The following is a 72,089-nucleotide window of genomic DNA, read 5'->3' as shown; positions in this document are numbered from 1 at the left end:
ATCAAGGAGACAGGAAAACCCAGAGTCGATTTTAGAGTCTCCTTATATTAGGTGTTTAAGCAGAAAGGCCGTAAAGCGGGAGGTTTGTCACATCTATTCACAAGTCAAAGTGGGTCGATAAGGTTGTCCAGGAAGACTAGGGTCAGCAAGATGAATGACCAGGGAAGAATCTGTTGACGGTGGGTGTGCCAGTAGAAATTCTGCTGAGGTAACTATAGCTATGTCCGTCTTATGCTTTTTTTTTTAATGGGAAGAGGTGCCTTTCCTTGATAAAAGTCAGGAACAAGTTCTAGGTCAGGGATAGGTGATTACACCTGAATTTGGTTTAAAATCTATTGCATAACTATCAATACTATTGGTTTATGTCTAGAGTATGTGCCTGGGTACTTTGTGTGAGGAGTCCACAAAACTGGAAGGATTGCTCTAACAAGGACAGAAAGCATATTGCATTCCTCCAAACCTCAGTAGCCAACCCCTGGAAAGCAGGACTGAACCCCAAATGGTTCCTATGCCCCCAACCCCCTTCTGACATCCTCTCTCTGGTTTGGAACTCTCTCCCTCTTCATATCTGACAGACCACCACTCTCCCAACCTTCAAACCCCTTATAAATCACATCTCCGAGAGACCGTCCCCCACTAAGCTCTCATTTCCACTATTCGCTCTCCCTTCTGAGTCATCTGTGCATTTGGATCAAAATCAGTATCCAGGCTAGGAGAGGTAGCATGGCATAGTGAATAGAGCATGGGTCTGGGTGTCAGAAGGTCATGGGTTCTAATCCTGGCTCTTCCACAAGTCTGCTGTGTGACCTTGAGCAACTCACTTCACTTCTCTGGGCCTCAGTTACCTCCTCTGCAAAATGGGGATTCAGACTGTGAGCCCCACATGGGACAGAGACTGTGTCCAACCTGATTTGCTTGTATCTATCCCAGCGCTTAGTACAGTGCCTAACACATGCTTAGTACAGTGCCTGACACTTGCTTAATACAGTGCCTGGAACATAGTAAGCACTTAACAAATGCCATAATCACTATTTTATCCCTCTATCACTTTCATATGCACTCCACCCTCAGCACCACAGCACTTATCTATCTGTAATTTATTTCAATGTCTACATAATAATAATAATGATGATAGTATTTGTTAAGTGCTTACTATATGCCTTGCACTGTTCTCTCTTGACTGTAAGCTCTTTGTGGACAGGGATATTCTGTCTACCAATTCTGTCATATTGTATCCTCCCAAGTGCTTAGCACACTGCTTTACATTCATTCATTCAATCATATTTATTGAGCACTTACTGTGTGCAGAGCACTGTACTAAGCGCTTGGGAAGTACAAGTCACAGTACTTGTACTTACTGCACACAGTAAACACTCAAATACTATTGAACAATTGATTGATTGATATCAACTCTATTATCCTCTCCTAAGAACTTAGTCTCTCCCTTCTAGACTGTTCTCCCTCTTCTAGACTGTGAGCCTGTTGTTGGGTAGGGACCATCTCTATGTGCTTCCAACTTGTGCTTCCCAAGCGCTTAGTACAGTGCTCTGCACACAGTAAGCACTCAATAAATGATTGAATGAATGAATGAATGAACGAACTTGGTAAAGTGCTATTACCCGAGCAAGCCCTCAATAAATGCCAGTGATTGATTAAGTCCACACCATATGGGGATTAAACTCTGCCACAGGATGGTGGCTGCATAATATGAGGACATTCTTTGGGTACAGTAGCATGGGCCCCCAAAGAAGTCCCTATCTTGACTGTAACTAGCCACTGGCACAGAGATCCTGAAGTTACCCTTGGGACTGACTCTAAAAGTGACCGTAAAAGGCACCATCAATGGCCAGTAAGTAGCACTGATTAATTATGACTCAGCCAGTGCACTAAGCTCAATAACCATGTGTCCTTTGAGCAGCTGTTTGGAATCCACAGAAAAGAAGAGTAACCACCATGCTGCTTCCCGGGATCCCCACGGTTTGATTTTCTCGTTATCCCAGGGACTCAGGACCTCCTTGTAGGCAACGAATGTGTCACCCAACTCTGATATATTGTACTCACTCAAGTACTTAGTACAGTGCTGCACACCCCAAAAGCACTCAGTAAATATGATTGATTGATGTTCTACAAATCCCTGATAGTCCTTATTTAGAATATCATGCATGCCTCAAAATCCTTGAAGCAATATCCAGTGTGCTCACATGAGAAGTGAAGAATCCCATGCCTGAGTTTCCTTTTTCAGCATTTTGGGGCTGTGATTACTGGCTGCTTCACTAAGTGGCTGACTGAGTTTCAGACCTCTGCAACAATGAAGCAAGGCAGAATCATTTTTATTTACTAAATGAGAAATCCTGTCAACACTTCTAATTCACAGCTGTGATGAAGCTGTAGAAGACCTTTAGGCAAGCAAGACTGAGGTCTATCCTGGAGATTAATGTCTATATGTATTATGCATAATACATATATATACATATATATACATGTGTATAATGTATTAATGTCTATATTTAGGTAGAGGTATGCACACTGGGTTTGAGGATGATCCTGCTGAAAGCAAGATTTTCACCAGGTGTGAGGATTGTTTAACTAGACCAATGCTCAAATGACCAATTTCTTGGAGGCTTATCTTCTTCAGCATGTCATTGTTTGTGATTCCCTTGTCTTTTGGTGCACAGACCTCAATATTTAGAAACACAGACTGGGAACCCCATGAGGGATAGGGACTGGGTCCAATCTCATTATCTTGGAGCTACTCCCAGGGCTTTGGACAGTGTTTGCTAGAGTTAGCACTTAATAAATTCCAAAATAATAGAGAATATCATAACCGAGAATGGCTCCAGGAAATACTTCTGAAACTACTCAAGGAGTAGAGTATGATGTCTATGATGAGTCTGTTTCAGCCTTCTAAATGTTGGGGAGAGCTGTGGATCTGATCTTGAAGTTTGGTCTGGAGTCTGATGAACCATTACAACTTCACTCTCTCTGACAGTCTTCCAAAGGTCTTGATTTGACAGTCCTCTAGACTGTAAGCTCCTTTTGGGCAGGGAACCTTTCTCCAACTCTATTTTTTGGCTTTTTTATTAGTAGTATTTGTTAAGCACTTGCTCTGTGCCAGGCACTGTACTAAGCACTGGGGTAGATAAAAGCCAAACAGATTATTCACAGTCCTTGTCCCAGATGGAATTTACTGCCTTAATCCCCATTTTACAGATGAGGTAACCGAAGCACAGAGAAGTTGTGACTTGCCTTAGGTAACACAGCAGACAAATAGAGCTGGGATTAGAACCCAGGTTCTCTAACTCCCAGGCCCTCTGACCCACAGGCCCCTGATCTTTCCATAAAGCCACACTGTCTTTCAAAACTCTGTTGCATTGTCCTCTCCCAAGTACATAGCATAGTGCTCTGCATACAGTAAGCACTCAATAAATGTCATCGATTGAATGACTGACTTTTTACTTCCTTGGTTATTGCATTGGATAGCATGCTGCATAGGCTACATAATTCAGTTCTGTGTCAGTGACAGTATTCTTTGTTTTTATCCAGAGATTATAGAAAAGTAGTTAACCTGTGTGGATGTCATTACCATGGATGTAATGGCCACAGAGGCATTGTGGGGACCAAAATACTAATGGTTAATTAGTGACTTTCTCAAAGCTCAGTGGAGTAAAAGGGAAAGGGCAGGATAGGGGTGAAATAACAGATCTGGGTTGCAGGAGCTCAAACCTTGGTGTCATCTTTATATCCTCTTAATCCTTCACCTCCCCCATTCATTTTGCCTTTAAATCCTACCAGTTCTTCCTCTATAGTATTTCTCAGGTCTGCCCTTTGCTCTCCACCGTTACTAGTTCCTACCCCCATTTATCATGACATCAGCCTCTGCCTACCTATCATACAAAAAGTCCTTCTTCCTTCACCCTCCCAGATGCCTTTGGGAGCCCTTCTGAAAGCCCCTGAGCCCAGGCAGGACAGCGAACAGTGTAGTAAGGGGCAGCAGCACACCCTGATGACAACTGTCATTCATGCTGATTCTCAACCATTTAGGAGTCTATCAAAGGTTACAATCTCATGTCTCAAGATCCAGTTCTGGTGTCTTTCTATTCTCCATCTACGCACGTTCCCTTGGAGAGTTAATTTGCTCCAACAGCTTCAACTTCCACCTTTATGTGGATGATTTCCCAAATCTACTTCCCCAACCTGAACTTTCTCTTTTCTGCAGTTTCTACTTGGTTGTGCCACCGAGACTAAACATTTATCATGTCCAAAATGGAACTCCTCATCTTCCCACCCAAACACTGTCCTCCCTCTGACTTTCTTATCACTGTGGGAAGTACCACTATCCTCCCACTATCACAAGCCCATAACCTTGGTATTATCCTCAACTCATCTCTCTACTCATATTTAGACTGTCATGAAATCCTATCGGTTCCACCTTCACAACATCTCTAGAATCCACCCTTTCCTCTCCCAATTGCAACCATGTTCATCCAAGCACTCATTTCCCACCTTGAATACTGCAACAACCTCCTCACTGACCTCCCTACATATTCTCTTTCCCCTCTAAAGTCCATAATTTGCTCTGCTGCCCGGATCATTTTTCTAAAAAAATGTTCAGTCCCCGCCTCCCCACTCCTCAAGAACCTCCAATGGTTGTCCATCCTCCTCCGCAGCAAAACAGAAATTCCTTCCATCTGACTTAAAGCATTCAATCAGCTCTCTCCTCCCTAGCTAACCTTGCTGAAATCCTGCTACAACGTGACCCAACCCACACAGTAGACTCTGCTATTCCTAACCAACATGGTCTAGTGTACAAGAGCAAGAACCTTCCAATTCAGAAGGACGTGAGTTCCAATCCCAGTTCTGCCACTAGTCTGCTGTGTGACCTCGGGCAAGACAGTTCACTTTTCTGTGCCTGGCACATAGTAAGTGCTTAACAAATATGATTAACAACTAACCTACTCTCTGTACGTCAATCTTGTCTATCCCACTCCTGGCCCCTTGTCCACAGCCTCCCCCTGACCTGGAACTCCATCCCCCTCTGTATCCAACAGTCCATTACTCTCCCCACCTTAACGCCCTCCTCCTCCTCCCAAAAAATCATATCTCCAAGAAGATTTTTAATCCTAATCTTCTGTGCAGTTCCACTACTTCTGGATATTAAGCCCTTTAATAATTGTGGTATTTCTTAAGCATTTACTATGTGCCATGCACTGTGCTAAGCCCTGGAGTGGGTACAAGTAAATCAGGTTGGACACAGTCCCTGTCAATCAATCAATCAATCAATCATATTTATTGAGCTCTTACTGTGTGCAGAGCACTGTACTAAGCGCTTGGGAATTACAAGTTGACAACATATAGAGACAGTCCCTACCCAACAGTGGGCTCACAGTCTAAAAGGGGGAGACAGAGAACAAAACCAAACATACTAACAAAATAAAATAAATAGAATAGATATGTACAAGTAAAATAAATAGAGTAATAAATATGTACAAACATATATACATATATATAGGTGCTGTGGGGAAGGGAAGGAGGTAAGATGAGGGGGATGGAGAGGGGCATGAGGGGGAGAGGAAGGAAGGGGCTCAGTCTGGGAAGGCCTCCTGGAGGAGGTGAGCTCTCAGTAGGGCCTTGAAGGGAGGAAGAGAGCTAGCTTGGCGGATGGGCAGAGGGAGGGCATTCCAGGCCCAGGGGATGACGTGGGCCAGAGGTCGATGGCGGGACAGGCGAGAACGAGGCACGGTGAGGAGATTAGCGGCGGAGGAGCGGAGGGTGCGGGCTGGGCTGGAGAAGGAGAGAAGGGAGGTGAGGTAGGAGGGGGCGAGGTGATGGACAGCCTTGAAGCCCACTGTGAGGAGTTTCTGCCTGATGCTCAGATTGATTGGTAGCCACTGGAGATTTTTGAGGAGGGGAGTAACATGCTCAGAGCGTTTCTGGACAAAGACAATCCGGGCAGCAGCATGAAGTATGGGACATGAAGTATGTCCCACGTAGGGCTCTAAGAAGTAATCTCCATTTTATAGATGAGGGAACAGAGACACAGAGAAGTGAAGTGATTTGCTTAAGGTCACACAGCAGTCAAGTGGTGGAGCCAGGATTAGAATTCAGGTTCTTCTGACTCTTAGGCTTGTGCTCTATCCACTAGGCCGTAACGCATCTCCTTGTGGGCAGGAAATGTGTCTACCAGCTCTGTTGTACTGTACTCTCCCAAGCACTTTATGCAGCGCTCTGCACACAGTAAGGACTCATTAAATATTATTGATTGGTTGATTGATTCCACCTTTGGCTTGGAAGAGAAGAACAACAGATGTCTCAAAGAGCTAGCTATTTGGAGGCACCACAGCCATTACAGACCTCAGAGGCATGGCAGAACTTAAAATGGGCTAACCCCAACCAGGCTGAAAGTATTTCCTCTCAGGAACGGCCATCCATGCATGTTGAGTCCATCCAAACTCTTTATAAACAGCTGGAACTGTCATCACTCTAGACAGAATCTGTGAAATTTACAACCTGGCCCAGCCTTCCTGTAATTCAATGAGATTTAAGTTTTACCCAAAGAGATACTTATTCCACCAGAGGACAATGAGAAAACTTGTTTAAAGTGAAGAATTTTGGAAAATTAACCTAGTGTACAATAGCCAGCAATCGATTTAAATGGATTTGGGTATAAAGCCATGCTCAGCAACTGATAGGTGAATCACAATTCAGAGATATTCTAATAAGATATGAATTCTCCTAGGTATGTTTATGAAACCTTGGTTTAAACTCCACCCAACTCACTAATTAAAATGTGTAATCTCCTGCAGGTAGTTTTTAAATTGGTCAGATTTTTTCTCCCACGTAAAGAAAACAGATCAATTAGGCTGCCTTCCAGGAGAAAAACACATTTCAAGGAAATGGAAGCAAAATAGTGGATCTATAAACTTTTTAGGGATTTTAATGGCTCTTGTAAAGATTTTCTGTCAAAGGTTAAAGAGCAATTTAACCCTTTAACAAGGCATAGTAATGAACTTCTAATTCTAGTAAATACTAGGATTTTCTCCAAAATATGAAACCTTTACCTCTGTTAGAAAGTAAGAAATTAATTGCATTTTCATTCTCTTGATGAAACGATTAATTGCCAATTAATTTTCTCCTTCAGTTTGTTAGATTGGCATGCAAAGTTGATTTTTCCCACCAGTTTTCATCATAACCTGAAACTTCATTCATTCATTCAATCATATTTATTGAGCGCTTACTGTGTGCAGAGCACTGTACTAAGCGCTTGCACTGGAAGCAAGCAATTTAAAGAGCAATTTAACCCTTTAACAAGGCACCGTAATGAACTTCTAATTCTAGTAAATATTAAGATTTTTCTCCAAAATATGGAAAGGTTCATGGAAAAGTATAGCTAAATATGCAATGTGTACAGTCATCAAAGAGATTGTGGACTGCTTTTCATTGAGAATGGGAAAATGGTAAGAGTGTCAAGTTATCCTGCTTACTCTTTGTTCCCCTGTCTGGTTTTGATACAGACTGACTTCTTTTATGTCTGTTTTATATATATAAATGGGGGTTATAATATGGGGGTTAGGGGCTGGAGGCAAACTCCCTTTATCACAGCTTCTGCCGTCAAGTTCCATGGCCTGGCCACTGCAACAGACCTGTTCGGGGTAGGTGAAGCAAAGTCTCTGGAGCAAATGAGATATTCAGGGGTGTTACATTACCAGCCTTTCCTATGCCTAAATCCAGAGTCATTCTAGTAGTGCCCGAAGACCGACTCTTCTCTGTTGGGTCCTTGATTATCTGTTCTTCTACAACAGTTTTGTGCAAGGCTCCACAGGTTCCTGCACCCCAATCACCGCCACTTCCATTTGACTGAATCCAGGCATCTCCCCAAAGGTGAAGGGGTCACCAGGGACCAGCCTACCAGTCTCCTCCCAGGGCTGGGTCCAGGAAACTTGCTGAGAAAGCTCTCCCCAACACTGTCATGACTTCTCAGGTCCAAATGTCCCTCCAGCAACTGGAGTTCTCCTCCAGCCTGTACTGCAGGCAGACATTAAGATCTGAGATCTCAACAATGCTTAATAGTTTCTACATTGGGGTACAATGAAAATGATTCTTCTCATACCTTTCCACACCAGCACCTCTGACTTGTCGTATAGGTGTCTCGGGATCATATACCTCGGGTTCTTGCACCCTTTTATCAGGCTGTCCCAGATTCCAGTCTCACCCTCTCTGAGTCATTCAGAAAGAGCATCTCTCAGCATCCTTTTCCCTTCTTGGGGGCAGGAGCTTCCCTCCTTACTCCAGACCCAAATCTTCAGAGTGACCTACCCTCCCCTGCGGTACTCCCTGATCCCTGCCTGTGGCTGTCCAAAGTGTGAGCCTTCCCCATACTCTTCCAGACATTTCTACCTTTTCCTTCCTTCCTTCCTTCCTTCCTTCCTTCCTTCCTTCCTTCCTTCCTTCCTTCCTTCTTTCCTTCCTTCCTCCCTCCCTCCCTCCCTCCCTCCCTCCCTCCCTTCCTTCCTTCCTTCCTTCCTTCCTTCCTTCCTTCCTTCCTTCCTTCCTTCCTTCCTTCCTTCCTTCCTTCCTTCCTTCCTTCCTTCCTTCTCACATTTATTGAGCACTTACTGTGTGCAGAGCATTGTACTAAGTACTTGGGAGAGTACAATACAGCAATAAACAGACACATTTCCTCTCCACAAGGGGCTTATAATCTAGAGCAGGGGAAAAAGACATCAATACGAATAAATAAATTACACATATGTAAGTAAGTGCTTTGGGGCTGGGATGGGGAAAAAACAAGGGAGCAAGTCAGAGTGATGCAGAAGGGAGTGGGAAAAGAATAAAGGGGTGCTTAGTCAGGGAAGGCCACTTGGAGAAGTTGTACCTTCAGTGAGGCTTTAAACAGAAGAGTAAAATCCTGTCCAACAGACAGAATAATCCTATCTGTTGGATTTAAGGAGGATAGGAGTTCCAGGCCAGAGGCAGGAGGTGGGCGAGGGGTTGGCGGCGATGCAGGTGAGATCGAGGCACAGTGAGAAAGTTAGCATTAGAGGAACCAAGTCTGAGGGCTGGGTCATAGTAGGTGCATAGAGAGGTGAGGAAGGAGGGGGCAAGGTGATTGCCCCTTTCTTTTGCCTGCAAGATGGCTGAAGGTTGTCTTCAACTGCCTGGCCTCCCTATTTCCTCCCCAACCCTTCCCTCAAGTATTTATACTTCCCTCAGGAAAGGGAACCAGGGAGTGATTCTCCAGGTTTCCTCCTCTCCCCTCTTAAGTGCGGGGGTAAGTGGAACTGTCAGTCACATGGCCTTTCCCCAGAGAAATGCTAACGGTCATGTGAAATTCGCATACTTCTGGAAAATGACAGTGTAGCCTAGTGGAAAGAGCAACAGCCTGCCTGGGAATCAGAGGACCTGGGTTCTATTCCCAGCTCCACCACTTGACTGCACTGTGACCTTAGGCAAATCACTTAACTTCTCTATGGCTTAGTTGCCTCACTGTGAAATGAAGATCAAATGCCCGGCTTCTATCCTAATTTAACTGTGAGCTCTATGTGGGAAGGGGACTAATTATCCATATCCGCTCCAGTGGCTTGAAGAGTGCATGGGACATAGTAAGTGCTTAACTAATACCACAATTATGAATTTCTTATTAGTATCACAGTATGCTGCATATCCTGGGCAATGTGGGTGACATTGCATGCATATGTTCATGGCTGTCAATGGCTACCATAGGGAATGGTGGGAAGTCTTTCTTGGCCTACTGGAAGCAGTATGGTCTACTGGAAAGAGCTTGAGCCTGCAAGCCAGCGGACTTGGGTTCTAATACCAGTTCCACCACTTGTCTGCTGTGTGACCTTGGATAAGTCACTTCACTTCTCTGTGCCTCAGTTCCCTCATCTGCAAAATGGATAGTCATCATCTGTTCTCCCTCCTACTTAGACCTTGAGCCCTATGTGGGACCTGGTTATCTTGAATCTACCCCAATGCTTAGTACAGTAGTTCGTAAATGCTTAGCAAATACCAGTATTATCAGTGACCTCAGTTTTTTTTGCAGAAATAAGTTGAGGGAAATCCTATACCAGTGTGCTGCTTCCACACCTAGATTATGTGACTCACTCAAAGTTTTGTAGCAGTCAGAATCCTTTTTATTTCCACAGAAAGCACTGATTCAGTCCCTGCCACTATAGCCCTGTTGCAAACCTTCTTTCTTAAATGCTGTTTCACTTTACATATCCCAATTTTAAGCTTTCTCCTGGGCTGCTCCTAGCCTCTTCTTTCCTTTCAAGTTGCTTTTATGCTGCTTATAATACTTATTATGTGACAAGCAATGTTCTAAGCACTGGGGTAGATAGATACAAGTTAATTTTTATGTCTGTCAAGTTCAGGGTGAATTTCCCCTAAACCTAACATCACCATCAGGCTACTCCTGGGCATTAGAGAGTGAACATGAGAGAGAAAAAAAAATCAGCAGAAAGAATTTGTTTGTCTCATCATGAAAGACAGTAAATTTCTTGTACCCACCGTGGCAGTGAGGCAAGGGGAAAAGAAGGATTGATGCTTTAATAATAATAATGATGGTATTTGTGAAGTGCTTACTATATGCCAAGGACTGTTCTAGGCACTGGGAGGGATTTAAGGTCCTAATAATAATGATAATAATAACAGTGGTATTTGTGAAGTGCTTAATATGTGCCAAGCACTGTTCTAAGCACTGGGGTAGATACAAGGCAATCAGGTTGTCCCACGTGGGGCTCACAGTCTTCATTTCCATTTTACAGATGAGGTAACTGAGGCCCAGAGAAGTAAAGTGACTTCCCCAAAGTCAAACAGCTGATTAGTGGTGGATCCGGGAATAGAACCCACAACCTTTGACTCCCAAGCCTGGACTTTTTCCACTAAGGCATGCTGCTTCTTATCATCAGGTAAAACTCAGTACAACTGGATACTAGAATCTGTATTTGACTCCCTGCACTAGAATCATTGAAAATTGATGCCTTTCTCTTAAAGCTGATTCGCCATCACTTGAGTATTTTTATGAAATGGCTAGGGTCCTTTAAGAACCCTAGGGAAAAGGGGAGGCAATCCCCTTTTTCTCTCACTGGATGGCTGTTAGGGTAACGGAGGAGGCTGTCATGTTCGAGTGGCAAAAATCTGATCCCTCATTTTACTGCAGTTTTACGGTTCCTCATGTACTCAGCCCTTGGGAGAGTACAATATAACAATAAACAGATTCATGCCCTTTCCACAACAAGTCTAGAGACTAGAGGGGGAACAGAGGGTAGAATGGCAAAACAGAGGAAGAGTAGAAAGGCAAAATATTTTCTGGGTTTGGAAATGGGGGTATATTTTCCTCATGATGGATATGGGTGCTGAGTTGGGGGATGAAGTTAGAGGGTGAGAAAGAGGTAGAGAAGAAGAAAGGGAAAGAGAGAAAGAGAATGGGAGGTAGAGAGAGAGAAAAAATAGGAAAATGGCAATTAGATTGTGAAAAAGGGAAAGGGTTTGGTGGACTGCTGAAAATTTCAAAAATGGATGTGAAAGTGGTCAGCTCCATATTGGTAAGTCAAATTGGATAGTTGGGCACACTAATTTGAAGATGGGCCCAGTACTGCCCTTTTCCAACCCTCAAGGACTTTGACTTCTCATGAGTTCCCCAAATAATGGCAGTAGTGCTGCAGGAACTTCTGTCAAATCTTTCAGTCTCTCAGCATGCGTGCCACCAGACCTCCGATTTAAATACAGCAAGTCTTTAGGGTTTTGTTTTTCAATTTCTTTTAATATTTTTCCTCCCTCATCAAGTTTGACTTACCAACCTTCCATCTCAAAGGGCCTTGCTTGGTTAGCTGTTAATATTTAATCTTTTTTGTAAACCCTGAAGTGGAAAAACCATGAAAAGCCACTGTGATTTCACAGCCGCTGGCAAGAAACTTTTTCTCTTCCTGTGGGCAAGCGAGGGAATACTAGAGTGAAAGCTGCCTGTGGGCAGAGAACGTATAGGCCATGTACTGATGTACTCCTGTTGTACTTTCTCAAATACTTAATAGTGTGCAAAGCATCCAGTAGGCGCTCAGTAATTATCATTTATACTTCCCGCATACTTTTTCTGGAATGTTTCATCTCTTTGATATAATTGGAAGATATCCACGTTCTCCAAGTTTCATGCTAGTTTTGTCTCCTTTCTGGCTTTCACTTTTGTAACCTTACTGCTACACGATTCTGCTATTTTCTTACACACATTAATGATCTGTCCTAATTTCTAATTCTTGTTGCTTTCTTCTTGTACTTCCTGCAGATGTGACTGTGTTTCCTGAACAACAAGGCTTCTAGAGAGCAAATGCCTTCCTCATAATGCTTTTTCTGGCCATTTGAGACATACTATGTCACAGTTGATTGTCATGGAGGAATTGGCCACAAATTTTTCTACTGAGCATTTATCTAGTTTTCTCTTTTTCTGTTTTATGGGCTAAAATTAAGCATGTTAAAGTTATTGCAAGATCTCGAGATAAGATCTTAAATAAATCTCTAGGTGAGTAAATGAAGAGCATGGGAACATCTGTTTTGCTGATGTGTTGTATGAACACATAAGACAAAGCCCTCGAAAATCTGTAGGTCCCTTGGAAGAAAAATGCTCTTCAAATACAAAGAATTGTTATTATCATTACTTTCATGGAAGACTCAGTATTTTCTTATTTTTTAAAAAATTCGAATCTCAGAATCCCCAGAGGCAATTTGTAGTGCACATGCTGTTTTAAATTACTCAAGGGATCAAGGTGATTTCAAGAACTATAATCAGAATTGAAAATATCATCTCCGACAGTGCCAGTCCACCTTGAGGGTGAGGCTAGTAGTTGGGTGATCAGGGGAATCAGAACTTGGAAGGAGTTTTTGAAGGGCTGAGGATGCAGCCGATGCTGGTTGGATCTATGTGACACTAGGTAGCATTGATTGATCCCAGGCTGAGTGATTTGGAGTGCCAAATATGAAAGTTCATGAGGTGGTCTTCCTCTTCCATGAAATTCTACTTTATGTTAGGGGAATTTCATAGTTTGGTAAAGTTAGAGAAGCAGTGTTGCCTAGTAGATAGAGTACAGGCCTGGGAATCAGAAGGGCCTGGGTTTTATTCTCAGATCTGCCACTTGTCTGCTGTGTGATCTTGGGCAAATCACTTAACTTCTCTGTGCCTACTTCATCTGTAAAATGGGAATGAATTCTGTGAGCTCCTTGTGGGACATGGACTGTGTCTAACATGATTAGCTTGTATCAACCCCAGTGCTGAGAACACTGCCTGGCATATAGCATGGCTTAGTGGAAAGAACACGGGCTTGAGAGTCAGAGGTCATGGGTTCTAATCCCTGCTTTGCCACTTATCAGCTGTGTGACTTTGGGCAAATCACTTCTCTGTGCCTCAGTTACCTCATTTGTAAATGGGGATTAAGACTGTGAGCCTCACATGGGACTACCTGATTACCTTTTATCTATCCCAGCGCTTAGAACAGTGCTTTGCACATAGTAAGCACTTAAGAAATATCATCATCATCATGTAGTAAGCACTTATAAAGTACCATAAAGAAAAAAGTTGGAATTAATTAACTGCATTTACTGAGTATCTACCGTATAGATCGCTTGGGAGAGTAATTAGGATGACGAGACATAATTGCTGCCTTAACTATGTGTGTGCGTACACACAAACACACATATATATAGATACCTACATATTTATGCATGTGTATATATATACATATATATATACATACATATGTGTTTGTGTGTGTTTATATACACATATATATTATATATAGGTAATGTGTGTAAGTGATTTGGGGGATTGGAAGTAGTTGGAACACTAGCCAAATTGGCAACTTGAATGTTTATTGAGGTGTTTGCTTTAAAACCAAAGTAAAACTAACTTGGCCAGATTATACTGACTCATTCAAGAGAATAAAGATCACTGCTGAATGTCTTTGGTTATAGATCTTCAACATATACTATATAAGCAAATAAATATTGATAGAAGGACCTGACTTAAGTGCTTATTAGCTGCTGTGCATAAGTAGGAACCATGTGAAGTATTTTACGAGGGTTATATGTTTTTTAAATGCAATCATGTTAAGCTTTGGACCAATATGAATGGCTCCGAGGTGTCTAAGGAGCAGCATGATCCCAGAGCAAAGGAAAGCTCTGTGCGGCTTCCTAGTCAGAGCAGATTAGAGGGGGAACTTGGTGGGAAGCTACAATAGCAGTTTCAGGCCCACCTGCCTTGCTGAGACAGGAGAGGAGGCTGACCATAATTCCATTCACTGAGAAACTAAATGGAAGTTCCCTTTCAAGAAGCTGGAGAAATCACTCTAAAATGAGCTACTTAACATTCACTCCTCTAATGCGCCATTCTTTTTTTTTTCCTGAACCACAGTGCACAACCAGGGTAATGAAATCTTCAATTGATTTCCCCAGTTTTTGGCTCATTTGTCTTTTAATCCTCTTTGGAACACTTACAGATTTTTCTAAATGTCTGAATTATATTCAAGCAGAGGACGCCTTTAAAAATTAGAGGACTGGAAGCATCCTATTCTTCTGTTCCTAGTCAGAGTCGGGAAAGTTTTGTATACCTTCAGAAAGTCATCAGAAACTCAACAGCAACAATAGTTACTGACCATATATTCTGTGTGGAGCACTGTACTGGGAACTTTACTAGTGTTCCTTGTTTACAGAGCACTTCTTTGGTATCTAGTGCATGCAGAGCATGGTCCTTGACATTTACTGAAGACATAGCACAGTCCTGGAGGCATAGTGATCTGGTGGAAAGAAAAACAGGTCAATCAGTAAGTCTATCAGTAGTATTTATTAAGTGCTTACTGTGTGCAGAGCATTGTACTAAACACTTGGGAGAGATGGTAGACCCGTTGCCTGCCCACAGTGAGCTTACAGTCAAAATACCATTGATAGAGGGGGAGACAGCTACTAATATAAACAAATGACAGTATGTAATTTTTAGATATGTACATAAGTGCCATGGAGCTGAGGGTGGGGTTAATTCCAAAAGCCCAAAGTTCATAGATCCAAGGGCATAGGTGAGGCAGAATGGAGAGGGAGACAGGGAAAAGAGGGCTTAATTGGGGGAGGACTCTTGGTCAAGATCAGGGTGAGGAGATTTAGGTTCTTGTTCCAAATCTCCCACTTGCTTGCTATATGGCCCAAGTCAAGTCACTTGGCTTCTGTGTGCCTGAGTTTCTATATCTATAAAATGAGAATTAATAATACCCGCCTGTCCCTAACTTGTATTGACGTTATGAGTGCAAAATGAGATGCAATAAAAAATTATTGGGATAGATAGCATCACTCAACAAATTAAAGTCAAGCACTTAAGAACTTTAATATTCTCCCCTCCCCCAGCCCAACAGCATTTATGTACTTATCCATCTTCAATATGCTGAAATATATATAAAATATTCTGTGATATATACAATATATTATTAATGTGTGTCTTCTCCTCTGGCCTGTAAGCTCCTTGTGGGCAGGGATCATCTATACTTAATTAATCCTTCAATGACATTTATTGAAGGTGTACTGTATGCAAAGCCCCTGCTTCTTTTTTTGTACTCTTCCAAGTTCCTGGTATAGTACTTTGCATACAGTAAGTATTCAGTAAATACCATCAATTGATTGGTTGACCGATGCTCTGAGGGCTAGGACAACTTGACTTGAGCAAGAAGAGACTTCAGCCTGTGGCCACTGTCCCATCCAGTCTTCAGTTCTGTCCTAGTTTCCCCTGGGGATTCTGACCTGTTCATTCTTGCATTCATTCAATCGTATTTATTGAGCACTTACTGTGTGCAGAACACTGTATTCAGCACTTGAAAAGTACATTCAGCAACAAATAGAGACAATCCCTTCCCAACAACGGGCTCAGTCTCTGGCTGAAACCTCTTCCGAATGTCCAGATAATACCACTCTACCTGTGATTTTCCTCCTGCCCAGGGAATCCAGCTCATCCTCTTGGGTGGAAGACCCCAGCCACTAATTCTGGTTTAAAGGGAATGAATACGCCTCTGGGGCTGGGCTGCGCTGTTTGATATCCCTTCAGTTCTTAAAAACCCAAGGGAAAAATGGAAAGAAAATGACTGCTCCTCTCTCTAGCAGTATGGATAGTAATTTTTGGTTTGCTTTATTCATCTTAATATTTTTCATTCAATCGTATTTATTGAGTGCTTACTGTGTGCAGAGCACTGTAGTAAGCACTTGGGAAGTACAAGTTGGCAACATATAGAGATGGTCCCTACCCAACAGTGGGCTCACTGTCTAGAAGATTATTATTATTATTATTATACTTGTGAATCTAGAAATCACTGAGCAATTTCAGCTGTGCTGAAAAGTTCATCAAGGTTCTGAATCTATTTCATGACGGCATGGCTAACTGGTTCAGAGCAAGGGTGGCCTGTTTGAGCCATTCCTCATTCCCAATGATGAGAAGCAGCGTGGCCTAGTAGATAGAGCACGGGTCTCGGAGTCAGGAGGACCTGGGTTTTAACCTCTACTTTGCCACTTGTCTGCTATGTGACCTTTGGCAAGTCACTTCACTTCTCTTTGCCTCAGTTACCTCATCTGTAAGAATGGGGATTAAGATTGTGAGCCCCATGTGGGACAGGGACTGTGACCATCCTGATTAGCTTGTATCTACCCCCAACTCTTAATACAGTGCCTGGCACATAGTACGTGATTAACAAATACTATTTTTAAAAAAGTGAAGCAGGGATATGTAGTGGGCCTGGTCCTATTCAATGTAGTCTATTCGGCCATTATTCATTCCCTCTCCCAGCCCCACAACACTTATGTACATATCTGTAATTCATTTATATCAATGTCTGCCTCCCCCTCTAGACTGTAAACTCATTGTGGGCAGGAATATGTCTGTTATATCGTACTCTCCCAAGTGCTTAGTACAGTGCTCTGCACACAGTAAGCGCTCAATAAATATGATTGACAGACTGACTGACTGATTGAAAAAATGCAGCAGGATACCCATACGAAGGTGTCAGAATACCTATTTGCATTTCTGGGAAATTCTTTCAATTTAACAGATCTGGTGCATCATCTGATGTCCTAGAAACAGTCATTCCAGAATTACTTTATACAGATGACTGTGGCCTAGTGGCCCACACCCACGGAAAGATGCAAAAGACTGTAAACAGTTGCACTGAGTCAGCCAGCTGTTATGGGCTGACAATACAATCTAAAAACAACCAAGGTCATGTATCAGCTTCCACTAGTGCAACCATACACACAACAAACATTTTATATCAGCCACACTGAACTACCAATCAATCAAGAATATTTATTTAGCTCTTATTCTGTTCTCCATGGTAGTAAGCGCTTGTGGGAATATAATAGAGTTAGCAGACATGATCCATGCCCTCAAGGAGCTTACAATTTAGCAGGGGAAACACACTAAAATAAATTACAGGTAGGAGAAAGGAAGTGAGTGTAAAGTTGTGTACTTAAGTGCTATATTGTCACAGAATCTATGATGCAATGGTAGGCAGGGAAGGAGAAATCCAAATCAAGAAAATCAGGTTATCCTTTCAGAGACTGTCAAACAGCATTTGGTGGGGTGGTATCAGCCTCCGGATAAAACTAAAGGTCTGCAGCTCTGGAGGGCTGTCCAACCTGCTCTGTGGTTTGGAGAACTGTATCACATCTGGCTGCTTGACTAGTTTTATTCACATCATTTGTGGGTTGCTCTCAAGCATTAAAGAAGATCATGCACAATGAAATACTGGTAGGTATTCAGGGTCCTAGTATGACGCCCCGTTCCTCTGGCCGCCACACCCAGGAGAGGAAAAAAGACAAAGAGGCAAAAGAGAAAACAGGGCTAGGTGCTGCAAATATTAACAATGCTACAAAGGACAGCCTTTTAATTTCACTATCAGTGTGATCTTTTTTGAATACGAAGGATAGCTACATGTGCGCATGTTAATCATATAATATTATATGTCTATATATAATATTTAAATTCTCTACAGTATTGTCTGTGTTCCTTACAAAAAGAATGTCAAAAAGTACTTGGAAAAGTTTCCTGAAAATGGAATTTTTTATGGTTGTTCCTTGGATGACCTGTTCCTGTTAAGACTTTAGGAGAAAAGTAACCCTCAAACTCCTCTGATTCTCCCTAGGAAGATTAGTCAGCATGGCTCAGTGGAAAGAGCACAGGTTTGGCAGTCAGAGGTCATGGGTTCTTATCCAGGCTCTGCCACTTGTCAGCTGTGTGACTTTGGGCAAGTTACTTAACTTCTCCGTGCTTCAGTTACCTCATCTGTAAAATGGAGATTAAGACTGTGAGCCCCACATGGGACAACCTGATTACCTGGTATCTACCCTAGCACTTAGAAAAGTGCTTGGCACATAATAAGTGTGTCCTCAACTAATTATTAGTCCTCAGCACATTTTGGTTGGGCATGGGGATTCGGTGGTAACTGAGGATATATCTATTCTTTGTTGAGTTCAAAGAGTCAGAGTTTTCTCCCCTTTCTCTGTGCTCTGCTTTGGCCTTACTCTCTTACAGTTATTCGGGATCCAGTTTTTTCCCACTTCAGTTCCTGCTTTCCACTAGCAGTCCAATTTGGCTTTCTCTCCAAGCATTGGTTTTGCTTTTGTGATGTCATTTGACTTTCTTCTTTGTCACTGCCTCCTTTTCCCTCTCCCATTCTTCCTTATGCTGCCCCTAGTTCCTAAGCAACCCAAACAGCTGGGACTTTGTAACTCTGATTCAATTTGCTGGGTTCTTATTCTCTCTTTCTTATTCTTCAAGGCCTTCCAATGCCCTGTGTGACTTCCAAAAGGCTGGCCCAGTCCCTGCCAGCACTAGCAGCCATTCTGCCCCCAATTCACCTCCGGCCCCAGGCAACTTGAGGGTGGGATGGGCATCATCATCAGAATAATAATGATGATGGCATTTATTAAGCACTTACTATGTGCAAAGCACTGTTCTAAGTGCTGGGGGGATACAAGGTGATCAAGTTGTCCCTCGTGGGGCTCACAGTCTTAATCCCCATTTTACAGATGAGGGAACGGAGGCCTAGAGAAGTTAAGTGATTTTGCCTAAAGTCACACAGCTGACAATTGGTGGAGCTGGGATTTGAACCCATGACCTCTGACTCCAAAGCCTGGGCTCTTTCCAGTGAGCCTCACTGCTTCTCCAAAAATAGGATGATGGGGCTAAAACCTAGCCTTACCAAACAGGGACTGTGCCCAAGTTGATTACCTTGTATCCACCCCAGTGCTTAATAATAATAATGATGATGGCATTTATTAAGTGCTTACTATGTGCAAAACACTGTTCTAAGCATTGGGGAGGTTACAAGGTAATCAGGTTGTCCCACGGGGTGCTCACAGTCTTAATCCCCATTTTACAGATGAGGTAACTGAGGCCCAGAGAAGTGAAGTGACTTGCCCAAAGTCACACTGCTGATACTTGGTGGAGCCAAGATTTGAACCCATGACCTCTGACTCCAAAGCCTGTGCTCTTTCCATTAAGCCATGCTGAATCATGAGATTCATGAATCATGAGAACAGGTGCCGTGGAGAGTCCACATACAGGATGCGAAGTGCGGGGCAGAGGCAAATTCTTCCCCTCTTGAAACTTTCATCTTTATTAGTTGAAGAAGATGATGTTGATGAAGCTTAACTATAAGTGCAGTTGAGACTGCAAAGTCTAGTGTTCGACTGACATTCCTGAAAATACTATGCACATACACAAAGACTGCTTTGTGATGCCCACTGTTGGGTAGGGACCGTCTCTATATGTTGCCAACTTGTACTTCCCAAGCGCTTAGTACAGTGCTCTGCACACAGTAAACGCTCAATAAATACGATTGAAAGAATGAATGATGTTGTGTTTGCTGCTCCTGGCACTATTTTCGATTCCCCCCCCCCGCCCCGTAATAATAATAATAATGATGATGGCATTTGTTAAGCACTTACTATGTGTGAAGCATTGTTCTAAGCTCTGGGGGGGGGGGAATACAAGGTGATAAGGTTGTCCCACGTGGGGTTCACAGTCTTAATCCCCATTTTACAGATGGGGTAACTGAGGCACAGAGAAGTTAAGTGACTTGCCCAAAATCACATTGCTGACAAGAGGCGGGGCCAGAATTAGAACCCATGACCTCTGGCTCCCAAGCCTGTGCTCTTTCCACTGAGCCATGCTGGGATCGTCTTGAAGCTTCTCCTCCAAAAGAAAAACAGTGTGCCTAGTGGGTAGAGCATGAATCTGGGAGTGAGGAGGACCTGGGTTCTAATCCTGACTCCACCACTTGTCTGCTGGGTGATCTTGGGCATCACTTAACTTCTCTGGGCCTCAATTTCATCTGTTAAATGGGGGACTAAGACTGCGAGCCCTATGTGGAACAGGGGCTGTGTCCAACATAATTAGCTGGTATCTACCCAGCACTAGTACCCTAGTTCAGTGCCTGAAACATAGAAAGTGCTTAACAAATACCATTTTTTTTAAATGAGCCAGTCATTCATTCATTCATTGTCGTATTTATTGAGCGCTTACTGTGTGCAGAGCACTGTACTAAGCGCTTGGGAAGTACAAGTTGGCAACATATAAAGACGGTCCCTACCCAACAGCGGGCTTACAGTCTAGAAGGGGGAGACAGACAACAAAACAAAACATATTAAAAAAATAAAATAAATAGATCCTTTCTGGATAGCAGCACACTGCACTTGCTTACCTCCTAGGATTCAGCTGGGATGCTGCATTATCCAAGGTTGAGCTATACTGCCTCCTCAAACCATTAACTCTGTCCTCCTTGCTTCACAGCATCAACCCATTCTAGCTCTCTAGGCAGCAGCTGTTTGGTATCTTGGTGTCAGCCACTCTCCTCATGTGCCCCACCTAGAGAAGCTAAACTGGGGTGAGCAGAGCTTCAGTGCTGTGAGACTGATATTGCTAGAAGATTGCTCCTGAGATAGAATTACAATATCACACTCTCCACCTACACAGGGGGAGCTTTGGAGTGAATATTAGCACCAGAGATGGGTGAGATATTCAAAAATTTTTGAATTTCCTTAGATAACTGTGCATCCAACCAGCCAAAGCTAATTATGCAGACATTTGCAATGTAAAATGGAATGCTGGAATGTCATAGCTCATGATAATTTGCAGTCAGTATATGATTCTGTGAATTTTTTCATGTGAGTAAAAATTCAAAGCTGCAAACAGTGCTGTTTCCTCTCCATTCCTTTATGTCGAGGTATCAGTGGAGCTTATTGAGTGCTTACTGTGTGTAGAGCACTGTACTAAGAGCTTGGCAAAGTACAAAAGAGTTGGAAGAGTTGGATGGAGAGGAAAGGGCAGACTCTAGAGATGTCGTGAGGGAGAAACTGACAGGATTTCATGACAGAATGAATGTGTGGGTAGAATGAGAAAGATGAGTCAAGGATTATACCGAATAGACACGATCCCTCTCCCTGGAGTTTACCTTTCTCTCCACCCTTTTGGCCACCACTGTGGTTTAGTTTCTCTTCATCTACCATTTAGACCTCTGCATCATCTTCCTCACTGGTGTCTCTCCCTACAACCAGGTTCTCATTGCTTCAAGTTATCTTCTGCTCTGCTGCCTAAATCCTCTTCCTAATACAGTGTTTGAAATGTAACATTCTCTTCCACCGAAAACCATACCCCTTTTCATCCTCATAAAAAGGACCTACTCCAGGACAAGTGCGCTGTCAGGCAAGAGTCCAGTTGGCCATTCCTTCACATGGTCTATTGATCCCTCATCACAGCAACCCTATCTGTTCCTTCCCACAACATACCGTGACTTCCAGTTTCAGGGCCGGGCTGAGCTAGGCTGCCCCCTCTGTGGACTCACAAGGGGACCATGTGGATGCATCCAGATCTGGGATTCATTCTGGGCTCCGTGCCTCCTCCTCCTTTCCACCCCAACCCCTGGCTCCAGCGGCCAAGGTTGAAACTGGGCTTGACTCCTCTGTTTCCCGCTCTGCTTGTTGTTCACTGCAACAACAAGCCAGAGCCCAGCCCCTTCTGGCTCCCACAAACACACCCATCGACTCCAGTCACCCCTTTCCTTTGCTGTCCAGTAGCTGCTCATGTCTCTGAAGCTGAGCTATTTAACTCTTCCAGTGAAATCTCCTGACACCAGCACCCCCCCCCCCCCCAACGCTGCCCAAAGCATAACCCCTATCCCCACTCCATCCAGGACCTTGTGGTAAAGGTATTTTATTTCAGAGGCTAGTGGGAGGAATGTGGAAAGAAGGAGAAACACTGACAAATGAAAGAAAGATAGCCATCAGGCATGCACAACATCAGCGAGGCGCAGAGGGGATACCGTGCAGGGGTGGTAACCAGCTTGATGAGATCTCTTTCTCAGGAGCTACATTTAATGAACCTAGTACCAGCCATCTTAGTGCATCAGAGAGCCCACCATGCCCCAGTGTGTGCCACCCTGCAGCAACAACGTACCTTATGCTGGTCCTTTTCCCAGCCGTAATTCCCTTCCACTTTAAGTCCGGCAGACAAAAGTAGATGGTAAGCTCGTTGTGGGCAGGGAATGTTTCTGTTATATTGTTATTTGTACTCTCCCAAGAGCTTAGTACAGGGTTGTGCACAGAGAAAGCATTCAATAAATATGATTGATTAGTTGATTCTTCCCACCTTTAGAGCCTTGAGCATTAAGCAGAAGTTCCTGTTCCTTGTCTCCAAGTTTCCCCACCAGCCCTCTCCTTAACATATCTCCCCTCTTCACCTGTTTTTCCCTAGCACATTCTTCACTTCTCTCAAGCTAACCTTCTAACTTGATTCTCCCATCTCTGACCCTTACTCACACCCTTCCTTCACCCACCCGTGCAACTTCAGATCTCCCAGACTGTGACCTACCCACATTGCCAAAGGCCCTTGAAAACCCACTTCTTCCAAACTAACTTGTATCACCTCTGGAAAGTAGATGGCTCTGAGAATCAGGAGCTTTGGGTTCTTGTCCCAGTTCTGTAACTGGGAAGAATACCTACAGGGGCTATATCATCAGTTGTGATCATTAAACCACCTACAGCATTCTCCCAGCTGGAAGAATCCAACAGGAATCGGGAAAAATAATAATAATGATGGTATTTAAGTTCCAAGCATTGTTCTAAATGCTAGGGTAGATACAGGGTAATCAGGTTGTCCCACATGGGGTTCACAGTCTTAATCCCCATTTTACAGATGAGGTAACTGAGGCACAGAGAAGTTAAGTGGCTTGCCCAAAGTCACATAGCTGATGAGTGGTGGAGCCAGGATAAGAACCCATGTCCTCTGACTCCTAAACCTGTGCTCTTTCCACTAAGAAACGCTGCTTCTCTGCAGAAAGATGAAAAACGGGTGACTAATTTGAGCAATGGAGACCACAGTGGCTATCAGGGCAGCTATAGCCACTTCATCCATAAATGGGGCCTGCATGTACTCAAACCCTGGGATTCATTCATTCAATCATATTTATTGAGTGCTTACTGTGTACAGAGCACTGTACTAAGCGCTCGGAAAGTACAATTCGGCAGCAGAGACAATCCCTACCCAACAACAGGCTCACAGTCTGCACTTGTGTGTATGCTGAATCACTACCTACCTATTAACTCATTGGACTCCATCCCCCAGAGGGGCCAAAGGCTGACAGAGATGATCTGATCAACTGATCAAGAATTTATTGAGCCCCTGCTCTACACAGTACACTATGCACTTAGAAGCATGCAATAGAGGTAGAAGAGGAGGCCTACAGTATGAAGGGGGTAACATACAATCTGAGTTAGTCAAAAAAATTTTTACAGAAATAAAAAAAGAGATTGGAAAGATGGATATATGGATCTAAAAGGCAAATGCTTAAATAGGACTGTAATAGCTACTATGGTGGTTATATTTTTATATTGTAAAAAAAGATATGGTAGTTGTTAAGCGCTTACTATATGCCAGGCACTGGACTAAGGTCTGAGGTGTTTACAAGAAAATCATGTTAGATACAGTCCCTGTCCCACAAGGGATTTACAGTCTTAATCCCCATTTTCTAGATGAGGTAACTGAGGTATAGAGTAGTTAAGTGACTTACCCAAGGCCACGCAACAGACAAGTAGCAGAGCTGGGATTAGAACTGATGACCTTCAGGCTCCCAGGCCTGTGCTTTACCCACTCTGCCATCCTCTCCCAAGTGCTTAGTGTAGTGCTCTGTACACAGTAAGTGCTCAATAATTACAATTGATTATGTGAACATAAGTGCTGAGGTAACACCAAAGCGTTCAGGTGGTAGTTGGGAAGATATACTTGGGGAAGGCCTGCCAGAGGAAGTGGGATTTCCAAAGGTCTTTGAAGATGGGGAGAGACATGGTCTGGCCAACTTGAGGTGGGAGGGTGTTCTAAAGAGGAGGAAAGGCCTGAGTAAGGGCTCAGAGGTTGGGAGAATAAGGTATAGTTAAAAGGTGAAGAATGTGAGCTGAAATGTAATGAAAGAAGAGAGTGGGTGAGTAAAAGGGAGAAGGGTGATGACGTGCTTTACACTAATAGCCAGGAGTTTCTACTTGTCAGGGTGAGGGATGGGCACCCGTTGAAGATTTTTGAGGAATGGAGAGATATGTGCTGACAAACAATTTAGAAAAGTGGACTAGGCAGCAGAGTGAAGTCTGGACTGTAGAAGGTGAGTGGCATTGCACAAACGACTATCACTATAATCGATTCCTTTTGGTTGATTCTCTGCCCCAAGGCCTCAGAATGAAGCTCAACTATAGTTCTTGACTGGGGACTTCATCACCATCTGTCAGTCCTGGCTGTTTCATCTCAGTCACTCTTAGCACTAATGTATATAGATTAATTCGTTCTATCCAGTCATTTTTCATTTGCTGCTGTATTTTCAATTATATGCTTTACCTTTTGTTTCTATTTTATATAGATGATCTACACCTGCCTGTGGTGTAGTGGAAAGAGCACGGGCTTGGGAGTCAGAGGTCATGAGTTCTAATCCTGCCTCTGCCATTTGTCTGCTGTGTGACTTTGGGCAAGTCACTTGACTTCTCTGTGCCTCAGTTACCTCATCTATAAAATGGGGATTAAGACTGTGAGCCCCATGTGGGACAACCTGATTACCTTTTATCTTCCCCAGCACTTCAAACAGTGCTCAGCACATAGTAAGCGCTTAACAAATGCCATTATTATTATTATTATTCCTCATTAGATTGTAAGTGTCCCTGAAGGCAGAGACCATGTCTGTTATTTTAATGGTACTTTCCTAACTTTTTCCCTAGCAAGTACCCTTCACTTTGCTCTAGCTAATATTTTAACTTTACCTTGCTCTTGATTCTCCCACCTCTGTCCCTTAATTCACACCCTTCCTTCACCCCCTCCCCCTTCAAATCTGCCAGACTGTGACTATAGAATTGTGCGCTCAATAGATGATAAGTACTTATGATGGATTTATGTCCCTCTTCCCTGCATTGGGTAAAGCTCCTCAAGCTGTGGTCACATTTCTTTGGTTGAAGTGAAGTAGAAGGTAAAGAGGAAAAAGTCTACATTTGTCTCACAGCCAGAGTAATCATAGTTGACTTGCTAGACTCTTCAAAAAAGAAATTGGAGATAATATTGGAAGTAGAGGGTGTTAATGATATGGCAATGTGAGTGAATCTGAAAAATAGGAAGAGTAGACAACTGGGGGTCATGGAACCTAGGCTGTAATCCTAGCACTGCCAATGGCTTGCTGTGTGATCTTAGGTAAGTCATTTAACTTCTCTGGGCCTCATTTTCCTCGTCTGTAAAATGGGGATTTACTAGATTGTGATCTCGGCAAGGGTCAGGGACTATGTCCAACATGATCATCAAGAATCAACCCAAGTTCTTAGCAAATACTAAGTTCTTAATACATTCCACGAAGAATCCTAAGTGTGTTTAATTAAAATGAATCATAGTTACCTTCATCTTTGAACCCAGTGACAGCAGACATTCTTTAATATTGGTATTTGGACACTGAGAGCATGTCTGGCGTAATGCCAGGTTAGTGGCATTTCTTCCCTCCCTCTTCTGCTCTAAGGGATCTCCGCATTTCCTGCAAGCTTGCTCCAATGGGCTATTTTAACTGCCCACATCATAAACACAAAGAAAGAATGACATTAGCCAATGAAAAATCATTCGCTTCAAGGACGAAGGAGGTTGGAACCCCAGATTGTAAATACAAACCAAGTGACCTTCACAATGTGAATGGGTCTTTAAAGTGAGGGGCCCCATTTGGATGATCTCATTTACTTGGCTTCCACTGAATCTGCTCCTCTCAGTTCAGATGATAGATGAGCACACTAAGGAAGTGATCATCCATGCAAATTTCCCAGCACAGCCCAAAGTGAGAGTAGGGAGACAAACCTGACTTCTGCTTCCAATAGAGATAAATAAGCGGGAGGAAGTGTGCATTTGTCAACTCTAGAGCAATAAAAAGCCCAAAGAAAATAGATAATACGTGGTAGTGGAGATTTCTTATATTGAATTGTGTGTAATTTGAGCACGTTGGGCAAAGAGTAGTGACTGAAGAGACATCCGCTTGAACTTCTTTGGGAAAAAGAACAGGTCCCTCTGTGAGATGGGGGAACTATTAGAAAATGTCAATCCTAAACCAATGGAAATTATTTCACATCTATTGATAAAGGTATGTCAACTGTCAGGTGTTATTCATATTAGTGTCCTCTCTTATTCCCCAAGAAATTCAAGGTTTGGGAGCTGTAGTAAGCAAATTTAACATCTTAATCGGAGAAGTCGTTCTGGTAGGGTGTCCATCTGTTCACCTGTTTTCAGTTCCTAAGCCTAATGCAGATCTACCTCAGTAATAATAGTAATAATGACAGTAGTAATAGTGGCACTTGTTTATCATTTACCATGTGCCAGGCACTATTCTAAGCACTGGGGTAGATGCAATGTTGTCAGGTTGGACAGAGTAGGTCTGACCTCTCCCCTGATCAAACAATTTTGCAGTTCCTACTGCCTTCAAGAGAGCTCCAGATGGGTGCTGTCCCATAATCTTAAATGCAATATGTCAAAAATGGAAATCTTCATCTTCCTTCCTAAATTCCTTTCCCTTTATCCTAGTTTTTACATCACTCTTGACAACTCCACCATCCTCCCTGTCCCAGAAACCCACGACTTATTCTTGGCTCTTTCAAAGTGTCTCCTTTCCCTACCTCCCAAAATTTAAGTATCTCTCTGAAATTTAAGTATCTGTCTCCCCTGCTAAAGTGAAAGCTCCTTGAGAGCAGGGATCATGTATATTTATTTGACTGCACTCTCTCAATCAGTCAATCAGAGCATTGCACTAAGCACTTGGGAGAGTACAGCGTAACAGAGTTGGTAGTCATGTTTCCTGACCTCAACGAACTTACTGCTAGAGGGGGATACATCTCTACCTAGATGTCCCTCTTTCACGTCAAACTTAGCATGTCCAAAACAGAATTCCTTATCTTCTCACCCAAATCCTGTACTCCCCGTGACTTTCCCATCACTGTAGACAGCACCACCCTCCTCTCTGTCTCACGAGCTTCTAATCTTGAAATAATCCTCAACTCAAATCTCTCGTTCAACCCACACATTCAGTCTGTCACTGGAAATCTTATCCAATCAACCTTCACAACATCGCTAAAATACACCCTTTCCTCTCCATCCAAACTGCTACCATGTTAATCCAAGCATTTATCCTATCCTGTCTTTATTACGGCATCAACCTCCTTGCTTGCCTACTGCCTCCTGTTTCTCCCCATTACAGTCCACACTTCTGCGGCCTTCATTAGTTTTCCTACACAATTGTCCAGTCTGTGTTTCCCCACCGCTCAAGAACCTCTAGTGGTTGCTCAACCACCTCCGCATCTAACAGAAATTCCTTACCTTACTTGAAGGCTTTAAAGCCCTCAATCACTTTGCCCCCCTCCTACCTCATCTCCCTGTTTTCCTACTACAACCCAGTCCACACATTTCGTTCTTCTAATTCTAACCTATTTTACTGTACCTCGATCTCATCTATTTTACTGCCGACCCATATCCTGTCTCTGGTCTGGAACTTGCCAAATTTGTGCTTGTACTTATATAAGCTGCCAACTTGTACTTTCCAAGCGCTTAGTACAGTACTCTGCACACAGTAAGCGCTCAATAAATACGATTGAATGAATGAATGAATGAATGAATGAATGGAACACCTTCCCTCTTCATAACCAACAGATGATCACTATACCCACTTTCAAAGCCTTATTAAAAACACATTTCTTCTGTAAGGCCTTCCTCAACTAAGCCCTCATTTCCTCTTCTCCCATTCCTATTTTTGTTACCTTGCATTTGGTTTTGCACCCTTACTCACCACCCCCCTCAGTCCCACAGGACTTATTTACATATCCACAATCTATGTATTCATATTAATGTCGATCTGCCCCTCTAAAAGATGAGCTCACTAGGTTGCTTTGTGCACTTCAGTGCTCTGCACACTGTCAGTACTCAGTAAATGTGATTGATGCAGACATTAATGTAAATAAATAAATCAGAGATATGCAAATAATTGTTCTGCATGTAGCACAGAGCTCTGCGTAGAGTAGGTGCTAAATAAATGCTATTTTGATAGGGAGAAAAATAATTATAGGTAAATAAATGAGTACTTAGATAACAGAGTATATAAATCAATAAGTAGAAAAGTACTACAGATGGCAAGTGATTTAGAAAGTGAGTCAGGAGTTGCAGAGGTAAAAGTAGTGATTGGGAGGAGTATGAGGAAGCATGAAAAAGGAGCCCTGGGGAATTATTAATAATGATAATAATGGTATCTGTTAATTGCTTATTATGGGTCAAGCATTGTTGATTCAATAGTGCTTATTGAGCTCTTACTGTGTGCAGAGCACTGTACTAAGAGCTTGGGAAGTACAAATTGGCAACATATAGAGAAGGTCCCTACCCAATAATGTGCTGGGCAGATGATCAGTTTGGACACTGTCCCTGTCCTAGAAGGGGCTCACAGTCTAAGGGAGTTAAGGGAGGTGGAGAGAGAGTTGGGTGTAGTGAGAGGAGTGGAAAAGACAGACAATGCTTTGGAAGGCAGCTCCAAGATAATAGTAAGGAGATAAGGAAATGCTGCATACTTGCAAGATAGGAGAAGCAAGAAGGGGAAGTGTGTAAGAAAACTCAAACCATCCTTCGAGACCCAGAGGAAAGCAATTGAAACATTTTCCATTACACTACAATATGACCAATAACTCGCCAAGCCTAATACTGGCTTTTTTCTTGTGCATTGTGGTGCTGTTGATGGTATTTGGAAAATCACACCAGAGAGATTGTTCTTAATAGCTGAATTAGGTTTAAAATGCACCCATAAATACAGGGTAAAGCTGTTATAAAAACCAACCATAAAACATGTTTTGAACAATTTTCCCAAAGTTTTTATCAACAAGTAGCTCAAATGCTAGCCTATTTTAGCACAGCATCCAATCTGCTCCCCAGACCTAAACCTGTGGGCTTATATGCCAGGGCAAGAATCCCTCACTTTTAGAGGGGCAAATGAATGAAGCTTGAGATTCTTCATTCATTTGGTTAGATTAGCGAGAGCCGATTCCAACTAAGACCAGGGTCCAGGGCAACAGGTGTGTGTGTGTGCTAGAGAGAGAGAGAGAGAGAGAGAGAGAGAGAAATAGAGAGAAAGATTGGGAGAGATAGAGAGGGGGGGAGTGTTCTGTGAGCGGAGCTGGTGGGAACTTCAGTTAAGTAGGCAAACTCAAGGGTTGTCTTTCTCTTAAGGGGATTTTGTTTTGAAAGAGATTTTCCCCAGCAGCACTACTTTCGCCTACAGCCCTCTCCAAACCCATGGCCCTACTGAACCTTCACCCCAGAGTGCTTAAATACTTAATACAGTGCTTCGAACACATTAAGGGCTCAATAAATACGATTATACACTTATTTCCAGTGGCCTTTTCCTGCTGAGGCTTCAAATTAAAAAGTTGTTCAGTCTGCTCTAAGAACTGTCCGGACAGCCTAATCCTGCAGGGGACCTAAATGAAGCCATGATTAAGACCAAAGGGGTTGCTGTCTCCTGAAAAAGTGTTATAAATGCTGTGAGAAGCAGTGTGGCCTACTGGGAAAAGCATGGGCTTTGGAGACATAGGACCTGTGTTCGAATCCTGCTCTGTCTCTCATCTGTTGTGTGACCTTGTATTTTTAACTTCTCTGTGCCTCAGTTACCTCGTCTGCAAAAATGGAGATTAAGATGCTGAGCCCCATACGAGATACAGAGTCTAATGGTTCTAATCCTGGCTCTGCCACTTGTCTGATGTGTGACCTTAGGCAAGTCACTTCACTTCTCTGTGCCTCAGTTACCTCATCTGTAAAATGGGGAATAAGACTATGAGCTCTATGTGGAACAGGGACTGTCTCCAACCCTATTTGCTTGTATCTACCCCAGAGCTCAGTACAGTGCCTGGCACATAGGAAGTGCTTAACAAATACCACAATTATTATTATTATTATTATTATTATTATTATTATTATTATTATTATTATTATAGATTGTGACCAACTTGACTAGCTTTTACCTATCCCAGCATTTAGTACATTGCCTCACATAAGTGAGAAAGCAATACTGTGAAAACAAACAAAAAAAGAACAAGCTCATCCACTATTGTTAATGTGTGGAAGCAGATGTTCCTCTTGACCATAGCTACCCCATTTTGAGCTTATCCTCCATTTTGTTCCTCATGATTGCTGAATCACTAAACAACTGAGAGGCTGTCACTTACCTCACGAGCTCACCAGACGTGGATCGGTTATTGTAATGGAGTCAGTTGGTTCGTTCATTCATTCCTTCAATCGTATTTATTGAGTGCTTACTGTGTGCAGAGCACTGTACTAAGCGCTTGGGAAGTACAAGTTGACAACATATAGAGACGGTCCCTACCGAACAGTGGGCATACAGTCTAGAGGGGGGAGACAGAGAACAAAACAAAACATATTAACAAAATAAAAGTTGGTTGGTTGGTTGTGGTCGAACATGCCCGAGCTTGTGGTAGAGTGTTATGCAAAATCTCCCCTTTTTTTTCAGTAAAAGGGGCAGCCTTGACTGGATAGGGGCTGTTCATCACTCATACCTCCCTGGGGTGAGTGGGCGAACAGCCACTTTCCTACTCTTTGCTGTTCTTTGACTCAATCCTCCAGAGTCCGTTCCGACTTAACTCCACCAGGGCTTAGCAATACCTGTGCCGTCCCCATCTAGTAAATGGTCCGGACTAGTTAAAACCCTTTAACCTTTGACAGTTTTCCAATAATTATCCATCATGTTTGTGTTCTGGTTCCTCTGTAGATAGCTGACTTTTATTTGTGTATTGAGTCTCCATGGTGTGTTTGGATCATCAATCGCATTTATTGAGTGCTTACTATGTGCAGAGCACTATACCAAGCGCTTGGGAAGTACAAATTGGCAACATATAGAGACAGTCCCTAACCAACAGTGGGCTCACAGTCTAAAAATGAAGAGAGCCTCACAAGGTGTGGAGATGTGTGTTCATTTAAGACCCTGAGAAGGCCCAGTGAGAACTGTAGAATGGGAGGCATTTGAATTTCGGCTACCATTTCCTACTTGCTATGGCTCTCATCAGCTTCATGGATTGGGTAGACATGACTTACCGTGGTTACGTGACTCACCGTGGTTATAAAATATGAAGAAATTTTATTCTTAATAGCAAAGATAATTGTAGTTCAGATACAGGTTTACTTATTTCTGATTTATGACACTTTGAGAAAATAAAATCTATCCATTATATCTTCCCTATTAAGAGTTTAAATTCCTTGTGGGAAAGGAACATTTCGTGTATCTTGTAATGAGTGGTATTTATTGAGTGCTTACGATATTCAGAGAACTGTACAAAGCACTTTTATTTTCCTAAGTATTTAGTACCGTGCCTTGCACCTAGGGGTGGGAAATAAATACTGTACTACTATTGCTACTACTACTACTGCTACTTCTACTAAAATCAATAAAAACCATATATATAAAAATGAATTAAAAGATTCTTAAATGCAAATTTCTGGACAGTCCATGAGGTTTTTGTTGTTAATATTTCCCTTTAAATGTTTCCCTTCCCTTTAAAAGGTAGTAGCTAGGCATTCCTGATGGAAAGTATCACTAATTTGAAACCAAATTTTTCATTGTCCCTTTTCTCTCTCTCTTTCTCATTATCTTTACAGACCTGGCTATTTACCTTTTTACTGAAGGCTCTTGGACATTTCTAGTCATCTTTCTATTTGACTTTGTCTTTTTCATCATTCTCAGTGTACAACCTACAAATAGCCCAGTGCGGCTTCTATTGGAAGAGATGTGCATGACCTCGCCCCCTCTCCCAGAGACTGTAAGATGTCTTAGAAGTAGCACTGGTCCCTAGTATCTACAGGGAGAGTTTCTTTCTAAGATGATCTCCTTGCTTCCTATCATGTTAAATGTTCTAATCTGCTTTTCTGGTTATCTCATGGATCGCAGACACTCTGAGAAATTGGAAATAATCCATGTTTAAAATTATACCCGACGCCTGGGAGAATATGTGCAAGAGTCAAGTTGCTGTGACTGCCAGTTTTACATGTCCCCACCGTGGGCAGAATGTGATGGGAAATGTTATTCTGGGACTTTTTTTTATTTCCATCTTCATAAGTGGCTCATACTGATTCTGTGACTTTTATCCACAGCTTGGAGGGGAGAACAACTAATACTGTTCCATGAACTTGGCCAGTGAGAGGAGGATCCCTTTCCTAATCACAGTATCACTTCTGTGTTAATTCGTCAACTCAATTGTATTTAATAATGGCATTTATTAAGTGCTTACTATGTGCAAAGCACTGTTCTAAGCACTGGGGAGGTTATAAGTGATCAGGTTGTCCCACGGGGGGCTCACAATCTTAATCCCCATTTTACAGATGAGGTAACTGAGGCCCAGAGAAGTTAAATTATTTGCCCCAAGTCACACAGCTGACAAGTGGTGGAGCCAGAATTTGAACCCATGACCTCTGACTCCAAAGCCCGTGCTCTTTCCACTGAGCCACGTTATTGAGTACTTACTGTGTGCAGAGCACTTGTGCCTTCTGTGGCCTGGTGACAGTCATTTGTAGATTGTCTCTACATCCTGGAGGCAGGGTGAGAAAGGGAGTTCCTGAGGCAGGAAGCTGGGCACTGATTAAGAAGGTCATGCTGAAACAGCTCCCACAATAGGCAGTGGAGATAATGGGTCTTACCTAAGGAGAGTGGGACAGGAGCCCTTGATGAGTTATTGTATGAACTATCCTAAGCCAGCCTGATTAAAATATAATGAAGGCAGGAAGCCTTTAATTACCTGACTGCTCCTTCTAAGGGTAATTTTATTAGCAGCAAAAGACTCATACCACAGAACCTCTACCACCTGGACAAGTGGGCTTGAGAGTCCGAGGCCCTGAGTTTTAATCCCTGCTCTGCAACTTGTCTGCTGTGTGACATTGGGTGAGTAAGATTCCCTGGGCCTTTGTTTCCTCATGTGTAAAATGGGGATTAAATACAAGTTCTCCCTTTTACTTAGACTGTGAGCCCCAGGTAGGACAAGGGGCTGTGTTCAACCTGATTCTCTTAAATTTACCCCAGCCCTTAGTACAGTGCATGGATTATCGTTCTAGTACCACTACTTCGGGAGTCAGAGGACCTGAGTTCTAATGCTGACTCCGCCACTTGTCTGCTGTGTGACCTTAGGCAAGTCACTCTCTTCCTCCCTTCAAAGCCCTACTGAGAGCTCACCTCCTCCTGGAGGCCTTCCCAGTCTGAGCCCACTCCTCCCCCTCCCCATCCCGCCTGCCTTACCTCCTTCCCCTCTCCACAGCACCTGTATATATGTATATATGTTTGTACGTATCTATTACTCTATTCATTTATTTTATTTGTACATATTTATTCTATTTATTTTATTTTGTTAATATGTTTTGTTTTGTTGTCTGGCTCCCCCTTCTAGACTGTGAGCCCACTGTTGGGTAGGGACCCTCTGTATATGTTGCCAACTTGTACTTCCCAAGTGCTTAGTACAGTGCTCTGCACACAGTAAGCGCTCAATAAATACAATTGAATGAATGAATGAATGAATTTAACTTCTCTGGGCCTCAGTTCTCTCAGCTGCAAAATGTATCTTCCAAATTTATTTTCCCTCCTAGTTGGACTGTGAGTCCCTGTGGAACCTGATGATGTTGTATCTACCCTGGTGCTTAATATAGTGCTTGACACATAGTAAATACTTAACAAATACAACAGTGATTGCTATTATTACCATTTGACTGCTGAACTCCACTTGGATTACCAGGAAGCACCAGTCAGAGAAGGATTTGGGAATAGAGGTGTGAGTTATCCACCAAAGGAAAGAGAGGCAATTGTGGTATGAAGTGGTATAAATCTTATTCCTCCTATTTAGACTGCAAGCCTGATGAGGGACAGGGACTGTGGCTGACCTGATTAATTTATATACCCCAGTGCCTGGCACATAGTCAGCATTTAATAAATATCATAATTATTATTATTACCACTGTTGCTCTAGTGAGGAAGAGACCCAATATCTCTTCTTGTCTGTCCAGAGATAAATGGCCTAGATGACCTTGGGGCAACCAAGAATGAAACATTCCTTTTGCCATTCTGCCTTGTTTACATGGTTATTTTGCCTGTGAGGTGGCAACACTGTCACCCATCTCTGTTGGATGATACCTAGGTTGGAATAGGCAGGGGAAGCAGGGTTCATTCAATCATATTTATTGAGCACTTACTGTGCACAGAGCACTGTACCAAGGACTTGGAAAGTGCAATACAGCTTCTGCTCTGCTTGGACTTAGTTAACAAGCCTTTAAAACCAATCTTGCACTTTGAAATGGAATAATCCGTTTCTGCCACTCAACCTCCAGTTGCCTCCTGCATTGTGTGTCCAGTTAATTGGAGGAGGAGGAGAAGGAGAATTGCTACCATAAATACTATTTGGCCTAAAGGAAGGACAGTGAAAGGTGACAATCCATTTGGTTTTCTTATTTCCAGCCGCTAGTGCAGTATTGTCTGAATCCAGCTCTCTCCTGTGAACTCGATGTTCCCCCAACATATTTATTAATGTTTTCAAACAGTTCTAGTTAGAGGAGGCCATATAATCTGAAGAGAAATGATAATGGTGAGTTCCCTCATAAATCAACAAGTGTTCCCTGCTGGTGGACAGTCAATTTCAGATATTTGGCCTATAAAGCATGCTGTCATTGCATGATTTGGATAGAATGCTTTGGAAGAATAGGAGAACACAGTTACCATAATTCAGCTGTGAATTAGCTCTCTGCCAGGATTGCTGTTTCAGGCAGATGTGTGGAAGCCCTGCCATCAGTCCATCATTAGCATTTCAAAGAGAGCCAATTGGAAATATTTAAAATTCATTGTTTAAAGGAACTTTATCTCAAGCAGTGCAAATTGGTTAACATAAGTGTCTGATAAATGCTCAGAAAAATGTCAGAGATACAGTGAAGTACAATAGTTCAAGCTTTGTTCAATGTCTTCATCTTCAACGACCTTCTAGAATTTCCCTTAGTGTGATAGAAGCAATGTACTATTACACTTGTTCCTGGACCATCTATCCGCACTTTATTTCCAAGGACTGAAAGCTCAGAATTACCCCACTTCTCTCTCCTTTTTCAGTAATGAGTTCCCTCTGACAAGCTCCAATGCCAGTCCCAACTGTTTGACCGAGAGAAGCAACAGAGTCTAGTGGAACCAAGACAGGAAACCTGTGTTCTAATCCTGACTCTGCCACTAGACTGCTGCTGTGCAATTTAGGGCAAGTCCCTAACTTGTCTGTGCTCTGGTTTTCTCTTTTGTAAAATGGAGATTGAATACCTGGTCATCCACCCCTCCTTAGAATGTGAGCCAGTGTAGGGCGGGGACCGTGTTTGATCTGATTATCATGTATCTATCCCAGCATTTAGCACCGGGCTTAATGAATACCACAATTATCACTATGATCAAGGTAATGAGTGAATTAGTTATTAATTGATCATATAAACATACTAGGTTACATTTGTAACATAGATAACTAATGGAAAGTCCAATTTTAAGAACCTCCCAGTCTTAAACTCTACAAGCCTAAGGCGTTAAACTTTCCTCCTGATAATAATTAATACTAAATGTGGTATTTGTTAAGCACTTACTAGGTGCCAGACACTGTACTAAACAATGGGGTAGGCACAAGATCATCAGGTTGGATAAAGTCCCTGGGGAAGGTTGGACTAACAGTCTAATAATAATAATAATAATTTTGATATTTGTTAAGTGCTTACTATGTGTCAAGCATTGTTCTAAGTGCTGGGGGAGATGCAAGGTAATCAGGTTGTCTCACATGGGCCTCACAGTCTTAATCCCCATTTTACAGATGAGAGAACTGAGGCTCAGAGAAGTGAAATGACTTGCCCAAAGTCACACAGCTGACAAGTGGTGGGGCCGGGATTAGAACCCATGACCTCTGACTCCTAAGCCTAGGCTCTTGCCTCTGAGCCACTCCACTTCCCTAAGTGAGAGGGACATCAGGTATTTAATCCCTGCTTTACAGATGAGGAAACTGAGGCCTGCATAAGCTAAGTGACTTTTCCAACGTCACACTGCAGGCAAGTGGAGGAGCAGGACTCGAACCCAGGCCCTCTGACTCCCAGGCCTGTGCTCTTTCCCCTGGGTCACACTGCTTTCCAAGAGCATTCCTTGCATTCTTTAAGGATCCTAGAGTTGATTAACCTGAGACCACTGTGGTCAGTTCACTTCATTCATTCATTCATTCAATCATATTTATTGAGGGCTTACTGTGTGCAGAGCACTGTATTTAATCCTTGAAAAGTACAGTTCAGCAATAGAGCCAACCCCTGCCCACAACGGGCTTACTGTCTAGAGAACGGGCTTACTTCAATTTGCCACTTAATAATAATAATTATGGTACTTGTTAAGCACTTACCATGTGCCAAGCATTGTTCTAAGCACTGGGGTAGATACAGGTTAATCAGGTTGAACACAGTCCCTGTCCCATATGGGGCTCACACTCTTATCCCCATTTTACAGATGAGGTTGTTGAGGCTCAGAGAAGTTAAGTGACTTGCATCAGGTCACACAGCAGACATGAGGCAACCAGAATTAGAACCCAGGTCCTTCTGACGCCCATCCCCAAGCTCTATCCATTAAGCCATGATGATTAACTTTTGTTCATTCATCCATTCATTCATTCAATCATATTTATTGAGCACTTACTGTGTGCAGAGCACTGTACTTAGCGCTTGGGAAATACAAGTTGGCAACATATAGAGATGGTCCCTACCCAGCAACGGGCTCACAGTCTAGAAGGGGGAGACAGACAACAAAACAAAACAAATAGACAGATGTCAAAATCGTCAGAACAAATAGAATTATAGCTATATGCACAGTTCCTCAAGTTCCTTCATCCAGGATCTCCCTACTAGAGTCAGGCTTGCTGCCCAAACACTAGCAATCTCATTTGCTAATGAGGTTCCAATCCCAGCTCTTCCACTTGTCTTCTGTGTGACCTCTGGCAAATCAATTAATTTGTCTTTGTCTCAGTTCCCTCATCTGCATAGTGGGGATTCAGTACTTGTTCTCCCTTCTACTCAGATTGTCAGCCCCTTGTGCGACCCAATGCTCTTGAATCTTCCCCACTGCTTAGTACAGTGCTTGGCACATAGTAAGCACTTAACAAATACTGTAATTGTAAGCCCATCTTTGAGACTGTGAGCCTGTTGTTGGGTAGGGATTGTCTCTGTTGCCGAATTGTACTTTCCAAACGCTTAATACAGTGCTCTGCACACAGTAAGCACTCAATAAATAGGACTGAATGAACAAATTAAGTACCACAATAATAATAATGATAATGATAATGGCATTTGTTAAGCGCCTACTATGTGCCAAGCACTATTCTAAGTTCTGGGGGGATACAAGGTAATCAGGTTGTCCCACATGGGGCTCACAGCCTTAATCCCCATTTTATAGATGAGGTAACTCAGGCACAGAGAAGTTAAGTGAATTTCCCAAAGTCACACAGCTGACAAGTTGCAGAGCCGGGATTAGAACCCATGACCTCTGACTCCCAAGCCCACACACTTTCCACTGAGCCATACTGCTTCTCTTGGGGATGATTATTATTAATAACCCTACCTGAAAACGGAACAGCATGGCCTTGCTTCCATTAGCATGTGGATTTTAGGGTGATGTGTGTTATTGCTAACGCACTTTAGTAACAGGACTGTCTCACTAGATAATCATTACTAAAGGGACCACACCCCACCGTCATGGCTCATGGCAGATGTCCTTCATTAAACCTTCCCACTGGTTCCACATTCGGAATATACCCTCCCTGCATTATCCGGTAAATGCTCACTTCGGATGCTAAAGCTTTTGCTTTCATAGCTGCAGAAATCCCTATTCCCGAATGCTTCTCAAACTCCTCTCCTTAGTTCCCAGTCCCTCGAGAAGTCCTGTATGATGAGAAAATTCCTCTTTTCCTTAGATGATGGTATGCAGGAACTTTTTCTCAAAGAAAATGTGTCTTCTGATGATATAAACAGTACTTCTGACGATGGCATGCCTTTCCTTGAGAGATCAATCAAGTAATCAACAATATTTATTGAGTGCTTGCCTGTATATATGTATATATGTTTGTATGTATTTATTACTCTATTTATTTTACTTGTACATATCTATTCTATTTATTTTATTTTGTTAATATGTTTTGTTTTGTTCTCTGTCTCCCCCTTCTAGACTGTGAGCCCACTGTTGAGTAGGGACCGTCTCTATGTGTTGCCAGTTTGTACTTCCCAAGTGCTTAGTACAGTGCTCTGCACACAGTAAGCGCTCAATAAATATGATTGATTGATTGATTGATGGGCAGAGCACTGTACCGGGGACATGGGAGAGTACAGTACAACAGCGATGGTATCCACGTTCCCTGCCCACCAGGAGTTTCCTTCTTCAGATGCTGGCCTGTGCAAACCTTCCCTTTCAGCAGTTCCAGAGATGACCAGATTGTTCGCTCTAGACTGATTTAGGTACAGTACTAGCATTTTCCTGCTATTATTCTGTAGCCTAGTATTGTGGCTAAGGCACAGCCTCAGACTCAGAAGATCATGGGTTCTAATTCTGGCTCCGCCACTTGTCTGCTGTTTGACACTGGGCAAGTCACTTCACTTCTCTGCCCCCACGTACCTCACCTGTAAAATGTGGATTGAGACTGTGAGCCCCACATAGAAAAGGGATTGTGTCCAACCCGAGTTGCTTATATCCACCTCAGTGCTTAGTACAGTCTCTGACACATAGAAATCACTTAGCAAATAAAATAATAATAATAATGACAAAAACTGGCAGGGCCTGGGGTCTGAATAGTCTCTGGAGCCACTTGGAACAACATGTCTTTTGTTCTGTTTCTATTTGTTGCTGCTAGTTGGAACCTGTCGTGTAGGAAAGGTGGCATGGTGTGGGAAAGGGGGACTGAATTAAGTAATCAGTCAGTCAACCGACCAACCAGCCACCCAGGAATCCATCCCTGTTCCAGGAAAACTGCAAATATATCAGGAGAGATGTTTACTAAGTGTTCTTTGATTGTGAGTTCCCCGTTGAGACCAGATTGAAAGCTCTAGACTCTGGGCTTGCTGTGGGCAGGGAATGTTTCTACCAACCCTGCCAACTGGATTACTGCATCAGCCTAATTTCTAACCTCCCAATCTCCTGCCTTACCCCACTTCAGTCCATAAATCACTCCGCTGCCCGGATTATCTTTCTACAGAAATGTTCAGGGCATGTCACCCCAACTCCTCAAAAATCTCCAGTGGTTGCCTATTAACCTCCATATCAAACAAAAACTCCTCACTGTTGGTTTCATAGCTCTCCGTCACCTTGCCCCCTCTTACCCACCTCCCTTTTCTCCTTCTACATCCCAGGCCACACACTCCACTTCTCTGGTGCTAACCTTCTCACTGTCCCCCAATCTTGCCTGTCTCACCACCGCCGACCCCTGGCCTGGAATGCCCTCCCTTCTCAAATCTGCCAAACAATCACTCTTCCCCTGCTTCAAAACCCTACTGAAAGTGCACCTCCTCCAAGAGGTCTTCCCATACTAAGCCCCCATTTCCTCAGCTCCCCCTCCCTTCCACGTCACTTTGACTCACATCCTTTGCTCTTCCCCAACACACCAACCCCACAGCACTTCAGTATATAGCTATGATTCTATTTATTTATATTGATGCCTTTTATGGGTTTTGAGGCCTGTCTCTCCCCACTCTACACTGTAAGCCCATTGTGGGCAGGGATTGTCTTTATTGCTGTGTTGTACTTTCCAAGTGCTTAGTGCTCTGCATACAGTAAGCACTCAATAAATATGATTGAATGAATGAGTGAGTAGTACATTGTACCAAATGCTTAGTCCAGTGCTCTGCACACAGTATGTGCTCAATAAATATAATCAGTTGACAAGGACCATGTCAGATTCCCACCGGGGTATTCTTAGTACAGTGTTCTGGGCATAGTAAGATTTAATAAATACTATCACTGTTACTATTATCATTCCCCTTATGGTCTACAGTTCCCTGTCTCTACCATCTGCCTGTCTCCTTTTCCTGCTTAAACACTCTGGTTAAAATATAGTCAGCTTTTAGTATTAATATAGAGCATCTAAATTAATCAAGTTCTTATCTTTGTCATGGTAGTAATTAGAACAGAAATCTAATACAAGCTGGCTAGCCCCAATCTTTAGAGTTCCTAAAAGTATTTAGGTTTCTCAGCACATCCCCAAATCTATACTTCCCTTCCAAGTGTCACAGTCTCTGAGCATTGCCCTTCTGCATCTGACAGCATCACTGGCAATGTCTAACACCTCCAGACAACATTCACTTGTTCTAACTTTGGTTCCTCAGTGCTGGACCCCAAAGCGGGCTCAGATTTGTTTGTCTGAAGCCCAATGCTTCCATTTTCTGCCTCATTTTCATACAATATGTCCCCCTTTCTGTGGCTAGTAGATTTCCTTTCTCTTATAATAATAGTAATTTTGGTATTTGTTAAGTTCTTAAATTTGCCAAATGTTGTAAGTGCTCAGGTTGATATAAGATAATCAGGTTGGACACAGTTCCTGCTCCTCATGAAGCTCAAAATCTAAAGGGTGGGGAGAACAGGTATTAAATCCCCATTTTACAGATGAGGAAACTGAGGTCAGGGAAGTTGAGGGCCTTGCCCAAGGTCACACAGCAGGCATGTTAGGCAGTGGCAGGATTAGATTCCAGATATTCTCTCTCCCAGGTCCCTGCTCATTCCACAAGGCTAACCTGCCTCTCTCTCACTGGTCGTCAACCTTATTGTTCAGGAGCAAATATTTGATACCTAATGCAAATTCCTCTTCTTCCCACTAAATTTCTTTTTAGCCCAGGGATTGTCTGCTTATATATTAATAGTTTTTGCTTTGACATGTATTCTCCCCAGTTCTTCTAGTGTGTCTATAAAAGCTGCTCTCTTCAATGGGATGTGAGTCCTTCTGTTTCTGGGAACATTTAATGTGAGAGCAGGCTTCACATTTCTTCTAATTGTTTTCTTTCTGTTCCCAGGAAGTGCTAGTCAGTCAGTCAGTCAATCATATTTATAGAGTGCTTACCATGTGCCAAGCACTGTACTAAGTAGTTGGGAGAGTATAATATAACCGTAAACAGACACATTCCACGCCCATCATGAGTTTACTGTCTAGAGTCTACATTCTATTGTCTTTCTATTCCTAGAAAATTCATAAATCAATGTTTCCATACTTTTCCTTCTCTCTTCCCACTTCAGGTATGAGACATTTTGGTGTGTCTTCCTCAGCAAAGTACACAATCTCGGTCTTTTGCAGAAGAATCCACAGTGCTTTGCTGATTCTGAGAAGCATTACTTATTAGCCTGCATGCAGGCTTTGGAGCATAATCATTAGCATATAGAAGCACTCATACATATATTAATGCAGAATGAGTGATTTAAGGATGCCTGGTGATGCTCTCAGTCTGCGGAGTTGCGATTCCCAGAAGACTGGAATTGCATTTTGACACCAGCTTCTGACCTGAGTTGAGTTGAAGAAGGCTAGAGCCAGTACCCAGAGTTTCTTGGCCCCGTTGTGATGGCTGCAAGCTCCTCCATCTCCGACTTGCCCAGTGCCATCACCTTGGAGGAGTTTTAGCATCTTGATACATTTCTCAGGTCAGGTAACCAGTTTGGGAGGGTGGTTTCCAGACTTTAGATCTACTGATGGTGTCAGTTCTCAGATTTATATCTAGTCGTCTCAAAGTGGTTCCTTCTAGACAGTAAGCTTGTTGTGGCAGGGAACGCTTCAAGCACTTAGTACAGTGCCCTACACACAGTAAGTGCTCAATAAATACCATTGCTTGATTACTTGATTGATCCCTGAATTTCTCTTGCATTATAATAATAATAATTGTGGAATTTTTACATGCTTACTATATACAAAGCTTTGAACTATGCACTGGGATGGATACAAGCAAATCAGGTTGAACACAGTCCCTGTTCCATATGGGGCCCATAGTCATTCATTCATTCAGTCAGTCAGTCATATTTATTGAACGCTTACTGTGTGCAGAGCACTGTACTAAGAGCTTGGGAAGTACAAGTTGGCAACATAGAGATGGTCCCTACCCAACGGCGGGTTCACAGTCTAGAAGGGGGAGACAGACAACAGACAACGAAACAAAACATATTAACAAAATAAAATAAATGGAATAAATATGTACAAGTAAAATAAATAGAGTAATAAATATGTACAAACATATATGCATATATACAAGTGCTGTGGGGAGGGGAAGGAGGTAAGGAGGCGATGGGGAGGGGAAGAGGGGGAGAGGAAGGAAGGGGCTCAGTCTGGGAAGGCCTCCTGGAGGAGGTGAGCTTTCAGTAGGGCTTTGAAGGGAGGAAGAGAGCTAGCTTGGCAGATGTGTGGACGGAGGGCATTCCAGGCCAGGGGGAGGATGTGGGCCGGGGGTCGACGGCGGGATAGGTGAGAACGAGGTACAGTGAGGAGGTTAACAGCAGAGGAGCAGAGGGTGTGGGCTGGGCTGTAGAAGGAGAGAAGGGAGGTGAGGTAGGAGGGGGCAAGGTGATGGAGATCCTTGAAGCCGAGAGTGAGGAGTTTTTGCCTGATGCATAGGTTGATTGGTAGCCACTGGAGATTTTTGAGGAGGGGAGTAACATGCCCAGAGCATTTCTGCACAAAGATGATCCGGGCAGCAGTGTGAAGTATAGACTGAAGTGGGGAGAGACAGGAGGATGGGAGATCAGAGAGGAGGCTGATGCAGTAATCCAGTCAGGATATGATGAGAGATTGAACCAGCCGGGTAGCAGTTCTGATGGAGAGGAAAGGGTGGTTCTTGGCGATGTTGCGGAGGTGAGACAAGCAGGTTTTGGTGACAGATTGGATGTGGGGGTGAACGAGAGAGCAGAGTCGAGGATGACACCAAGGTTGCGGGCTTGTGAGATGGGAAGGATGGTAGTACCGTCAACAGTGATGGGAAAGTCGGAGAGGGCAGGGTTTGGGGGGGGAAGGTAAGGAGTTCAGTCTTGGACACATTGAGTTTTAGATAGCGGGCAGACATCCAGATGGAGATGTCTTGAAGGCAGGAGGAGACAAGAGCCTGAAGGGAGGGAGAGAGAGAGAGCAGGGCCAGAGATGTAGATTTGGGTGTCATCAACGTAGAGATGATAGTTGAAGCCATGGGAGCAAATGAGCTCACTAAGGGAGTGAGTGTAGATAGAGAACAGAAGGGGACCAAGAATAGAAGGGGACCAAGAACAGAAGGGGACCAAGAACTGACCCTTGAGGAACCTCTACAGTAAGGGGATGGGAGGGGGAGGAGGAACCTGTAAAACAGACTGAGAATGAACAGCCGGAGAGATACGAGGAGAACCAGGAGAGGATGGAGCCTGTGAAGCCAAGGTTGGATAGCATGTTGAGGAGAAGGGGGTGGTCCACAGTGTTGAAGGCAGCTGAGAGGTCGAGGAGGATCAGGATAGAGGATGAGGAGCCGTTGGATTTGGCAAGCAGGAGGTCACTGGTGACCTTTGAGAGGGCAGTTTTTGTGGAATGTAGGGGATGGAAGCCAGATTGGAGGGGTTTGAGGAGAGAGTTGGCATTGAGGAATTCGAGGCAGCGCGTGTAGATGATGTGTTCAAGGAGTTTGGAAAGGAATGGTAGGAGGGAGATAGGGCGATAACTAGAAGGGGAGGTGGGGTCAAGAGAGGGTTTTTTAGGATGGGGAAGACATGGACATGTTTGAAGGCAGAGGGGAAGGAACCAGTGGAGAATGAGCAGTTGAAGATGGAAGCTAAGGAGGGGAGGAGGGACGGAGCGAGAGATTTCATAAGATAAGAGGGAATCGGGTCAGAAGCACAGGTGGCCGAAGTAGCACTTGAGAGGAGGGAGGAGATCTCACCAGAGGACACTGCTGGGAAGGATGGGAGAGTAGCAGAGAGGGTTGAGAGCCGGGTGGTTGGGGATAGTATCAATCCCCATTTTATAGATGAGGTAACTGAGGCACAGAGAAGTAAAGTAACATGTGACAGAGTCAGAATTAAAACCCATGACCTTCTGACCTGCAGCATAGGTCTTATCCATTGTATATCCTTGTGGTCAGAATAATAGTAATTGTGATATTTATAAACCACTTACAATGAGTCAAGGGCTATGCTAAGTTCTGTGGTAGCAATAGTACAGTCAGATCAGACACAGTCTCTGTCTCACATGGGACTCACAGTCTAAAGGTAGGGAGAACAGATTTTCCTTCATTCAGTCAGTCATATTTACTGAGTTCTTACTGTGTGCAAAGGACTGTACTAAGCTTTTGGGAAAGTACAATACACTGAAATGCTGTTTCACAGATGAGAAAACAGAGGTACAGAGAAGTTAAGTGACTTGCCCCAGGGCCACACAGCAGGCAAGAGAATGAGACAGAATTAGAAACCAGGGTCCCAGACCCCAGGTCCCAGAACTGTGCTTTTTCCACCAGGCCTTGGTTAGCAGTGTTTGTTCTTCAGATGTCCGTCAATGAGGTTTGTGGCTAGAATCGTCAATCAATCTTATGAATCAATCAATCTTAATCTTATCACTAAAGAGCGGTGAGATCCCTGGATAATTTCTGTAGTCAGGTATCTCCCCATCTCCCTGAAGACAGAGATAAGGATGATCCTCTTGAAATCCTGTGGAATTTCCCCTTTGTTCCATATGTGGTGGAAAAGCTTGGAAGACAACTAAGGAGACTGTCCCCTCCCTGCTTGTATATCTCAGCTGGCATCCCAACCTCTCTGGGAGCTTTGCCATCCCTCTTGTCTCCGACTGCATTGGAGACTTCATGAATGAAGCAAGGGTTGGTGTGAAGGTCAAGACTTCACAAGTTGGCAGGCAACCTGCTCTTCTTAGACTGTCATCCTCAATGGAGGGACGAGTGCCGAGCTAGTCAAAGTGTTGTGGCCATATCTTCAAGATACATTCTTTGTGTGTGATGAGGCTTGAACCGTCTACTCTTTGACTAGGGCTGTGGTGGTACATAGGTGTGTTTTGGCTCATTTTATGGTATTTGTTAAGCATTTGTTAAGTGTCAAACACCATTCTAAGCGCTAGGGTAGATGCAAGCTGATTAGGTTGGACGCCTTCCCTTTCTCACATGGAACGCTCTTCAGGGATGTATAAAAGGCTTTAGTTGGGTTTTGATCTATGTAGCCTTGAATCCCAAAGCATTTTATACAAAATTCTAAACTGGTTTGGAGTACCATGATGTAGCCTGAGATAAGCAAGTCTTTCATCAGGGCTGTGAAGATACCCATGTGTTGTTGATATATTGCTTATTTTGTAGCAAAACACTCTTTGATTTCAGTGTCATTCTCATGAAACTGCTCTTGTAGTTTTTCTCTTGGCAGCACCAGAGACTTTAAGGCTGTCAGTTAGAAAGTACCCAGAGAGAGACACTCTCTTTAGTGACATTCATAGAGGTATATGTTTTCTTTTTTACTCTGATAAGGCTGTGTTAAAATTATTGAGAACATTTTTGCATGGTTCTTTTTTCTCCAAAGGATTGAAATTGTTGCTCAGGTAGTTTTAGATGCCATTTTGTTATTGATATTGGCGTTGGCCTTGACATTGGCCTCATAATTGAAAATGTGGAACCTATCAGGTGGTGGTCATCCCAGTACTTGACAACACTTGCTATGTATCAACATAAACATTACTTAGGTCTTTTCGTTGGACAGTTGAAAATCAATAAAGTGCCACTGCTAAGATCATGGGAATATCCAAAGTGTCTTTTTCATACTTAGCAAGCAAAAAAACCAATCAATCATATTTGTTGAGCGCTTACTGGGTGCAGAGCACTGTACTATGCACTTGGGACATATCAGTACAACAGAGTTGGTAGACAAGTTCCCTACCCACAAAAAGCTTAAAGTCTAGATTATCCAAATAACTATTTTGGGAATATGAAAAATGTCTTTCACTTACTTGACAAGGAAAAACTCCATTTTTTCCCTGATCTTTGGTACATTCACTGAAAAGGAGAAATTCATTACTACGAGTAGTGGAAGGGACAACTACAGTGGGCATTCATTCATTCAATCATATTTATTAATAATAATAATAATAATAATAATAACGATGGTATTTGTTAATCAATCAATCAATCGCATTTATTGAGCACTTACTATGTGCAGAGCACTGTACTAAGCGCTTGGGAAGTACAAATTGGCAACATATAGAGACAGTCCCTACCCAATAGGGGGCTCACAGTCTAAAAGGGGGAGACAGAGAACAAAACCAAACATACTAACAAAATAAAATAAATAGAATAGATATGTACAAATAAAATAAATAAATAAATAAATAGAGTAATAAATATGTACAAACATATATACATATACACAGGTGCTGAGGGAAGGGAAGGAGGTAAGATGGGGGAGATGGAGAGGGGGACGAGGGGGAGAGGAAGGAAGGGGCTCAGTCTGGGAAGGCCTCCTGGAGGAGGTGAGCTCTCAGCAGAGCCTTGAAGGGAGGAAGAGAGCTAGCTTGGCGGATGGGCAGAGGGAGGGCATTCCAGGCCCGGGGGATGACGTGGGCCGGGGGTCGATGGCGGGACAGGCGAGAGCGAGGTACGGTGAGGAGATTAGCAGCGGAGGAGTGGAGGGTGCGGGCTGGGCAGTAGAAGGAGAGAAGGGAGGTGAGGTAGGAGGGGGCGAGGTGATGGACAGCCTTGAAGCTCAGGGTGAGGAGTTTCTGCCTGATGCGCAGACTGATTGGTAGCCATTGGAGGTTTTTGAGGAGGGGAGTGATATGCCCAGAGCGTTTCTGGACATAGATAATCCGGGCAGCAGCATGAAGTATGGACTGAAGTGGAGAGAGACACGAGGATGGGAGATCAGAGAGAAGGCTGGTGCAGTAGTCCAGACGGGATAGGATGAGAGCTTGAATGAGCAGGATAGCAGTCTGGATGGAAAAGAAAGGGCGGATCTTGACAATGTTAAGTGCTTATTATGCACGAAGTACTGTTCTAAGCACTGGGGGATACAAGGTGATGAGGTTGTCCCATGTGGGGCTCACAGTCTTAATCCCCATTTTACAGATGAGGTAACTGAGGCACAGAGAAGTCAAGTGGCTTGCCCAAGACCACACAGCTGACAAGTGGCAAAGCCGGGATTATTGAGCGCTTACTGTGTGCAGAGCACTGTACTAAGCACTTGGAGAGATCCCCCTTCTAGACTGTGAGGCTTTTACGTAGGGATTGTCTCTATTTGTTGCTGAATTGCACTTTCCAAGCACTTAGTACAGTGCTCTGCACACAGTAAGTGCTCAATAAATACGATTGAATGAATGAATGAGAGTACAATATTCATTCATTCATTCAATCAATCCTATTTATTGAGCTTTTACTGTGTGCAGAGCACTGTACTAAGCGCTTGGAAAGTACAAATCGGCAGCCTATAGAGACAGTCCCTACTCAACAACGGGCTCACAGTCTAGAAAGGGGAGACAGACAACAAAACAAAACATTAATTCATTCAATCATATTTATTGAGCACTTACTGTGTGCAGAGCACTGTACTAAGCGCTTGGGAAGTAAAAGTCGGCAACATATAGAGGTGGTCCCTACCCAACAATGGGCTCACAGTCTAGAAACAAGTATACAGGTGTCAATACTATCAGAACAAATAGAGTTATAGCTATATACACATCATTAATAAGATAAATATAGTATGTACAAATAAAATGAATAGAGTAATAAATATGTAGAAATATATACAAGTGCTGTGGGGAGGGGAAGGGGGTAGGACGAGGGGTGATGGGGAGGGAAGAAGGAGGAGGGGAGGAAAAAGAGGGGACTCAGTCTGGGAAGGCCTCCTGGAGGAGGTGAGCTCTCAGTAGGGTTTTGAAGGGAGGAAGAGAGTTAGTTTGGTGGATGTGCAGAGGGGAGGACATTCCAGGACAGTGGAAGGATGTGGGTCAGGGGTCGACAGCAGGACAGATAAGAACGAGGCATAGTGAGGAGGTTTGCCGCAGAGGACTGGAGTGTGCAGTCTGGGCTGTAGAATGAGAGAAGGGAGGTGAGATAGGAGGGGACGAGGTGATGAAGAGCCTTGAAGCTGAGAGTGCGGAGTTTTTACTTGATTTGAAGGTTGACAGGAAACCACTGGAGATTTTTGAGGAGGAAAGTGACATGCCCAGAGCGTTTCTGCACAAAGACAATCCGGGCAGGAGAGTGAAGAATAGACTGAAGCAGGGAGAGGATGGGAGATCAGAGAGGAGGCTGATGCAGTACACACAGCAATGCAGCAATAAAGAGAGACAATCCCTGCCCACAACTGGCTCACAGTCTAGAGGAGGTGGGGAGACAGACATCAATACAAATAAGAACTATTGATAATCATAATTGTGGTGTTTGTTGATCACTCATTATATGTCTAAAATGTATTAAGTGTTGGGGTAGGTACAAAGTAATTAGGTTGAACATAGTCCTTATTCCACATGGGGTTCACTGTCAATTCTGGGTCCCTTTCTATTTTCCATCTACACCTACTCGGTTGGAGAGCTCATTTGCTTCCATGGCTTCATCTTCTCACCATCACCCTCATGCCCACATTCTGCCTTTGGCCTGAAACTCCATGCCCCATCATTTCCAAAAATCACCGTTCCCATCTTCAAAGCCTTTTTAAAAGCACATCTCCTCAAAGAGGCCTTGTCCACCTAAGCCCTCATTTCCTCTTTTCCCACTCCCTTCTACATCACCCTTGCACTTGGATTTGCACCCTTTATTCACCCCACCCTCAACCCCACAGCACTTATGTTCATATCCATAACTTATGTATATTAATGTCTGTCTCTCTCTCTAGACTGCAAGCTTATTGTGAGCACAGAATGTGCTTACCAACTCTATTGTATTATACTCTTCCAAGTGCTTGGTACAGTGTTCTACACACAGTAAGCACTCAGTAAATATCACGGAGTGATTGATTTTATTCTATTAGTTTCACCTTTGCCTCTCAGTTTTGATCACTCACCCTGTAATTCACACTCTCTCACAGATCATGTTTCTGAATATGAACCATCAATTGTATTCAGAATTTTCTAGTTCACTCCCTATGTAACCTGACCCTGGGAAGGCATAATAGGACATCTGAGATGCCAAATTCAGATAAACGTGAAAGTTAGTGGGTCAATCCCTGGAGAGCAGCCCAGAGTAGGGCATGCATGCTGTATTTGGGTTCGTTGGCACCACTGGATTTTTCTGATCTTTAGGAGGATTGTTCAGCAACCTTCAAGTTAAACAATCCACTTATGCTTTTTTGGTTTCTTTGAAATTGGTGAATACCCTCTCTTTCCTCTCTCCCAAAAGGTACACGGAATTTGTCATTTGCCAGTGGGCACTCCACCTCCCCCACCCTGTCTGTACAGGGTAGGGAGGCAGATAGACTTTCGATAGTGAGGAGTTCCTTGGATTACTCTGAGCAGTGTTTATGGGGGTGACAAAAGGGATAGAGTCCTTAACAGAAAAATACAATCTCTTTATTATTTTTTTCCTGACAAAAGATCAGTTATACATGTGTTATCACTACACCCAAATCACCAGCACACAACCTTGATTTCTAGCTAGAATTTACAAGGAGGGTGGGAGCAAGGGATTCCTGACCCAGTGCTTGATATCTCCCTTCCCCCAGAGGAATTTTCCATTACTTACTAAGTCAGCCTGTCGGGGTCCTCAGTCTTGTCTCACCAGTCATGATGCAGGACTCCCCAACACCAGCCAGACAGCTGGGATTCCAGATCAGCCAGATAATCCTTGCTGCTTCAGCTGCAAAGATTCTTCAGGTTTGGTCTGTCCTTTATAACCTGGCCCTTGGTCCCTGGTTCAAATGATGCCAGACTGGTATGTTCTGCCTTTCTGCTGACCACAGCTATCAGCAAATTCCTACTTAGTAGGTTCATCTAGAGACGGAGTAAAGCCCACCTAGGTTTCACACCACTGGGTCTTTCTAGGCTTTACAATGGTCAATAGAGGCTTAGCAGAAGCCAAAAAAAACCCCAACCAAGAACCTAATGCTAAACATGTGGCATATATGAGGTGTTGAAAGGTTGTCTCTCCTCCCAGTTTAGCTGTTTTTCATCCTTATAGTAAGGCAGTGTTGCTGAGCTGGCTCTGACAATATATGACAGAACAGTGGCACGGAGTGGTATCTTAGCATCATAATATAACATTTTATTTTGAATATCAATACTATTCATTACTTTTAGTGTATCGGTTCATTTCAGTATATCCAAACCCCATGAAGTAGTAGATAATAATGGCATTTTATTAAGCACTTACTATGTGCAAAGCACTGTTCTAAGCGCTGGGGAGGATACAAGGTAATCAGGTTGTCCCACGTGGAGCTCACAATCTTAATCCCCATTTTACAGATGAGGTAACTGAGGCACAGAGAAGTGAAGTGACTTGCCCAAAGTCCCACAGCTGACAATTGGCGGAGCAGGGATTTGAACCCATGACCTCTGACTCCAAAGCCCATGCTCTTTCCATTGAGCCATGCTGCTTCCCCAATAACTTCCAACTACTCAATGAATTGAGAAATTGGAGAGCATGTTAAGCTTAGTAGGTGTGATCCCTCCAGAAATGGGCATTTTAGCAGAGGAGCATACAGTCTAGCAGATTTCTAACTGGTTTGGAAATCTACCTGCAGAGGCTGCCTGGAATACCAGTTCCATTTGTTTCCTTAGACAGAGGTGATCTTTGCTCAAAGTCAATTTGGAGTCAGAACAAATGGGCAGAGAGTTCCTGCTGACGAGTCCACTCTGTAGAGGTGGTTTTGCAAACCTGTATCTGTTGTCAGGCTCATTTAGTTAAGTCTGTGGCAGTGGCTGCTAAAAGGGGACTCCAGCTGTAAGCTCGGAGTCTGGGGTCTTGGGACTTGGTTACTTAACCTTCCTGTTCTGTTCCAGAGCTCCAGCACAGGAGAGAAACTCCCCCTTCACTGCCTCTCTTTCCACCCGCTGGCTTTCCTGTCTTCTTCCAATGCCAAGACTTGTTGGCATATTTGCTATACAGAATGCTATCCAGGCATAATCATTCAAGATGATGTGACAAACATGCGCATTCAAATGGCTAATGATTGATCTCCTCAGAGTTTGAATTACTAGATCGCCCAATCTTCTGAGCAGGGGGTGGTCTTGGGAAGAAGGAAGCAGGATTTTCCATAAAGCTGGGAAGGAGGAACCCAGGCTGACTATGGAAAATGGGGCATATGATTTTGTCTAAAACAGAAATGTGTGTGTGTGTGTGTGTGTGTGTGAGAGAGAGAGAGAGAGAGAGAGAGAACGAGAACCTAATAATAACTGTGGTATTTGTTAAGTGATTAATAGGTACCAAGCACCATACTAAGCATTGGGTTGGATACAGGTAAATCGGGTTGGACATAGTCCCTGTCCCACATGGAGCTCACAGAATTAATCCCCATTTCATAGATGAGATAACTGAGGCACAGAGAAGTGAAGTGACTTGCCCAAGGCCACACAGCAAAAAGGTGGTGGAGTCAGGATTAGAACTCATGACCTTCGGACCCCCAGGCCCTTGATCTGTCCACTAAGCCATGTGGCTTCCCCATAAGTCACAGTAAGAGCTCAGTAAATATGATTGAATGAATAAATGAATGTCAGTGAAGCAGATAGGAAGCATGCTTTATAAGGAAAATATTTGGGTAGGTAGACTACCATAAATCCTGTCCTTTGGAGACTTGATGAAGAAAACCAGTTGAGTAGCTTCCAAAAGACCCAGAAAAGTCTCAAATCTGGAAAAATCATATTTATGCCAAAATGAACCACTTATCTATTTATCTAATTTCATGTACAAAAGCAAGTAGAATGTAAGAGAAATATGCTAATTTGCTCTACAGAAAAAAGGCAATGCTGCTCATATTTTCATCAATTTTAAATGACTTCTTATCCAAATTTGATTTTGAAGATGTCAGCATAATTTCAGATTGACATTTGTGAAAACTGAAGCCGAGAAGCAGTGTTTGAGATAACTTTCTTCAAGCTGCTCTTATTTAAGATGTTCAGTCCTCTTTCTATCCCAGGTGTCTCATCTCCATGTTAATTACCTCTGAATTTTCCTTGAAGAAGGAAGACTCAACTATGCAAAATGGACTATTTCATTTTATTTTAATTGCAACACCTTTGATTTTAATGTTTATGAGAGTTATAGAATGGATCATATCTAATTTTTTATCAGCTCGAGTATGTATGATTGTATATCATGAACTGCTGGAGAAAAGAGAATAATGGGGTTTTACTCATCCTAGAGTCCATTTATTATCTACAAAATGGTTCAACCACAATGCTGATTTTAGATTTAGGATGAACGAGAAGCATATTTTATTTTTAAGGGCCTGGCAAATGACCAGATTCTGGGCAGGTTTCACTGGCAGTAAGCATTTTGTTCTCATATCTAGTGACAATATCTGCTTTGGTTTTTTTTTTCTTTCTTCATAGGGGAGAGGTGGTGAGGAAGGGCTGGTTGGAAAAAATAGCTTGATTTCAAAGTTTTAAGTTTTAACAAGTAGTTACAGGACCTCATTCAATTATTGCCCTGAAAAAATTTTGATTTTTACTTTATGATAATAATCATAATTATGGTACAGAGAAGCAGCGTGGCTTGAAGAGAAGCAGCGTGGCTCAGTGGAAAGAGCACGGGCTTTGGAGTCAGTGGTCATGGGTTCAAATGCCGGCTCTGCCAATTGTCAGCTGTGTGACTTTGGGCAAGTCACTTAACTTCTTTGGGTCTTAGTTATCTCGTCTGTAAAATGGGGATTAACTGTGAGCCCCCTGTGGGACAACCTGATCACCTTGTAACCTCCCCAGTGCTTAGAACAGTGCTTTGCACATAGTAAGAACTTAATAAATGCCATCATTATTATTATTATTACTTGTCAAGCACTTACTATGTGTGAAGCACTGTTCTAAGTACTGGGGTAGATACAAGTCAGTAAGGTTGGACAGAGTCCCTGTCCCACATGGTTTTACACTCTAAATTCCCTTTTTATAGCTGAGGTAACAAGGCCAGAGAAGAGAAGTGACTTGCCCAAGGTCATACAGGAGACATGTGGCAGAGCCATTATTAGAACCCCTGTCCTTCTAGCTCCCAGGCCCATGCTCTATCCACTAGGCCACACAGCTTCACCTTTCTAATGAAAGGTGTTGAACAAATTAATTTAAATTGCTGTATCTGGGCATATAATAATAATAATAATAATAATAATGGCAGTTATTAAGTGCTTACTGTGTGCAAAGCACTGTTCTAAGTGCTGTGGAGGTTACAAGATGATGAGGTTGTCCCACATGGGGCTCACAGTCTTAATCCCCATTTTACAGATGGGGTAACTGAGGCACAGAGAAGTTAAGTGACTTGCCCAAAGTCACACAGCTGACAATTGGTGGAGCTGGGATTTGAACCCATGATCTCTGACTCCAAAGCCCGTGCCCCTTCCACTGAGCCATGCTACTTCTATGGTTTCCACTTCCTTTAGTCAATGGAAATGGCATTCTCTAAGGTCATCAATAACCTCCTCTTGCCAAATCCAGTGACCTCTATTCCATCCTGATTTTCCTTGACCTCTCAGCTGCCTTTGCCACTGTGGAACAACCCTTTCCCCTGGAAATATTATCTAACCTTGGCTTCACTGACACTGCTCTACCTTGGTTCTCCTCCTTTTACTCATTTTTGGTCTCTTTCATGGGCTCCTCCTCTGCCTTTCATCCTCTAATTGTGAGAGTCCCTCAAGGCTCAGTTCTGAGTCGCCTTCTACTCTCCATGTCCATCCACTTCCTTGTAGACCTCATTAGCTCCCACGGTGTCAACTACCTTCTCTAGGAGGATGATTTCCCAATTCACCTCTCTATCTCTGACCTCTACCCTTCCCTGCAGTCTCCCATTTCCTCCTGTCTTCGTGACATCTCTACATAGACTCCCAGCTGACACCTCAAACTTAACATGGCCTAAACAGAACTTCTCACTTCTCGCCCAAACCCTCTCCTCCCCACGACTTTCCCATAGTTGTAGACAACATCTCCTCCTCCCCGTCTCTCACGCATGTAACTTTGGCATTATCCGTGACTCATATCTCTCATTCAACCTCCATATTTAATATATTACCAAATCCTATCTGTTTTTGCACAACCCACCCTTTCATAGCCTCCTTGCTGACTTCCCTGCCACCTGTCTTCTTCCCACTCCAATCTTTACTTCACTCTGTTGCCTGGATCAATTTTTCTAAAAAAATGTTCAGTCCACATCTCCCCACTCTTCAAAAACCTCCAGTGGTTGCTCATCCATCTGCAACTCAAAAAGAAACTGGTTCCTACTGGCTTTAAGTTACTCAGTCCACTCTCCCACCTCCTACCTTAACTCGCTGATCTCCTACTAAAACCTAGCCCACACACTCTGCTCTACTAACGTCAACCTTACTCACTGAACCTCAATTCTATCTAGTTGCCAACCCCTAGAACACACCCCCGCTCTGGCCTGGAGCTCTCTCCTCCTTCATAGTTGACATCACCTCCAACAGGCAATCCTTTTTTTATGGCATTTTTTAAGCACTTACTATGTGCCAGACACTGTATTAAGCATTGGGGTAAATACAAGACCATCAGGTTGGACACAATTCCTGTCCCTCATGGGGCTCACACTCTTTATCCCCGTTTTACAGATGAGGTAACTGAGGCACAGAGAAGTGAAGTGAATTATCCCAGTTCACACAGCAGGCAGGTGGAGGAGCAGAATTAGAAACCAGGTTCTTCTGACTCCCAGTCATGTGCTCTATCCATTAGGCCAAGTTGCTTCTGCTTCTCTGACTAAGCCCTTATTTTACCCTACTGCACCCCACTTCTGCCTCACCTATGCACTTCCATATGTACCCCTTAGGCACTTGATATTCATTCTTCCCTCAACTCTACAACACTTATGTACACAACTATAATTCATTTACATGTCTGTCATTCACTTAGTCATATTTATTGAGCACTTACTGTGTGCAGAGCACTGTACTAAGTGCTTGGAAAGTATAATTCAGCACATTCAATTCAAAAATGTCTGTCTTGCCCTCTAGACTGTAAACTCCCTGTGGGCAGGTAACACATCTACCAGCTGTCTTGTACTGTACTCTCCCAAGCATTTAGCACAAAGCTCTGCCCACAGAACATGCTCAATAAGTGCCATTGATTGATTGATTGATCCTGTTTTCTCCCATTTCCTCTATCGGTAATTTATTTTTGCATCTCCCCCTCTAGACTGTAAGATCCTTGTGGGAAGGGATTGTGTCTATCAATCACATTGTATTGTACTCTCCCAAGTGCTTAGCACAGTGCTCTACACACAGTAAGCACTCACTTATCAGCTGTGTGACTTTGGGCAAGTTACTTAACTTCTCTGTGCCTCAATTACCTCATCTGTCAAATGAGGATTAAAACCGTGAGCCCCACATGGGATAACCCGATTACCCTGTATCTACCCTAGTGCTTAGAACAGTCCTTGGCACATAGTAATCACTTAAAAAATGCCATCATTATTGTTATTATTATAAATACCATCAATTTATTGTTTGATTGGTTGAAAGGGACAGCAGTGCTTTTTGTTATAGGATCCATCACAATTTCTAAATAGCTTATGGAGGTACAGCAGAAGGGAGAAGGATGACATGTTGAGAAGAGATTCCCCAGCATCCTCCTCTTTGCTGGCAATAAAAGCTTCCATTTCTAATGTGGTTTAGTGAGTTTTGGTGCTGTCTTGGGTGATGGCAGTACAGAAGATGATGGTGTTAGTGGCAACACCAGCAAAGTGACAAAATAACATGAGCTACCATGTCTCCTATTTCTCTTCTCCTTCTCTGCTCCACCCAGCTCTGCCCCATGTCCTGCCCAAGATGATCAGAAATCCGGTCATTTTTGTGGAAGTGATGGTTCTTCAATGAATAGGTGAAAGGAAGGGAAATAGCAAAAAAAGAGAGATTTTGACAATTTTTCTAGTCATGTTTCATTGAGTTTTAATGAACTGTTTGAGTTTATGGAGTTATAAAGACCGACCAGATGTTTAATGGCCCAATCAAGTCATTAATTGACACTTCCGGTTTAACAATGTTTTGTCAATCAGTCTCAGTGGCACAACTGTGAATATATTGGATTTTTAATTGCATTATCCATGCCCAGTTAACCCTTCCTCAGCAGATGTTGGGGGTAGAATATTTGGTATCTAAGGAAATGGAACTATTCAGAAAAGAACCAAATTATTACCGGACATGTTGACTCTGTCTGGTATCTGATCATTATCAATGAGGAATTATTTCATTTTGTGAAGAACTAGGCGATTTGGGGCATCTTAGAGGCATGAAGCTAGTTTGCCTTTTCACTGATTTGAAATGGAATATGCAGGCCTCTTCAGTCCTTGGTCATACTGCCAAGAAGATTAAAATTCCTCAGCTGAAGCTCTAGGCTGCTGTTTAAACTCTGGCTTAATTGAGGTGGCTGTGGTGGGCATTTTGCCATTTTGGAGAGAGACATTTGTCTGCAGGTAGCTCACTGCCCAAGCAGTTTCTGTACCCTTAGTGGGTGGAAGAAAAACATTTCAGCCAGCCATCCCTCCAAAGGGCTGTGTCCAGGAGTGTCCTCACTCACCATAATGAAAATATTCATCAATGAACTGGCTATACAGGGTGGGAGATATAGATAAATTCCCAGTCGGCCATCCCTCCAATGGGCTGTGTACAGGAGTGTCCCTGCTCACTGCTGTGGATAGAGAAGTAGCATGGCTCAGTGGAAAGAGCACGGGCTTTGGAGTCAGAGGTCATGGGTTCAAATCCCAGCTCCGCCAATTGTCAGCTGTGTGACTTTGGGCAAGTCACTTCATTTCTCTGTGCTTCAGTTACCTCATCTGTAAAATGGGGATTAAAACTGTGAGCCCCCTGTGGGACAACCTGATCACCTTGTAACCTCTCCAGTGCTTTGAACAATGCTTTGCACATAGTAAGCATTTAATAAATGTCATTATTGTTATTATAATAGCGCAAATCTACTGTTTTGCCCAGTATTTTTCCCTTGAATCAAGGCACTCATTAAATTGGAAAGGATATCAGAGGGCTCCCACCAAGCCCTCCTCATAAAAAATCTCACTTCCTCCAGAAAGCCTTCCCTAATTCATTTGCAATATTCTAATCATGTCCACTCATCACCATCTTTAATGCTCATATATTTTATTCATTATCCTTAGCACCTAGATACTAGATACATTTTTATTCATCGGCTTGTATATTCTGCTTTTTTCATCTTTCTCATTCAATCAATCAATCAATCATATTTATTGAGCACTTACTATGTGTAGGACACTGTATTAAGCACTTGGGAGAATACAATATAACAGAGTTTAAGGCACATATCTTGCCCACAACAAGCTTATAATCCAGAGGGGGAGAATTCAGATGTACATTTGTACTGTTGCCTGTTTTATCCTAGTATTTCCTCCTATTCCCACCCTTTGTGAATTTTTTTTTATCGATCTGTCCACCTCTTTAGAATAGGGGCTTCAAAAGGGCAGTGATCTGTTTGTATTGCTTCTGTTTGTATTTACCCAGGCACTTTGTACAGTGCTTCATGCTGAGTAGACACTCAACAAATACTATTGACAATGTTGATAACAACAGCTATAAGCAGGGTCAGTCCCAATAGGCCAGCCAGTCAGTGAGTTTCTCAAACCATTTTTGAAGTTGTTGTGGTTGAAAACTGGCTGTTTCACTAGAGAAAATTGTTTTTTTTTACTGAGGAACCAGCCTGAATGTCACTGCCAACTGGCAAAGAACCTGGTGACGATCCTGAAGAAAGCTATTAAGTCATTGCATTTGGGGATGCTGCTTATAAATACAGATAGAGACCTTCTGTAATTCCTTCTGCAGTAGGAGTGCAAGGTGACCCCTCTGCTCTAACACTAGCAGGAGTGTTATTTCACTCAACTCCCATTTGATACTAACAGTATTGTTTGTTGTACCAAATACCTAGTTACTGCCTGTGAATTGGTCTCTCCATTTCTGCCCTGTCCCCTTAGAATGGAGTAACACAAACTTGCTTCCCTCCCTTCTTTCCTCTTTCCCAGATGGGGTCATGTTGACTGCAAGGCCCTGAGACAGGCTCACTAAATTGATATTATGTTCCTCCTGGTTCTGATACAAGTCCAAGGTACTTCTCATCCCGTCCCAACCAAAACAAACCAGCTTCGCAACAATGGCAGCGGTGATTTTGTGTCTCACCTTCAGGATAATCCTAATTAGGCCACGGGAGGATAAAAACAGAACTGATAGCCCCAATTTGATGGGCTTCATTTTACATGAAAAGGAAGGCCATTTTGAAAGGACACGGGGGTCTTGGAAATAAGATCTTTCCAACAGATGGAGAATTGGGCTCCAGCTGAAGTCTGGGCGGTTTTTATTTTCTGAATTTCAATAATATGTTTGTTTTTGATGCTCTGGCTAATCCTTTCAGTATTCAGAATGCGGGAGAATTGCTTTGCCATTTGGTAAGGGGTAATTCCTCAGTTGCTAGTGTCAGTCAAGAGCAATATTCCATCCACTACATTAAACCCAGCTGTTGGGACAGAAACTTCACATTTATGAGCATTTTTCCATTTGATCCCCTCTATGTCATCGGGGATTTCAGTGGACAGAACCAACACTTTCTAGAACATAAAGCAGCTCTCAGGGAACAGATGCTTTTGTGTTGATGCAGACTGCTGAATGTGGGGCTGGGTGATACAAAGTGTACCTAAAAAATAAGGTAGTTGAGTCCAACTCCTGAGTTATTCTTGGGGGCGGGGGGATTTTGAAACCTGACTCGGTCTCCCACTGATTTCTATGGCATCTCCCCGCTTTGACTGCCTCCACAAAACTAGGCCCCCAGAGGAAGGCTTTCCAGCTCCACATCACTTGTGCTCCCAGCAGCCCCCTTCTCCAGCATGATAGAGCAAGGTCAAACCAACAGTGGGTGGCCTGTCCAACCCAGATAGGTCTGCAGATGCAGCATCTATAGCCTCTCCCAGCACTGCAGGACACATCTGCCTGGATGTCCTCTTCTCTGCCCAGCATGGGGTGGGCAGATCTGGACCATATAATTGTGGTATTTGTAAATGCTTACTATGTGCCAGGCACTGTGGGGTGGATACAAGCAGATCAGATTGGACACAGTCCCTGTCCCATATAGGGCTCACAGTATTAATCCCCAATTTACAGACTAGGAAACTGAGGTACGGAGAAGTGAAGTGACTTGCCCAAGGTCAGATCTGGCTCTAGGGTCTCCTACCACTCCCTGGTGCCCAACATCATAGGCTACAGTTGGTGCACAAGAAGCCAAGTTCATAATAATAATAATAATAATGATGACGGCATTTATTAAGTACTTACTATATGCAGAGCGCTGGGGAGGTTACAAGGAGATCAGGTTGTCCCACGGGGGGCTCACAGTCTTAATCCCCATTTTACAGATGAGGGAACTGAGGCCCAGAGAAGTGAAGTGACTTGCGCAAAGTCACACAGCTGACAATTGGTGGAGCGGGCTTCGAACCCATGACCCCTGACTCCAAAGCCCATGCTCTTTCCACTGAGCCGCGCTTCTTCTATACATTCCCTACACTGCAAGGGGTAGGCAGGCACTGAATGACAGTAATAGTAATAATAATAATAATGATGATGATGGTGGCATTTATAATAACGGTATTTGTTAAGCTTTTGCTATGTGTCAAGCACTGTTCTAAGCACTGGGGTAGATACAAGCTAATCAGGTTGGACACAGTCCCTGTCCCACATAGTCTTAATCCCCATTTTACAAATGAGGTTACTGAGGCACAGAGAAGTTAAGTGCCTTGCCCTAGGTCACATAGCAAACAAGTGGCAGAGTGGGAATTAGAACCCAGGTCCTTCTGACCCCAAAGACTGTGCTGTATCCAGTGAATCACATGTGGCTCATTGCCAGCTTTAAAACCAGGGCTCCTGTGTCTGTTGTGGCAGCCTGGACCAGAATACAGGAAGATCACCTTTACAACTCTTGGAACCCTGTGGGTGTTGTGATGGCCAGAGCCAAGTCCTGACTCCATCCTCCAAGAGCCATTCTTTGTGTCTGCCTTAAAAATGTCCTCTTGGCTTGTTGACTCTCGTGACAGGCCAAAGGCCTGAACTCCATCTTGCTTAGCAAAGTTGCCATTTGCTCAAGGAGAGCATACCACATCTGTCAGGGATCTTTCTTATCTCTCTGAGCCAGCAGACTCTTTGGGCCACAGCAACCAGTGGCTGAGAAAGAGGTAAGAGGAGGAAGTGGTATTCGCCCAAACCACTGGAATTAATGGAACAGAACACAGGAGAACAGCCCTTTGTAGCAGGATGAGACCTCTGTCAATTGGTCATACAATCTCCCCTACCCAGAGTGTGGGGACGCCTGCTCTGCGATAGCACCAGTAAGAAGAAGGGATGCCTCTTTTCTATGTAAGTAAAACCCCCCTCTTTGACCCAGGTGTTGTCACTGCAGCCTGATGCCACCAGATGAGGCTTCAAGTAGCCCTGGGTAAGTACTTTTCCCCCAAGATCTTCATGTATGATGTTCTAAGCAGTAACATATTAGCTAGCTTATTAGCTAAACTAGGTGAGCCTAGAACTTGGACAAGTTGCAATGAATTATATCAGTGTATTATTCATTACATTCATTCAATTGTATTAGGTGATTTTGGGGAGCCTGCTTGTTGGGTCCCGACCGTCTGCTCTACCTTTCCAAGATTTTTGCTTTAAAAATAATAATGATGGCGTTTGTTAAGCACTTACTATGTGCAAATCACTGTTATAAGTGCTGGGGGGGGATATAAGGTGATCAGGTTGTCCCACGTGGGGCTCACAGTCGTAATCTCCATTTTACAGATGAGGTATCTGAGGCTCAAAGAAGTCAAGTGACTTGCCCAAGGTCACACAGCAGACATGTGGCAGAGCCGGGAGCTGGGATTAGAACCCATTACCTCTTACTCTCAAGCCTGTGCTCTTTCCACTGAGCCACGCTGCTTTTCTACACTGCTTCTCATCTCTTCTCAAACCACACTTTGATTTGTGTTTGAGTTGAGTCAAATAAAGAACTCAAGATTCTTCTAATTTTTTCTTTAACCATGTCTCGGCTCAATCTGTCTAGTTCCAACACATGCCGGCAGGCAAAAGGGGATTCTGAAACTCAGGTCTTATCTTGCTTGCTCTTATTGCCACTGTGACGATTCTCTTTATCTTTCTATCACCATCTAGATTAGGAGCCCCAGCAGCAGGGCTTAGTGGATAGAGCACAGGCCTGGGTAGTCAGAAGGACCTAGGTTCTAATCCTGACTCTGCCATACATCTGCTATATGACCTTGGGAAAGTCACTTAAATTCTCTGTGCCTCAGTTACCTCATCTGTAAAATGGGGATTAAGGCTATGAGCCCCATGTGGGACAGAGACTGTGTCCAATCTCATTAACTTGTATCATCCCCAGTGCTTAGATCAGATACAGTATGTGCTTAACAAGTATCATTATTATTATTAATCAATCAATGGTATTTATTGAGCACTCACTATGGGCAGAGCACTGTACTAAATGCTTGGGAGAGGACAATGCAACAGACTTAGCATACACGTTCCCTGCTTGCAGTGAGCTACAGTTTAGTGGAGGATACAGCCATTAATATAAACAAATAGATGGCAGGTATGTACCTAGTATATGTACCTAGTACTGTAGGGCTGAGAATGGGGTGAATAAAGGATGCAGAAAAACAAGTGCAACGGTGATGCAGAAGAGAAGGAGAAAAAGTAATATGGATTTAGGGAAGGTTTCCTGGAGAGGATGGCTTCCAATAAGGCTTGGATGTTTGGGAGAGTGATCATTTGTCAGATATGCATTCATTCAATCATTCATTCAATCATATTTATTAAGTGCTTACTGTGTGCAGAGCACTGTAGTAAGTACTTGGGAAGTACAAGTTGGCAAAATATAGAGATGGTACCTACCCAACAACAGGCTCACAGTCTAGAAGGGGTGACAGACAACAAAACAAAACATGTGGACAGGTGTTAAGTCATCAGAACAAATAGAATTAAAGCTAAATGCACATCATGAACAAAATAAATAGAATAGTAAGTATGTACAAGTAAAATAAATACAGTAATAAATCTGTACAAACATATATACAGGTGCTGGGGGGATGGGGAGGAGGAGAGGAAAAGGGGGGCTCTGTCTGGGAAGGCCTCTTGGAGGAGGTGAGCTCTCAGGATATGAAGAGGGAGGGCATTCCAGGCCAGAGAAAGAACATGGGTAAGAAATCAGTGGCAAGGTAGATGAGATTGAGGTACAGTGAGTAGGTTGGCATTTGAACAATGAAATGTGCACTCTGGGTTGAAGTAGGAAATCAGAAGGGGGTAAGGTATGTGAGTGCTTTAAAGCAATTGTAAGGAGTTTCTGTTTGTTCAAGGGGTGGATAGGAAATCACTGTATGCTCTATCCTATGGTTTGTTTGGCCCAAAATGGATTTTGTATGTAAGTTCTTTGCATTACACAGTATAATGCACCCCTGCCCACCTACGCCCTTGTTGCATCCATTGACCCTCTATGAACACAGCCGGCAGGGGTGAGAGAATGTGAGTTGTGCCAGGCAAACCACTAGCACAATAATCAATGCCCTTTAATGAATTCTTGGTCCCGATGCCTTTGTGCCTGGACCGAGTCTCATCCATCATTTGGGACAGAAGTCTACATCGTCGTCATTGAATCTATAATCCTTTGCAGGAAATCTACAGGTTACTAATAGTTTTCTCTTCGTCACGAGTGTTTCTGCTGCTAACTTGTTCCTGTCCAAAAGCCAAAGTGTTCTCAGCAAAATGCATCTGTAAGCTCCAAAAGCAAATTTGAGCTTGGAAGTTTTTCTGCTTCCTTTTCAGGATTTGGCTTCAGGACTGTGGTTCCCATTACCATAGGATAGAGCCCTGCTGTCTCAAAATGACTTTACGTAATCAATCTTCAGACTTGTTTGTATCCAGTATATTCAACTGGTGATTCTTCAAATCACTCTTCACTTTATTTAACTCAGAACTAAAATATGAGAGCCCTTTGCCAAATCATATGCTGGGTAGGAAAAGTGTTTCTGATGACAAATATATTTTAATCTCAACGTCCTTGTGGATGGAGAGCATGTCTACCAACTCTATTGTACTGTACTTTCCCAATCACTTAGCAAAGTGCTCTACAGACAGTAAACACTTAATAAATACTAGTGGTTGATTGCTAGTTTAATGGAAAGAGCACGCTTGGGAGTCAGAGATTGTAGGTTCTAATCTTGGCTCCGCCTCTTGTCAGCTGTGTGACTTTGGGCAAGTCACTTAATTTATCTGTGCCTCAGTTACCTCATCTTTAAAATGGGGATTAAGACTGTGAGCCCCGTGTGGGACAATCTGATTACCTTGTTATCTATCCCAGTGCTTAGAACAGTGCTCGGCACATAGGGCTTAACGAATACCATTATTATTATTGATTTACCAAGGATAGCTAACCAGTGGCAGAATGGTAATCCCTGAGTTCTTTCTAGAAGGCATTGTCTGTACATGCAGAGTGGCTTCGACCCCAATAGGCCCTGTCCAGAAAGATTGAGGAAAGGAATGAAAAAGGGATGTGTGGATTTGCCCCAGTCTGGGACTGACTAACAGAGATGGTGGGCAACAGATACAGTGAGGGAAAGAGAAAGCCAGTAGTGATCATACCATCTGATTCTTCCTCATTTGGGAAGCAGGCCACTCTCCTAAGATCCCCTGCTCCCACCAGGTCAGGTGGTGGTGGTGGAGACCCAAGAAAGGGATGGTTAGGATACCTGGAGTCTTTTAGACTGTGAGCCCACTGTTGGGTAGGGACTGTCTCTATATGTTGCCAACTTGTACTTCCCAAGCGCTTAGTACAGTGCTCTGCACACAGTAAGCACTCAATAAATACAATTGATTGATTGATTGGAGCAGGGGCCGCAGCATCCAGTGCTTAGAACAGTGCTTGGCACATAGTAAGCGCTTAATAAATGCTATTATCATTATTATTATTATTATTATTGTTCACTCACCCTAATGCCAAGATGGGACTTCTGATTCCTTTTACCCAGATCCCTCCACTACCATTCCTGATGCTCTGAACCACTGGATCCTGTGCCCGCTCTTCCCGACCTCTGCTCTGCTTTCCGATCCGGAGGAGCAGGGAGTGTGATCCAGGTTGGAAGGGGAGTCAGCAGGTAGGACACACCCAGACATGGCTTCTGACCTTAGGGGGTGAGGGTGCAGACTGAGGAAAGAGACAGACAGTGGGCAGGAACTCTGGGGCAAATCGAGGAGGCTCAGAACTGGGGGTGCAGGCAGAGGGTAGAAGAGACCGGATTCATTCCCTCTACTCCAGCCCTTGCTGTGCCGGGCCTCAGTTGGTGCCAAGTAGAAATAGGTAACTAGCCAGGACACTAATCTATCCTGGTGTATTCCGTGCCAGTCACCTGTGGTTCTGGGAGCGAAGAGTCCTGGTCACAGGACTTGACTTTTTTCTAGGTTGTGACAACCCTTAGAGGTGGCTGTACCTGTGACTGATCCTCTGGGGAATGTGGAAAAGAGAAGAAGGCAACAGGTTAGAGGAAGCGTGAAGGCAAAGAGAGGTGTGGATGGATGCCAAGGACAATCAATCAATCCATTGTATTTATTGAGTGCTTTTTTGATGTAAGGAGTGGGGTATGGGAGAGAATAGAGAATTTGATTATAGAATATAGAGTGTATTATATGTTTCAGATTCTATAATGTATTTTCTAGAATAATTTATAGACTATAAAATATAATTCCAACTCCCTAAGTAGTCCAGAATCCACACCTTCCTCTCCTTTCAAACTGCTATCACTCAGGTCCAATCAATTGTCATATCTTGTCTCGACTACTGCATCAACTTTCCGGCTGACGTCTCTGCCTTTAACCTCTCCTGACTCTGTCCATAGTTCACTGTGCTGCCTGGATCATTTTTCTATAAAAACACTGTACCTGTGTCTCTCCACTCCTCAAGTGCCTCCAATGTTTGCCCATCATTCATTCATTCCAGCACAAACTGCCTGCTACAGTTTTGGTCACACATTTCACTCCTCTAATGCTAACCTATTCACTATATCTAACTCATACATTCATTCATTCATTTAATCGTATTTATTGAGTGCTTACTGTGTGCAGAGCACTGTACTAAGCGCTTGGGAAGTACAAGTTGGCAACATATAGAGATGGTCCCTACCCAACAACGGGCTCACAGACTAGAAGGGGGAGACAGACAGCAAAACAAAACATGTGAACGGTGTTCTAATCTCTCTTTCTACCAGCCCCTTGTTCACATCCTCCCTCCTTCATGGAACTCCCTGACCCTTCATAGCCAATGGAATAGCTGAAGCATTGTCACTTCCCTATCTTCAAAACCCTAAAAAGATTTCATCTCCTCCAAGAAGAATTCCCTTGACTAATCCCTCATCTCCCCACAACTACTTTCCCTCTCCACTGTATTATTTATGTACCTGGTTCTATCCACTTTGATAATCACACCGCCCCCATCCACAGTACTTTAATACATATCCTTATACTCTGTTTCCTTACCTTTAATTTAATAATAATAATAATAATGATGGCATTTGTTAAGCACTTACTATGTGCAAAGCACTGTTCTAAGTGCTGGGGGGATACATGGTCATCAGGTTGTCCCACGTGGGGCTCACAATCTTAATCCCCATTTGACAGATGAGATAACTGAGGCACAAAGAAATTAAATGGCTTGCCTAAGGTCACACAGTGAGCCCACTGTTGGGTAGGGACCGTCTCTATATATTGCCAACTTGTACTTCCCAAGCTCTTAGTACAGTGCTCTGCACACAGTAAGTGCTCAATAAATACGATTGAATGAATGAAATGAAGTGGCGGAGCAGGGATTTGAACCTATGACCTCTGACTCCCAAGCCCGTGCTCTTTCCACTGAGCCATGCTGCTTCTCTAATAATAATTTTGGTATTTATTCAGTGCTTACTATGTGCAAAGCACTGTTCTAAGCCCTGGGGAGGATACAAGGTGATCAGGCTGTGCCATGTGGGGCTCACAATCTTAATCCCCAATTTACAGGTGAGGTAACTGAGGCACAAAGAAGTTAAGTGACTTGCCCAAAGTTACACAGCTGACAAGCGGCAGAGTCGGGATTTGAACCCATGATCTCTGACTCCCAAGCCCGTGCTCTTTCCACTGGGCCAGGCTGTGTCTGCCTCCCCCAATAGATTGTAAGATTGTAAAGTTCTCAATAGTACTGACTGATTGATTGAAACAATCAGGAAGCTATATGGTGGTGGGGAGAAAAATATGTGAAAGGAGGAGGGACTTATGGGGAAGTCAGGGAAAAAGGGGGAGAGGTAAGGATGAGGAGTTGGGAAGATATGTGGGAAACCAGGTAATGCTGGGAAACAGAGGGTAGTTGGGAAAAGGAAGAGAGGATGGCATTGGTGCTAGAGAGGGAAGGATAGGGATACAGGCTAAAAATTTGTACCATTTAAATCAACTTTTTGATGTGGCTGGAGGTTAGTCCACTTTACATTGTGATGAAAGAAAAGATTTGCCACTTTCTGTGCATAAAACATTTCATTCCTTTTCTTTCTTGTGGTCCCACTGAATTTCCTGCCTTCCCTGGCCTAGTTCTTCTGATCTGGTTTAATTTGATTTTCCGTCATTTGCTTTTGTTTTGTCTATATACTTCATCTTCAATCTGTTTTTCTGGAATCTGAATCAGGCGCAAATATGTGATCTTTTGCTCTGGAAACTTCTTTCTGAGTTTTCATCATATTAAGCTGTCCTCATTTCAGGCTCTGGAGAATGAGCTTCTGTACCTGCCCTAGAGTTTGGTGTCAATACCCATCTCTGAGTCGGTCCATCTCCCTTCATAATCAAATTATAAACTTCATTTCACAGCAGAAATCTCATTCCTTTCTCAATGTTTGGGAGATTCAGAGGAAGTGGATGACAGCCAATTGTCTGACAATCTGTCTTAAAACAAGGTTTTTCACATCTTTAACGTGGAATCTGGAACCTGATGGTGGTGTGAAGCCAGGGGAATTCTTGGGTCCTGAAGCCTTTATGATCAGGATCAAATTTGGCATCCTCTAACCACACATGTGTCAGAAGACTATATACTTTTGATCTTTGACTCTTCTCATTGTATTCCCTGAACTTTTAGCCAACCAACTTCTTTTCTAAGCTTGCTATCGAAGTTAATTGCTACCATCCCTCCCACTCCCAGAATTCATTTCCAGTGGGGCAATGCATCCTTGAAAAATCAGCCCCAAATGACTAATCAAAATTCAATCATTGATAACCTTCCCCAGCTCCCTAAGGATATTTCCTACTTACCTGTTTCTTTAACCTACCTTAGTACTCCTCCACATTTTCCCCCCATCTGGTGATTTTCTATGCAGAAGCTGCCCTGCTCTCCCTCACTTTCCCGCCTAACTGCCCCTACTTCCCCACTCCCTTGCTCTGGGAGAGTTTCCAGAGGCAGAGGCAAAACTAGGATTAAACCTTTACTTTGCACATAGTAAGCTCTCAATCAGTTCCATTTATTGATTGATTCAGCCCTATCCTCTCAAATTCAACTCCCCAATCTCCCTGTTCTTTTGTTGACCTGCCATCACCACCACCACTCCCCATCTCCCATCCCTGGTTCAGTGTGGCCTAGTGGAAAGAGTATGGGCTTGGGAGTTAGAGGACCTGGGTTCTAATCCCAGTTTCACCATTTTTCTGCTGAGTCACCTGGAACAAATCACATAAATTCTCTGTGCCTCAATTTCCTCATCTGAATAATGGGGATTCAATACATATTTTTACTCCTACTTAAACGGTGAGCCCCATGTGGGACAGGGACTGCGTCTGGTCTCATTCTCTTGTATCTACCCTAGTGCTCACTACGGTCCCTGATACGTACTAAGTGCTTAACAAATATCATTATTATCAGTAAAGTAATAGGAGAAGAAGCAGCATGGCTTAGTGGATAGAGCATAGGCCTAGGAGTCAGAAGGACCTGGGTTCTAATCCTAGCTCTGTCACACTTCTTCTGTGTGACATTGGGTAAGTCAATTAACTTCTCTGGGCTTCAGCTCCCACATCTGTAAAATGTGAATTAATAATATTGATAATACTGATAATAAGAATTATGGCTTTTGTAAAGTGCTTACTATGTACCAGGTGCTGTTCTAAGCGCTGGAGTAGATACAAGATAATCGGGTTGGACTCAGTCCCTGTCCCATGTGGGGCTCACAGTCTTAATCCCCATTTTACAGATGAGGGAACTAAGGTATAGAGAAGTAAAGTGACTTGCCCAGGGTCACACAGCAGACAAGTTAGGGAGCTGGGATTAGAACCCATGACCTTCTGACTCCCAAGCCCATACTCTATATCCACTAGGCCATGCAGTTTCCCTAAGAGTGTGAGCCCCATGTGGGACAGGGACTGTGTCCAATCTGATTAACTTTATCTACCCCAGCACTTAGAACAGTGCTTGGCATATAGTAAGTGCTTAACAAGCACCATTATTATTACTACTATTAGTAATAGTACTAATAGTAGTAGTAGTTGAAGTAAGAGTAATAATAGTTCCACAGTGCTCTTCCTTTGATTCTGCATTCATATTGTGGAGTGCTGTTGGTGGAAATCGAGGCATCAGGTCAACTTAGGCCATTTCACATTTATTCTTGTTTGAGGCAACTCAGTCACCTCTTCTGTTAAGCAACTTCATTTCTCCCACATCAACTCCTTTGACCATTGCCCTCATCAAAGATTGCAGATCTGTAATTCCTTCCTGAGGCCACCAGTGTCCTCACCTCCCCAGTCTTGTGATCCCTGACCATGCCAACAACTTTGTTAACAAAGTCAAAGCCACCAAATGTGAGCTCCCCAAAGTTTTCTCCTCACCTCCCCCATTTGCCCCCCTGCCTACATCCATTCTATCGTCTTTCTCAGCCATGGGGAAATCTCCCACCAGCTTTCACAGAATACTCCTTCTACATGTATCCCCACCCCAAACCTCCTACTCACCTACACTTGTTTCTACTTTTCTTTCATCTCTGACCTTCATCATGCATAAATCACCTTCTAATGGCTCCTTTCTCTCTGTTTGCACATATTTATTACTCTATGTATTTATTTATTTTACTTGTACCTATCTATTCTATTTATTTTATTTTGTTAGTATGTTTGGTTTTGTTCTCTGTCTCCCCCTTCTAGACTGTGAGCCCACTGTTGGGTAGGGACTGTCTCTATATGTTGCCAGCTTGTACTTCCCAAGCGCTTAGTACAGTGCTCTGCACACAGTAAGCGCTCAATAAATATGATTGATTGATTGATTGATTGATTGATTGATTGCCCCTCTGGACCCCACTGCATCCTCCAGCTATCAACCTATGTCCCTCTTCCCATTCCCATCCTAACTCTTGTAATGGGTTGTATATACACACTGTCTCCACTACCTCTCCTCCACCTCTCTTCTTGACTCCGTACAATCCAGTTTCCACTCCCTTTACTCCATTAATACCACCCTCACCCAGGTCACTAACAGATTACTTTTGGCCACATCTAACAGACTCTACACCTCCCTCATCTTCCTCAACCTCCCCACTGCTTTCAACTTTGTACACCATCCCCTCCTCCTGGAAATTTCTCTTTCCAATCCTTCTTCATCTTTTTTCCTGGCTCTTCTTCTGTCTCTCATCCCTTAGGACTGATAATAGTCATTAAGTGTGTACTTAAAGCACTGCAGTAAGATCTGGGAAGGAACATACAAGTAGGAATTAGGAAATGTCCCTGTCCCATGCGCATCCCTCGGGGCTCTGTTCTCGATCACCTTCTCCTTTCACATTTACACTCACTCTCTTGGTGAGTTAGAGAGGTGGCTTCAATGACCACCTCTAAGTAGTTGATTTCCAAACCTACCTTGCTAGCCTCTACCTCTCTCCTTCTCTGGAATGTCATATTTAATTCTGCCTCCATGGTATCTCTCTCTGGATGTTATGCTGGAACCTGAAATACAGTAAGTCCAAAACAGAACTCGTTTGATGTAAAATCCCAAAGTGATTAGAGAGGTTTAGGAATAGGGGGGCTTTTAGGTGAATTTCAATTTGGAATTGAGTTTGTATTGAAGCATAAATAGAAAATAGCAGCTCAAGCATATCATCATATCTTGAGTTAGATGGGATGTTAGATGGGATGCCAGTGAAATGAGTAAACTTTGAATATTTTTTATTCAAAAAACCTCAAATAATAATAATAATAATGCTTACCATTTTCTTGTACTGTTATTCTCTGAATACCTGGCAAAAGTTAATTGATTGTTAACACTGTGCCTTGAGTTCAAAATCTGCTATATCCACCCATGCTCATGGATCTTTCAGAATTCTAGTTTCCTCTGAATCTGTACACTGCTGAGTATTTTCACACAAAGATTTTATTTTGAAAGAATGTGTAAGTGCTACCAAGATCTATTTGGGGGAAGACACCTTATTTAGTTCATTAAACTTTCTCATTCAAGTGCCCCTGCTCATTGAAAAATAAGTTTTAGGCTTAGCCCTACAAGGATGTTTTGATAGTCTATGTGAAGAGCAGGTTGGACAGGCAAGGAATTTACAGTCTAGAAACTCATGTTAGATATGCAATATGATCTCCTTGAGTGAGTTGTCTACACCCACTGCCTCCATTTCCTCTCCACCAATTGTTATCTTGACCACCTCCAATCAGGCCTCCGGTCCCTTCACCCTACCAGAACTGCCCTCTCAAAGGTCACCAGTGATCTCCTTCTTGCCAAATCCATCGGACTCAACTCCATCCTAATGTTCCTCGACTTCTCAGATGACTTTGACACTGTCTACCAACTCCTTCTCCTGGAAACATTATCCAATATTGGCTTCACTGATAATGTCCTGGTTTTCCTCCTATCTTACTGGCTGCTACTTTTCAATCTCTTGTGGATTCCTCCTCTGCCTTCCACCCTCTAACAGCGAGAGTCCCTCAAGGTTCAGTTCATTCAGTCATAGTTATTGAGCACTTACTGTGTGCAATGCACTGTACTAAGCACTTGGAAAGTACAATTCAGCAACAAAGAGAAACAATCCCTGCCCACAGCAGGCTCATTCTGGGTCCCCTTTTAGTCTCTACCTACAGCTACGCCCTTGGAGAAGTCATTTGCTCCCATGCTTCAATCTACAATCTCTATATGGATAATAATGGTATTTATTAAGCACATACTATGTGACAGGCAGCATGGCTTAGTGGAAAGAACCCGGGCTTGGGAGTCAGAGGTCATGAGTTCTAATCCCTGCTCTGCCACTTGTCAGCTGTGTGACTTTGGGCAAGTCACTTCACTTCTCTGGGCCTCAGTTACCTCATCTGTAAAATGGGGATGAAGACTGTGAGCCCCATGTGGGA

The sequence above is a fragment of the Tachyglossus aculeatus genome, chromosome 3 (assembly GCF_015852505.1).
Source record: "Tachyglossus aculeatus isolate mTacAcu1 chromosome 3, mTacAcu1.pri, whole genome shotgun sequence".
Lineage (NCBI taxonomy): Eukaryota > Metazoa > Chordata > Mammalia > Monotremata > Tachyglossidae > Tachyglossus > Tachyglossus aculeatus.
The sequence above is the reverse complement of the archived record's forward strand: the minus strand, read 5'-3'. Positions refer to the sequence as shown.